Source organism: Lolium perenne, chromosome 4 (genome assembly GCF_019359855.2).
Source record: "Lolium perenne isolate Kyuss_39 chromosome 4, Kyuss_2.0, whole genome shotgun sequence".
NCBI lineage: Eukaryota > Viridiplantae > Streptophyta > Magnoliopsida > Poales > Poaceae > Lolium > Lolium perenne.
In genome coordinates this window covers 63399545-63471633 of record NC_067247.2, presented here as the reverse complement: position 1 = coordinate 63471633, position 72089 = coordinate 63399545, and the positions used below count along the sequence as shown (strand labels likewise).

General features: G+C 42.5%; 2 protein-coding genes and 2 long non-coding RNA genes across 6 annotated transcripts; 2 read left to right on the top strand and 2 right to left on the bottom strand.

Moving 5' to 3' along the window:
- The first annotated feature begins 31387 nt into the window (after window positions 1-31387).
- On the top strand, window positions 31388-40508 carry LOC127292756 (putative AC transposase). The gene is made up of 6 exons (XM_051322215.2): window positions 31388-31483; window positions 32167-32253; window positions 36823-36942; window positions 38281-38575; window positions 38653-38757; window positions 39074-40508. Exons 1-5 carry the CDS (start codon window positions 31418-31420, stop codon window positions 38724-38726), a joined length of 642 nt encoding a protein of 213 aa, XP_051178175.1. The 5' UTR covers window positions 31388-31417; the 3' UTR covers window positions 38727-38757; window positions 39074-40508.
- On the bottom strand, window positions 32910-36401 carry LOC127292757 (uncharacterized). 3 transcript variants are annotated; one of them, XR_011742504.1, is made up of 4 exons: window positions 36273-36401; window positions 35796-35855; window positions 35357-35712; window positions 32910-35274 (listed from the first exon to the last, which is right to left on the bottom strand). It is a non-coding gene; the product is annotated as an uncharacterized lncRNA (long non-coding RNA). The 3 variants fall into 3 exon arrangements; XR_007845373.2 differs by having other exon boundaries at window positions 32910-35470; window positions 35599-35712; XR_011742503.1 differs by having other exon boundaries at window positions 32910-35712.
- A 510-nt stretch (window positions 40509-41018) lies between the features above and the next one.
- LOC127292755 (uncharacterized) lies at window positions 41019-46273 on the bottom strand. The gene is made up of 4 exons (XM_051322207.2): window positions 45785-46273; window positions 44509-44579; window positions 41563-42532; window positions 41019-41476 (listed from the first exon to the last, which is right to left on the bottom strand). Exons 2-4 carry the CDS (start codon window positions 44509-44511, stop codon window positions 41388-41390), a joined length of 1062 nt encoding a protein of 353 aa, XP_051178167.1. The 5' UTR covers window positions 44512-44579; window positions 45785-46273; the 3' UTR covers window positions 41019-41387.
- A 17404-nt stretch (window positions 46274-63677) lies between these two features.
- On the top strand, window positions 63678-65746 carry LOC127292754 (uncharacterized). The gene is made up of 4 exons (XR_007845365.2): window positions 63678-63782; window positions 63848-63979; window positions 64582-64811; window positions 65345-65746. It is a non-coding gene; the product is annotated as an uncharacterized lncRNA (long non-coding RNA).
- Window positions 65747-72089: the final 6343 nt, after the last annotated feature.

Here is a 72089-nt window from a genome sequence, read left to right as displayed (position 1 = left end):
GAGATCGATACCGGGAGAGTTTCCCCTATCAAACAATCAAGATCAAACCCAAATTGCTACGGCGGTGACGGTGTCCAGCGGTGGAGACGGCGGTGATGATGGTGGAGATGATGACGATGGTGATGGAGATGATGTCCAGCTCGATGACGGTGACGATGGCGTCGATTTCCCCCTCCCGGAGGGAATTTCCCCGGCGGATTCCTGCCCGCCAGAGAGCTCTTTTCTCTCTGGTGTTCTCCGCCCCGCAGAGGCGGCTGTAACTCTTCGCAAGGTACCCTCTGTGGCTTAGGTTTTCGGGACGAAGGATTTCGCGAAGAAAAGGAGGCGAAAGAGGCTGTGGGCCCCCACACCACATGGCGGCGCGGCCAGGCCATGGGCCGCGCCGCCCTAGGGTGTGGGCCCACCCTGGGTCCTCCTGGCTCCTCCTTCCGGCTTCCTTCGTCATCTTGAAAAATAGGATTATTGGTATAATTTCCTTCCACAGTTGATCTTCCGAAATATTGCGTTCTGACGGTGCTTTTTCCCGCAGAATCCTGGCTCCGGTGCTTGATCCTCCAATAATGATGAAACATGCAAAATAGATGAAATAACATAAGTATTGTGACCCAATATGAAATATATCAATGAATAACAGCAAATTACGATATAAAATAGTGATGCAAATTGGACGTATCAACTCCCCCCAAGCTTAGACTTCGCTTGTCCCCAAGCGAAACTGAGCTCGATAAACAGGACCACATGTTTATGGAGTGAAAAGTCGATAAATAAAATACGGACAAGAAGCATCATATTCATTCGCACAAGACATTATAGTAAACAACTTCCTCATATAACTCAACTTGAAACAAGTATAAGGTAATCACAAGTAAAAGTGCATAAGAAATCATAATTGGTGATGGCAAACTTCGTTCTTGGTCAGAGAACAATTAACAGATTATATTTATCTCATTGAGTAGCGCTCTCATGTTAAAGTTTATAAGGCACAACTTGCATACTCAATCATAATGGTCTCTTCATGATCATTGATAACTTGCAAAGCTATATTCATTCAGATAAAACTTGTACTAAACAAGGAAGAATAAAAGACATGATGAAGCAAATCACAATATAATGGTTTGATCACAACTACTCAAATGCTTGCTTGAGATGGAGGGAAATAGGTTTACTGACTCAACATAAAGTAAAAGACAGGCCCTTCGCAGAGGGAAGCAGTGATTAAATCATGTGCTAGAGCTTTTTCAGTTTTGAAATCATATAGAGATAATAAAAGTAACATTTTGAGAGGTGTTTGTTGTTGTCAATGACTGGTAGCGGGTACTCTAACCCCCTTGCCAGACAACCTTCAAAGAGCGGCTCCCATATTATTTTCATTTTATGTGGCACTCCTTCCAACCTTTTGATGGCGTGTAACTCACACGTTCGTTGGGAACCCCAAGAGGAAGGTATGATGCGCACAGCAGCAAGTTTTCCCTCAGAAAGAAACCAAGGTTTATCGAACCAGGAGGAGCCAAGAAGCACGTTGAAGGTTGATGGCGGTGGGATGTAGTGCGGCGCAACACCAGGGATTCTGACGCCAACGTGGAACCTGCACAACACAACCAAAGTACTTTGCCCCAACGAAACAGTGAGGTTGTCAATCTCACCGGCTTGCTGTAACAAAGGATTAACCGTATTGTGTGGAAGATGATTGTTTGCAGAAAACAGTAGAACAAGTATTGCAGTAGATTGTATTTCAGTAAAGAGAATTGGACCGGGGTCCACAGTTCACTAGAGGTGTCTCTCCCATAAGACAAACAGCATGTTGGGTGAACAAATTACAGTTGGGCAATTGACAAATAAAGAGGGCATGACCATGCACATACATATCATGATGAGTATAGTGAGATTTAATTGGGCATTACGACAAAGTACATAGACCGCCATCCAACTGCATCTATGCCTAAAAAGTCCACCTTCAGGTTATCATCCGAACCCCTTCCAGTATTAAGTTGCAAAGCAACAGACAATTGCATTAAGTATGGTGCGTAATGTAATCAACAACTACATCCTTAGACATAGCATCAATGTTTTATCCCTAGTGGCAACAGCACAACACAACCTTAGAACTTTCTCACATCGTCCCAGGTGTCAATGCAGGCATGAACCCACTATCGAGCATAAATACTCCCTCTTGGAGTTACAAGCATCTACTTGGCCAGAGCATCTACTAGTAACGGAAAGCATGCAAGATCATAAACAACACATAGATTTAACTTTGATAATCAACATAACAAGTATTCTCTATTCATCGGATCCCAACAAACGCAACATATAGAATTACAGATAGATGATCTTGATCATGTTAGGCAGCTCACAAGATCCGACAATGATAGCACAATGGGGAGAAGACAACCATCTAGCTACTGCTATGGACCCATAGTCCAGGGGTAGACTACTCACACATCACTCCGGAGGCGACCATGGCGGCGTAGAGTCCTCCGGGAGATGATTCCCCTCTCCGGCAGGGTGCCGGAGGCGATCTCCTAGATCCCCCGAGATGGGATCGGTGTTGGCGGCGTCTCTGGAAGGTTTTCCGTATCGTGGCTCTCGGTACTGGGGGTTTCGTCACGGAGGCTTTAAGTAGGCGGAAGGGTAGGTCAAGAGGCGGCGCGAGGGGCCCAGACCATAGGGCCGCGCGGCCAGGGCAGGGGCCGCGCCGCCCTATGCTCTGGCTGCCTCGTGGCCCCTCTTCGTCTCGTCTTCGGACTTCTGGAAGCTTCGTGGCAAAATAGGCCCCTGGGCGTTGATTTCGTCCAATTCCGAGAATATTTCCTTACTAGGATTTCTGAAACCAAAAACAGCAGAAACAAAGAATCGGCACTTCGGCATCTTGTTAATAGGTTAGTTCCAGAAATTGCACGAATATGACATAAAGTGTGCATAAAACATGTAGATAACATCAATAATGTGGCATGGAACATAAGAAATTATCGATACGTCGGAGACGTATCAGCATCCCCAAGCTTAGTTCTGCTCGTCCCGAGCAGGTAAAACGATAACACAGATAATTTCTGGAGTGACATGCCATCATAATCTTGATCATACTATTTGTAAAGCATATGTAGTGAATGCAGCGATCAAAACAATGTATATGACATGAGTAAACAAGTGAATCATAAAGCAAAGACTTTTCATGAATAGCACTTCAAGACAAGCATCAATAAAGTCTTGCATAAGAGTTAACTCATAAAGCAATAATTCAAAGTAAAGGTATTGAAGCAACACAAAAGAAGATTAAGTTTCAGCGGTTGCTTTCAACTTGTAACATGTATATCTCATGGATATTGTCAACATAGAGTAATATAACAAGTGCAATAAGCAAGTATGTAGGAATCAATGCACAGTTCACACAAGTGTTTGCTTCTTGAGGTGGAGAGAAATAGGTGAACTGACTCAACATTGAAAGTAAAAGAATTGTCCTCCATAGAGGAAAAGCATCGATTGCTATATTTGTGCTAGAGCTTTGATTTTGAAAACATGAAACAATTTTGTCAACGGTAGTAATAAAGCATATGCATCATGTAAATTATATCTTATAAGTTGCAAGCCTCATGCATAGTGTACTAATAGTGCCCGCACCTTGTCCTAATTAGCTTGGACTACCGGATCATCACAATGCACATGTTTTGACCAAGTGTCACAAAGGGGTACCTCTATGCCGCCTGTACAAAGGTCTAAGGAGAAAGCTCGCATTGGATTTCACGCTATTGATTATTCTTCAACTTAGACATCCATACCGGGACAACATAGACAACAGATAATGGACTCCTCTTTTATGCATAAGCATGTAACAACAATTAATAATTTTCTCATTTGAGATTGAGGATATATGTCCAAAACTGAAACTTCCACCATGGATCATGGCTTTAGTTAGCGGCCCAATGTTCTTCTCTAACAATATGCATGCTTAACCATAGGGTGGTAGATCGCTCTTACTTCAGACAAGACGAACATGCATAGCAACTCACATGAAATTCAACAATGAATAGTTGATGGCGTCCCAAAGAACATGGTTATCGCACAACAAGCAACTTAATAAGAGATAAAGTGCATAATTACATATTCAATGCCACAATAGTTTTTAAGCTATTTGTCCCATGAGCTATATTGCAAAGGTGAATGATGGAATTTTAAAGGTAGCACTCAAGCAATTTACTTTGGAATGGCGGAAAATACCATGTAGTAGGTAGGTATGGTGGACACAAATGGCATAGTGGTTGGCTCAAGTATTTTGGATGCATGAGAAGTATTCCCTCTCGATACAAGGTTTAGGCTAGCAAGGCTTATTTGAAACAAACACAAGGATAAACCGGTGCAGCAAAACTCACATAAAAGACATATTGAAAACATTATAAGACTCTACACCGTCTTCCTTGTTGTTCAAACTCAATACTAGAAATTATCTAGACCTTAGAGAAACCAAATATGCAAACCAAATTTTAGCATGCTCTATGTATTTCTTCATTAATGGGTGCAAAGCATATGATGCAAGAGCTTAATCATGAGCACAACAATTGCCAAGTATCACATTACCCAAGACATTAATAGCAATTACTACATGTATCATTTTCCAATTTCAACCATATAACAATTTAACGAAGGAGAAACTTCGCCATGAATACTATGAGTAGAAACCAAGGACATACTTGTCCATATGCTACAGCGGAGCGTGTCTCTCTCCCATAAAGTGAATGCTAGGATCCATTTTATTCAAACAAAACAAAAAACAAAAACAAACCGACGCTCCAAGAAAAAGCACATAAGATGTGATGGAATAAAAATATAGTTTCAGGGGAGGAACCTGATAATGTTGTCGATGAAGAAGGGGATGCCTTGGGCATCCCCAAGCTTAGACGCTTGAGTCTTCTTGATATATGCAGGGGTGAACCACCGGGGCATCCCCAAGCTTAGAGCTTTCACTCTCCTTGATCATGTTGCATCATACTCCTCTCTTGATCCTTGAAAACTTCCTCCACACCAAACTCGAAACAACTCATTAGAGGGTTAGTGCACAATAAAAATTAACATATTCAGAGGTGACACAATCATTCTTAACACTTCTGGACATTGCATAATGCTACTGGACATTAGTGGATCAAAGAAATTCATCCAACATAGCAAAAGAGGCAATACGAAATAAAAGGCAGAATCTGTCAAAACAGAACAGTTCGTATTGACGAATTTTAAAATGGCACCAGACTTTCTCAAATGAAAATGCTCAAATTGAATGAAAGTTGCGTACATATCTGAGGATCATGCACGTAAATTGGCTTAATTTTCTGAGCTACCTACAGGGAGGTGGACCCAGATTCGTGACAGCAAAGAAATCTGGAACTGCGCAGTAATCCAAATCTAGTACTTACTTTTCTATCAACGGCTTAACTTGGCACAACAAAACACAAAACTAAGATAAGGAGAGGTTGCTACAGTAGTAAACAACTTCCAAGACACAAAATAAAAACAAAGTACTGTAGGTAAAAACATGGGTTATCTCCCAAGAAGTTCTTTCTTTATAGCCATTAAGATGGGCTCAGCAGTTTTGATGATGCACTCGCAAGAAATAGTATTTGAAGAAAAAGAGAGCTTCAAGAGGCAAATTCAAAACACATTTAAGTCTAACATGCTTCCTATGAAGAGGAATCTTGTAAACAAACAAGTTCAAGAAGCATAATGTAACAAGCATAGAAAGATAAAACAAGTGTAGCTTCAAAAATTTCAGCACATAGAGAGGTGTTTTAGTAACATGAAAATTTCTACAACCATATTTTCCTCTCTCATAATAACTTTCAGTAGCATCATGAGAAAACTCAACAATATAACTATCACATAAAGTATTCTTATTCACATGCATAAAAGTATCATTACTCTCCACATAAGCATAATCAATTTTATTAGTTGTAGTGGGAGCAAATTCAACAAAGTAGCTATCATTATTATTCTCATCATCAAATATAGGAGGCATATTGTAATCATAATCAAATTTATCCTCCATAACAGGTGGTACTAAAAGACCAATATCATTATCATAAATAGGAGGCAAAGTATCATCAAACAAAATTTTCTCCTCAATGCTTGGGGGACTAAAAAGATCATGAAAACCAGCTTCCCCAAGCTTAGAACTTTCTATATTATTATCAACAATGGTGTTCAAAGCATTCATACTAATATTACTACCAGCATGCAAATAAGATTCCATAGGTTTTTTAATTTTCGCATCAAACAATCCATGTTTTAAATCAGGAAATAGAAATAGAAGCTCATTCTTGTCCATTATGCAAACTAGTGTAATAAAAACATGCATGATATTAAGTAAAGTAAAACAAGTAACTAATTTTTTTGTGTTTTTGATATAACAAACAAGATAGCAAATAAAGTAAAACTAGCAACTAAATTTTTTTTGTATTTTGATTTAGTGCAGCAAACAAAGTAGTAAATAAAACTAAGCAAGACAAAAACAAAGTAAAGAGATTGAGAAGTGGAGACTCCCCTTGCAGCGTGTCTTGATCTCCCCGGCAACGGCGCCAGAAAAAGAGCTTGATGGCGTGTAACTCACACGTTCGTTGGTTAGCCCAAGAGGAAGGTATGATGCGCACAGCAGCAAGTTTTCCTCGTAAAGAAACCAAGGTTTATCGAACCAGGAGGAGCCAAGAAGCACGTTGAAGGTTGATGGCGGCGGGATGTAGTGCGGCGCAACACCAGGGATTCCGGCGCCAACGTGGAACCTGCACAACACAACCAAAGTACTTTGCCCCAACGAAACAGTGAGGTTGTCAATCTCACCGGCTTGCTGTAACAAAGGATTAACCGTATTGTGTGGAAGATGACTGTTTGCAGAAAACAATAGAACAAGTATTGCAGTAGATTGTATTTCAGTAAAGAGAATTGGATCGGGGTCCACAGTTCACTAGAGGTGTCTCTCCCATAAGACAAACAGCATGTTGGGTGAACAAATTACAGTTGGGCAATTGACAAATAAAGAGGGCATGACCATGCACATACATATCATGATGAGTATAGTGAGATTTAATTGGGCATTACGACAAAGTACATAGACTGCCATCCAACTGCATCTATGCCTAAAAAGTCCACCTTCAGGTTATCATCCGAACCCCTTCCAGTATTAAGTTGCAAAGCAACAGACAATTGCATTAAGTATGGTGCGTAATTTAATCAACAACTACATCCTTAGACATAGCATCAATGTTTTATCCCTAGTGGCAACAGCACAACACAACCTTAGAACTTTCTCACATCGTCCCTGTGTCAATGCAGGCATGAACCCACTATCGAGCATAAATACTCCCTCTTGGAGTTACAAGCATCTACTTGGCCAGAGCATCTACTAGTAACGGAAAGCATGCAAGATCATAAACAACACATAGATTTAACTTTGATAATCAACATAACAAGTATTCTCTATTCATCGGATCCCAACAAACGCAACATATAGAATTACAGATAGATGATCTTGATCATGTTAGGCAGCTCACAAGATCCGACAATGATAGCACAATGGGAGAAGACAACCATCTAGCTACTGCTATGGACCCATAGTCCAGGGGTAGACTACTCACACATCACTCCGGAGGCGACCATGGCGGCGTAGAGTCCTCCGGGAGATGATTCCCCTCTCCGGCAGGGTGCCGGAGGCGATCTCCTGGATCTCCCGAGATGGGATCGACGTTGGCGGCGTCTCTGGAAGGTTTTCCGTATCGTGGCTCTCGGTACTGGGGGTTTCGTCACGGAGGCTTTAAGTAGGCGGAAGGGTAGGTCAAGAGGCGGCGCGAGGGGCCCAGACCATAGGGCCGCGCGGCCAGAGCAGGGGCCGCGCCGCCCTATGCTCTGGCTGCCTCGTGGCCCCTCTTCGTCTCGTCTTCGGACTTCTGGAAGCTTCGTGGCAAAATAGGCCCCTGGGCGTTGATTTCGTCCAATTCCGAGAATATTTCCTTACTAGGATTTCTGAAACCAAAAACAGCAGAAACAAAGAATCGGCACTTCGGCATCTTGTTAATAGGTTAGTTCCAGAAAATGCACGAATATGACATAAAGTGTGCATAAAACATGTAGATAACATCAATAATGTGGCATGGAACATAAGAAATTATCGATACGTCGGAGATGTATCACCTTTCTTTCACAAACCATGGCTAACCGAATCCTCGGGTGCCTGCCAACAATCTCATACCATGAAGGAGTGCCTTTTTATTTTAGTTTTATTATGATGATGACACTCCCCCCAACCTTTGCTTTCTCAAGCCATGGCTAACCGAATCCTTCGGGTGCCGTCCATCAATCACATACCATGGAGGAGTGTCTATTTAGTTTAATTAATTTGGGACTGGGAATCCCATTGCCAGCTCTTTTTGCAAAATTATTGGATAAGCGGATGAAGCCACTAGTCCATTGGTGGAAGTTGCCCAACAAGATTGAAAGATAAAACACCACATACTTCCTCATGAGCTATGAAACATTGACACAAATAAAAGATACTAAGTTTTGAATTGTTTAAAGGTAGCACATGAAGTATTTACTTAGAATGGCAGAAAATACCATGTAGTAGGTAGGTATGGTGGACACAAATGGCATAGGTTTGGGTTAAGGTTTGGATGCACGAGAAGTATTCCCTCTCAGTACAGGTTTTTGGCTAGCAAGGTTAATTAGCAAGCATAAGATTTGAGGGAAACAAACAAATATACATGTGATAGAAACAATCATGCATCTTCCTTGTAAGCACAAACAATTTTAACTTTAGAATAATAAGCTATGAGCCAACAAGAAAGAAGGACAATGAAACAACTACATGTATTTCTCTTTTCTACTTAAACCTCAAAGTGTTGTTGCTATTGACCAATGCTAAGTTTACCAAAACCAAATAGATTTATTCAATGCTCCCAAAGTGATACCAATACTAACAACAAGGTAAATCATATAGTAGAGATTGCAAACTAAAATAAGATGTGCAATATGTAAATGATAAGACTTCTCATTAATATTCCATAACGATAACTCACACCAAGGGATACATAGATAACCAACTAAAGGAGAGATACTTCCAAACTGCAACCCATCTTATATGATAACTTCCCTACTCATGATATGACACTACTTGACAATAAAAGTAAAAGGTAGTGATAATGTGATACCGCGGCACTCCCCCAAGCTTGGAACAAACCAAGGGGATGCCAATACCGATGATGAATTACTCCTGCGGAGATGGTGGTGATGAACTCCTCCCGCGCTTCTTAATAAACTCCTTCAACTTCAGTTTCTCAGCTTGACAATTCTGCACTAAGATTCGAAGAGATTCATTGTTATCTGAAGTTGGCGATGACGACCTTGTGATGCGAATCGAGTGGTATTCCAGCATTCTTCGGAGACGGCAATTCTCCTCTTGGAGTATCTCCACTTCTCTTCTTAGAGCCCGATATTGATCACAAAACTCATCGGTAGTCCGTAGAACTTCTTCCAACATGGGGAAGGAGTCGAGGCTAAGAGCGGGTGGTAAAGGTCCCTGCAGGTCATGAGAAAAAGAACGTCGAGTGTCAACAGATCCCACCAAGATTTGCTTGCTCCCTCCGGCTTGCTGCTCTTGTCTTGATGGCACCTCCTTCACTTCTTCCTCCGAAAGCCCCTTGCCCTTGTTGTTGGAGGCCATGGTGCTTCTAGACCGAAAACAGATCCTGGCAGAAACAGGTCGAAACAAAACACGTCGAGAACACGATATACGGACCTCCAGGGGTCCGGGGGATTATATAGCAAAAAATTTCTCGACAAAAGGAAAGTACCAGATCGAACTAGAGTCGGAAAGGGGCGACGAGGCGGCCAGACCATAGGTTGGCGCGGGCCCAGGCCAGGCCGCGCCGCCCTATGGTGGCACCCCCTCGTGCATCCTTTCCACTCCGTTTCGAACTCGTAATTTTTCATGTTTCCCAAAAACAGCAAAAATATTGTTCGGAAAGTAAATTGCATACTTTTCATTACCAGTACTGTTACCTATTCAAAGTCGAGTTCTGGCGGACTGTCAATTTGCCCTTTGATGAAAGCCTCCGGTGTTTCCACTTGAATAATATCAACATCGACATTATAGGAATCACCTGAGATATAATGCTTGAGTCTTTGTCCATTCACCACTTGTGTAGCATTGCCTTGGAGAGAGCTAATTTTGATTGCTCCTGAACGATACACCTCCTCGACAACATATGGTCCTTCCCATTTCGAGAGTAATTTCCCTGCAAAAAATCTGAGACGAGACCGATACAATAGGACTTTATCCCCAATATTAAATTCTCTTTTGATAATCCTTCTATCATGCCATTTTTTAACTTTCTCTTTAAAGAGTTTAGTATTTTCATAAGCTTCACTTCTCCATTCATCTAGAGAACTTAATTGCAACAACCTCTTATCACCGGCAAGTTTAGGATCTTTATTTAATTCTCTAACAGCCCAATAAGATTTGTGCTCTAGTTCTAAAGGTAAATGACAAGCTTTCCCATAAACCATTTTATAAGGTGACATTCCCATGGGATTTTTATAAGCAGTTCTATAAGCCCATAATGCATCCTTCAGTTTACTAGCCCAATTCTTTCTGGTTTTATTAACGGTCTTTCCCAAAATAGATTTAATCTCTCTATTTGATAATTCTACTTGACCACTAGTTTGAGGATGATAAGCGGAAGCAATTCTATGATTAATACCATACTTAGCAAGAGTTTTTCTAAAACCTCCATGAATAAAATGAGAACCTCCATCAGTCATAATATATCTAGGCACTCCAAATCTAGGAAAAATAATATCTAAAAGCATTCTTAAAGAGGTCTCACCATCAGCACTTTTTGTAGGTATGGCTTCTACCCATTTAGTAACATAATCAACAGCAACAAGTATATGAGTGTTACCTTCCGAAGACGGAAAAGGTCCCATGAAGTCAAATCCCCAACAATCAAATGGTTCAATAACAAGAGTATAATTCATAGGCATTTCATTACGTCTGGAGATATTACCAACCCTTTGGCATTCATCACAAGATAAAATAAACTTTCTCGCATCCTTGAAGAGAGTTGGCCAATAAAAACCTGATTATAAAACCTTTTGCGCGGTTCTTTCTCCGGCGTGATGTCCTCCATAAGCACTACCATGATATTTACTCAATATTTCTTGTTGTTCATACTCGGGAACACATCTTCGCATAATACCATCCACTCCTTCTTTATATAAGTGTGGGTCATCCCAGAAATAATGCCTCAAGCCATAAAAGAATTTCCTCCTTTGCTGAGATGAAAAGGTTGGAGGCAAGTACTTGGAAACAATAAAGTTAGCATAATCAGCATACCAAGGACTGTCTCGCGAGCTCACCTTTATTGCAGCCAATTGTTCATTTGGAAAACTATCATTAACAGGAACAGGATCATAAGCAATATTTTCCAATCTAGATAAATTATCAGCAACAGGATTATCAGCACCTTTCCTATCTACAATATGTAAATCAAATTCTTGTAAAAGAAGTACCCATCTAATAAGCCTAGGCTTAGCATCTTTCTTTGTCATAAGGTATCTAATTGCAGCATGATCAGTATGAATAGTAACTTTTGAATCAACAATATAAGATCTAAATTTATCGCAAGCAAAGACTACAGCTAATAATTCTTTTTCAGTTGTAGCATAATTTCTTTGAGCAGCATCAAGAGTTTTACTAGCATAATGAATAACATTCAGTTTTTTATCTACTCGCTGTCCAAGAACAGCGCCTACAGCAAAATCACTAGCATCACACATAATTTCAAATGGTAAGTTCCAATCAGGAGGTTCAACTATAGGAGCAGTTGTTAAGGCTTCTTAAGAGTTTCAAAAGCTTCCTTACAATCATCATCAAAAACAAAAGGTACATCTTTTTGAAGAAGATTAGTAAGAGGTTTTGAAATCTTGGAGAAATCTTTAATAAATCTCCTATAAAACCAAAGATGACCAAGAACACTACGAATACCTTTAACATCCCTAGGATAGGGCATCTTCTCAATTGCTTCAACTTTAGCTCTATCAACTTCAATACCTCTCTCAGAAATTTTATGTCCCAATACAATTCCTTCATTAACCATAAAGTGGCATTTCTCCCAATTAAGAACAAGGTTAGTTTCTTCACATCTCTGCAAAACTTTATCAAGGTTTCGCAAGCAACTATCAAAAGAATTCCCATAGACGGAAAAATCATCCATGAATACCTCTACAATACTCTCACCAAAACCATGAAAAATAGCAGACATGCATCTTTGAAAAGTAGCAGGAGCATTACATAAACCAAAAGGCATACGTCTATAAGCATAAGTTCCATAGGGACAAGTAAAAGTGGTTTTCTCTTGATCTTTAGCTTTAACAAAGAATTTGTGAAAACCCAGAATAACCATCAAGAAAACAAAAATGTGTATTTTTAGACAATCTTTCTAGCATTTGATCAATAAATGGTAAAGGGTAATGATCTTTCTTAGTAACTTTATTAACCTTTCGAAAATCAATGCACATTCTATACCCTACAACTACTCTTTGAGGAATGAGCTCATCATTATCATTAGGCACAACAGTCATTCCTCCTTTCTTGGGAACACAATGCACAGGACTAACCCATCTACTATCAGCAATAGGATATATAATACCAGCTTCAAGAAGTCTTAATACCTCATTCCTTACCACTTCCTTCATCTTCGGAATTAGACGACGCTGATGTTCAACAACAGGCTTTGCATCATCTTCCATATTAATAGCATGTTGGCAAATAGAAGGAGAAATCCCTTTCAAATCATCAAGAGTGTAGCCAATAGCGCCTCGGTGCTTCTTCAATATTTCCAATAACCTTTCTTCTTCAATCTCTGAAAGCTTAGAACTAATAATAACAGGATATATTTTCTTATCATCAATATGAGCATATTTAAGATTATCAGGCAAAGGCTTTAAATCAAAAACAGGATCTTCCTTTGGTGGCGGTGTTGTACCCAAATCTTCCACCGGTAAATCATGCTTGAGAATAGGTTGGCGAAGAAAAATTTCCTCAAGCTCATCTCTTTCTTTCCTAAAAACTTCACTCTCGCTATCCTCCAAATGTTGCTGCAAAGGATTATTAGGAACAAGAACAATAGATGCACACTGCTCCATTTTAAAATTATTATTAGGCAAATCAGCTTTATAAGGAGTTTTGGTAAATTTAGAGAAGTTAAACTCATAAGATTCACCAGCAAATTTAGTCAAAATTTTCTCTTTCTTGCAATCTATAATAGCTCCACAAGTATTTAGAAAAGGTCTACCAAAAATAATAGGACAATAATCACTAGCAAAGAACCAAGTACCAAAAAGTCAGCAGGATATTTAATCTTACCACATAGAACTTCCACATCTCGAACAATACCAATTGGAGAAATAGTTTCTCTATTAGCCAGCTGAATAACCACATCAATATCTTCAAGTTCACAAGAATCAATTTTATGCATAATCTCCGTGTAAAGCTCATAAGGAATAGCACTAACGCTTGCACCAATATCACATAATCCATAATAACAATGATCACCAATTCTAACAGATAGCATAGGAACACTAGCTTGTTTGGGTTTATTAGGATGTGAAACAATATTAGAAGCATCTTCACAGAAAATAATATGACCATCCTCCACATTTTCAGTCACAAGATCTTTAACTATTGCAACAGCAGGTTTTTATTTGTTCTTCAGGTTCTACAGGTTTCTTTTCACTTTTATGAACCGCACTATTTATAACAGAGTACTCCTTCATTTTAGCAGGGAAAGGAGTTTTTTCAATATAAGATTCAGGAATAACATGATCAGCGGTTTCAACTACAACGCATTTATTAATAGATGAATCAATTTTATCTTTATACGGTTCATGATACTTATCAAAATTCTTCTTTGGCAATTCATAATGAGAGGCAAAAGCTTTATAAAGATTTACAGCAACTTGAGAATCAAGACCATATGTAGCACTCATATTATGAAATTTATCAGTATCCATAAAAGCTTCAATGCATTTATAATCATAAATTATACCTGATTCTCTATCCTTGTCGTTCTTCCAACCTTCAGTATTTTCTTGGATCCGATCAAGAAGGTCCCTTTTAAACTCTTCTTTGTTGCGTGTAAATGATCCAGAACAAGAAGTATCCAGCAAGGTCTTGTCTTGAAAAGAAAGTCTTGCATAGAAATTATCAATAATAACATTACCAGGAAGCTCATGAATGGGGCATTTGAGCATTAAAGACTTCAATCTCCCCCAAGCTTGGGCAATACTCTCTCCATCATGAGGCCAAAAATTATATATGCGATTCCGATCCTTGTGAATTTCACTTGGAGGATAGAACTTAGAATAAAACCGGGGCACAATATCATTCCATTCAAGAGAATCCCCATTATCCAGTAATTTATACCAATGCGCCGCTTTACCAGACAGCGATAAAGAGAATAGTTTCTTCCTCACTTCATCCATAGCAATACCTGCACACTTGAATAACCCGCATAATTCATGCAAAAACAGTAAATGATCACCAGGATGGACAGTTCCATCCCCTTCATAGCGGTTATCCATAACACGTTCAATAATTTTCATAGGTATTTTATATGGTATTACTTCCTCACCTGGCGCCTCATCCACTACCGTTGCGATAGTAGTAGATTTCCCAAATAAAAATTGAAGAGAAGATCTCTCCATAATGACTTATAGCAAGAAAGAAATAAAATCAGCACAAACAGTAAAGGTTTCCCTTACCAATTCCACTTACCAATAGCGCTTCACTCCCCGGCAACGGCGCCAGAAAATAGTCTTGATGACCCACAAGTATAGGGGGTGTATCGTAGTATCTTCGATAAGTAAGAATGTCGATCCCAACGAGGAGCAGAAGGTGTTGACAAGCGGTTTCGATGAAGGATTCACTGTAAATGCTCACAGACAAGTATTCAGGGGGTTTTGATGTAACAGTTGAATAAAGTACGAGTAAGTAAAGTGCGGGAGTAACAATTGCAGCGAGTGGCCCAATCCTTTTTAGCACAAAGGACAAGCCGGTTTGTTTACTTATAATGACCAAGCGTTCTCGAGGACACACGGGATTTTAGTCTAGTGCTTTCGCTACATACGGCTAAATAATCTTCATTGTTATGATAAGTGTTGTGTGGGTGAACCTATGCTAATGTACCGCCCTTCCTAGGACTAATACATACTTGTGATTATACCCCTTGCAAGCATCCGCAACTACAAGAAAGTAATTAAGAATAAATCTAACCACAGCCTTAAACTCTGAGATCCTGCTATCCCTCCTGCATCGATATACCAACGGGGGTTTAGGTTTCTGTCACTCCGGCAACCCCGCAATTGGCAAACGAGTACAAGATGCATTCCCCTAGGCCCATAAATGGTGAAGTGTCATGTAGTCGACGTTCACATGACACCACTAGAAGAATAACACCACAACTTAAATATCATACCATTGAATATTACTCAACCATAGTTCACTACCAACATTTAGACTTCACCCATGTCCTCAAGAACTAAACGAACTACTCACGAGACATCATATGGAACATGATCAGAGGTGATATGATGATGAATAACAATCTGAACATAAACTTGGTTCAATGGTTTCACTCAATAGCATCAACAACAAGTAGAGATCGATACCGGGAGAGTTTCCCCTATCAAACAATCAAGATCAAAACCAAATTGCTACGGCGGTGACGGTGTCCAGCGGTGGAGACGGCGGTGATGATGGTGGAGATGATGATGATGGTGATGGAGATGATGTCCAGCTCGATGACGGTGACGATGGCGTCGATTTCCCCCTCCCGGAGGGAATTTCCCCGGCGGATTCCTGCCCGCCGGAGAGCTCTTTTCTCTCTGGTGTTCTCCGCCCCGCAGAGGCGGCTGTAACTCTTCGCGAGGTACCCTCTGTGGCTTAGGTTTTCGGGACGAAGGATTTCGCGAAGAAAAGGAGGCGAAAGAGGCTGTGGGCCCCCCACACCACATGGCGGCGCGGCCAGGCCATGGGCCGCGCCGCCCTAGGGTGTGGGCCCACCCTGGGTCCTCCTGGCTCCTCCTTCCGGCTTCCTTCGTCATCTTGAAAAATAGGATTATTGGTATAATTTCCTTCCACAGTTGATCTTCCGAAATATTGCGTTCTGACGGTGCTTTTTCCCGCAGAATCCTGGCTCCGGTGCTTGATCCTCCAATAATGATGAAACATGCAAAATAGATGAAATAACATAAGTATTGTGTCCCAATATGAAATATATCAATGAATAACAGCAAATTATGATATAAAATAGTGATGCAAATTGGACGTATCACGTCGCCGTGTCGCTCGTCCCCATACCCGCATCCGGATACCGCCGTGAGATCATCTAGGAACCACTCTCTTTAGCCACCCTATGGCATATGCCGTGACGATACCACGACAATCGGCGTCGGTAAATTGTGGATCTACGGTATTATCAACATTGGGTGACCCTTGCATTCAGAAACTACCGTATGATCAGTTGCGCATCCACCTCCAATCAGTCATCCTTGTTTGACTATTTCGTAGAATCAGTTTTTTTTATCGGAAGTTTGTTGACTGAACACGAATATTCAACAGCAGCGCGCTCGTCTATGCCTGACTCGTTGGCGCCCGTCGCAGGCCCGAGCCGAGCTCGTCTGTGCCCTAGCTCATCGACGCACGAGCTCGCTGGAGCCTACCCCGCGCCAGCCCAACTTGGAGGAGCTTGCCCCGCGCCCGCCTGTCCGGGTCTGAGCTCGCTGACGGCCGCACTGTGGTGGTAGTGGGCAGAGCATTGCCGTGGAATAAATAGGGAGATAAACAAAGTAAAAAAAATGAAGGAGAGGGGAGCGGACGTGTAGATGTCCTAAAAGATTAAAGAAAACCTCTAAGAATTAGATGCCTAACCTTGGTCGTCCTGAAACGTCACATTTTGTGCCACTTCATCTTTCACAGTCGGACCCATTATCAGGTAATACGGCTAAAATCAACAATCGGTTCATATTGGAACGAATTTGACCTATACCGATTGATTTTTCGATTTCGCCGAATAGTGGTATTGCTATGTCTGAAGATGATCTTCGGTTTCATCCTCCGTCGTCGGAGGAGGAGTATTGCTATGTTTATTCATCGATATCTTAACATTGCGAGTGTCCAAAGCACCACCTAGCCAAAGCCAATCTGCCCATACAAAATCCTCTCCCAAATCTTTTTTCATCTATCCTCACAACCGGAGCCCAAAGCAGCACATGTATCCTCTGCCTCGTACATCTCTCCACCACCGAGACCCCCCTCCACCTCTCCCTGCGACCCTGCCTGGTCTGCATCACACCAGTGTGAAAACGGCAGCAGGATCTCGCTCTCTCCCGTTGTTCTCTCTCCGGAAAAAAATATTCCTCGGGCCTGCGGACGGGAGCGCGATGGCCAACTTGCGCGATCAGAGGCACAGCCGCGCGTGAGGCGAGCAACGACGCGGAAGGGATGGATAGCTCGTGAGAGCATCTCTAGTGGTTCCTCTAAATGAGGTCCTCTATATCTCCATATAGATGACTATCTATAAAAATTCCTTTTTAGATGATCTCAGTTTTTCAGTGGTTCCTCTATATCTAGGACATCTAAATTCTCTCTCATATAGCATAGAAGATTGTCCCGTCCGCGTCGGGGTCCAGCGCCGCCGCCCAGCGCTACCACCGGCCCCGCCCAGTGCCACCGCCCTCCCTCGATTTCGGCCGCCGCCTTCGATTTCGACCGCCGCCCAGCGCCACCACTGGCCCCGCCCAACGCCACCGCCCTTCCTCGATTTCGGCCGCCGCCTTCGATTTCGACCGCCGCCCAGCGCCGCCGCCCAGAGCCCCCGCGACGGCGACGACGACCTTGCGGGAGACGCTCTCGCCTTCTTTGGTCTCCAGATGCGCGCGGGAAGGAAAGCGCGGGGCAGCAATTTGGTTTAGATGGCCGTGGCTTCGTCCTCTATATTTGGAGGATGGAGCGAGGATATGGGAGCTCCTCTAAATTTAGAGGACGGGATAGAGAGACCACTGGGAGCCTTTTTTTGCCTCACGGCCATCTAAATGTCTTTGGATGGCCCTTTAGAGGAACCACTAGGGATGCTCTGAGGGGGATTTTCTTGTCCACGGAGGGAGATCGGCAATGTGCACGCTTTTTTTTTTTCCTTTTCAGTCAACAGAACTGCGAAACGGTACGTTCACTTGGCGGTGGCAATACACGTAATATTAGCTACTGTTTTTTTTTTCGTTCGGCGATAGATGGCTTCCTCTAGCCGGTTTTTTGGCACGCGGTCTCGCTATATGAGTATATCGCACAGGTTTCTTTGCGCGGGATCCCTATATTGCACCGGTTTTGCAGTTTTTTTTTGACGTACAAAGCTTGGACCGGTTGATCTGGGTTTTATTATGTACGGACACCACCAATCCCCGTTTAAAAAAAATTATTGTTTTATATGGCATTTCAATGCAACGTAATATTTAATATTTTCTTTATGTGAAGAATAGAAACAAGAATTATATGTTTAGTATTTAGGTCTTATTAGTATAAGATTTAAAATTAGTCTTTTAAAGTTTAGAGGAAACTTCAAATTATTGTTTCTTTAGCTTTAAAGTATTTATTTTATATTATTATTATTAAGGTAATTTTCTGTTACCCACTTTTATGTATTGGTTGTTATTTAATTAATTACAGTAATTTTTTTAAATGGTAAAATTTCCTAGGAAAAGGAAAGAAAGAAAGACAAATATAGACCAAATGGCCCGGTCCGACCCAGTCGGCCTGGTCGGGCTTGGTCCAAGACCACGACCCGACCCAACCCCTCTCGCTCACCTCTCATCCTCGCACGCACACGACCCCCTCTCTCTCGTGGCCTCCCTGACTCTGCAGCGTTGCCGCTCTCCTCGGCAGCTCCCGGCCAACTCCGGCGCCGGCAAGCCAGGGGTTCCTGCTCGCCTCGACGTGCTCAACAACCTCCCCAGGTTGATTTGATTTTCGTTGTCTCTCGCGGTCGCCCCGACCCCGAAACCCTAGCCTCATTCTGGTCTTGGTCGCCGATGGTTTCCGGCGCCGCCGCACTCTCCTGCGCGGACCTCTCCTCCTCCTCGAGCCCTGCTCGATCTCGATGACCCTCCTACTGTTCGCCGCCCCTGCTCATGGTGTTGGTCAATACTACCACTCTGCACTACCGGCCTTCTCCGTTGCCGGTGTGAGCTCCTGATGTGCCCGGTTGTTGACCTGCTCGACTTACTCCTACTCCTCTACCACACCGTTTACCTCGATCTCGACCACCGGCAGGACGGCAGTAATCTGCACCCCCGGTGTCTCCTGATCTGCTGCTCTTCGGTACTGCTACTATGGTGGTTTTGGTGAGGTATGGTGATGATGCTGCTTGTCGCTGCGATGGCGTTCTAGCGTTGTGGTGGTCGTGGTGGTGATGTCGCTGTTCCCACTGCATCCTAGACCTCAACGCTGGCAGGACGGTGTCGTGGATGCAACCCCGGCGTCAATGCCTCCTAGTACTGCTACTACTGCAATGTGAGTTAAGAGTTAACCCCCTCTCCTCTCTGTCTATGGCCTATATTGATTTGAGCATGTGTTGTAAGCATGTGACAGTATTGCTTAATACTCTAGTGCTGAATGAACTATGTCCTGGTAGTTGATGCAAGTGTTATGGCTTTCTGTGAGGTGTGGTTTGAGCTGACCATGCTCTGATTTAATTGATAATTGCCTTGTGCTATGTGTGGTGCCTCTTTTTGGGTAACTTGCTCCATGTATGACTTGCAGTGTGGTTATACTGATGAAACTAAATCTTTGTAGTTCGTTAACTTGTGAGCTTGTACCTGCTAGTGGCTTTGCTACTGCTAGAGTAATACTTGGTTGGCCTAGTAATTATTCTTGGACCCTATGTAAATCCTGGTGACATGTTAATTAATAGTGGTTGTTTATGGTGATGACTCAATCAAATGCATAAATGGTAATGGACAGATCCTTGCTTAATAAATACAGTGATGCCTCTAATTGGATAATTAGTCATCCAGGCATGTGTGGCTGGTTGTATTTCTTTTACTGATAAAACTGTACATATACTACAACATGCATTATTGATTTGATGTTTGGTTTGGGGTTTCACTATGATATAAATTGATGCCCCATTTAATTCATGGTTGAATTCAAGCAATGAAATAGAAGTACTATTGCTGGATGATTTATTTGTTGGATTTTGGTAAGCTTATGGTGTGCTTATTATGCTCTAATTGATGGGAATGCTTACCGGATCATGTGCATACATGATCTAATCATTGAATTATGTTGATGGCTACAGGAATGCTTTGTCCAATCCTTGAGCAGATCTGTATTGTATGATTAATTTGATAAAAACAAATGCTCTTCTTGCTAGATTCAGATGCTTTACTAGTTGGTTGGCTTGAGAGCTTAAGCTGATGTTCTTATAGCTTAGGTTTAATGTCTTTTCTTCCTTTGCATAAGTTCCCATGTGCTTTCTAGTTATCATATCTATCCTGTGGTGTCTCAGATGAGGGTGCACAGGATACATATGTATGAATAGGATCTGGTGCGGTAGGTGCTTGTGTAAAATGAGAAATAGGCATTGATCATAGCTGTAGGGTTAGATGATGCAATCTGTCCATCCTAAGCTCTTAATGATGCTTGAGTTAACTTGAATGGACAGATCGATGCTGCTTTAGCCGATGATGCAAAGGCTGAGGCTCAATATTGGATAAGAACAGATACTAAGAGATGGCTTTCCCAATCTCGATGATGATGCAGCATAGCACCTCTATGCCTATCTGAGAGAACTAGATCCTTCCAACCCTCCTAGATAAAAATCTAGCTGCAGGGTATTAGGACCTGATGGCTTCATGTTTTCCCCCCTTATTTCACTTCATGTGGTTATGCAAATGCAAGAACATATATTTGTATTTCTGGTGGATTCCTACCTTCTGATCTTGATAGCTTGAGCTTCTTGATTCTGGAGTAAAACCTTTTCCTTGTGCTAGCATGTAGCTCCTGGTGGCTTGATTTGCTTCCTGATGGTTTTGAGTGGCCAACTATGGGTGTTCTTGAGTTCTACCTTTTCTGGATAACTACTGATGTGTGTGTGAGCTGCTTGCCTGTGTGGTGCAAGTTTCCACCAGGTGCATCTCCCCTTGAGGATCAGCTCGACCATCAAAATATCTATATTGTTTATCTTATTCTAACCTTGTCATTTGGCAATCACTTCTCTTTTTGTGTTTTGTTTGTTTTGTAGGTGATCGAGTTGTACAAGAAGATGATGTTGATCTTCTAGATTTAGTTTAGATTTAATTTTCCTTTTCTCATACTTGTAATTGTAATTAAATTATTTCCCTTATTCACTTTGTAAAGACTTTGTATTATTGTGTTAATATTAATAAAGAAATATTTTCCTTAATGTGTAATGTCTTCTTTTGTGAATCACTTGACTTGTTTTATAATTCAACTCCATTTGTAACTTTATTTCTCTTGATGAGAATTGGAAATAATTGAATGATACAGATTGTAATAGGATTTGAATTCCTTATTTATTTTGAATTTCATATTATATTTGAGTAAACCTATAGTAATTTATAAATGGTTAGGAATTCAAATTTCAATCTGGATTCTTATTTGAATTTATGTCTTTAATATTTGAATTGAATTCAAATTATTTCCCTCGAAAACATGATAAATCAATAAAGGTCATGTCAACATTTATCGCACTTGTGTCGATGACATACATCAATTCCATCGACACAAGAGAAACCTCGATCACTTTGTGTTTTAGATGAACGCGCGAAAATTCCCCGGATTTTCTATGCATGAATGCAATGCACACTCTCGTGTTCTCTCTTTTTCTTGCCTCTAATCCTGGGATATTACAGGATATAAGTGTTGGGATCCTATTGGTCGCCTGATGCGGATATCTCGGGATGTCACTCTTGATGAATCCCATCCCTTCTACCCGCGTCCCTCCTCCTCTTCCTTCTTGGTGGATGATATCTCTTTTCTCATGTTCCCTGAGTCACCTCCTCCTGTGCCTCAGGTCCTGCTCCGTCGAGTCTCTCACCACCTTCTACTCCTTCTTCACCCAACAGACCCCCTCTCCTCCCTCACCACCTTCCCCACCCTCCACACCTTCCTCTCCCATGTCACCTTCCTCGCCTACGGTGGTCCCTCCCTACCATTTTCACTACTCCCGTCGTCCACGTAAGGATGATGATGCTCCTCCTGACATGCCTCTACCTATGGTGTGATGCCCTCTTCGTCCGAGCCGCCTCATCATCTTCATGCTCGTCCTCGTCCTCCTCCTGATCGCTATTCTCCCACTCGCTACAGCCTCTCTGTTGTCCTTGAGCCGACCTCTTATCGGGATGATGTTGCTCATCTCGAATGGAAGCTAGCGATGGCTGAGGAGATTGCTGCTCTCGAGCGTACGGACACCTGGGTTGTTTTCACTTCTCCTCTCTCTGTTCGTCCCATCACCTTCAAGTGGGTCTACAAGATCAAGACTCGCTCTGATGGTTCTCTTGAGCGCTACAAGGCTCATCTTGTGGCTCGCGGCTTTCAGCAGGAGCATGGCCGTGACTACGACGAGACCTTTGCTCCAGTGGCTCACATGACCACTATTCGTACTCTTCTTGTTGTTGCTTCTGTTCTTCACTGGTCTGTCTCTTAGCTTGATGTGCAGAATGTTTTCCTTAACGGTGAATTACGTGAGGAGGTATACATGCAGCCACCTCCTGGGTACTCTATTCCCGACGGCACGGTCAGTCATCTCCGGCGCTCTCTCTATGGCCTTAAGCAAGCCCCTCGCACCTGGTTTCAGCGTTTCTCCTCTGTGGTGACCTCTGCTAGTTTCGTCCCTAGCGCACATGATCCTGCGCTCTTTGTCCACACATCTTCTCATGGTCGGACTCTCCTTCTTTATGTCGATGACATGATCATCACATGTGACGACCCTGAGTACATTGCCTTTGTCAAGGCTCGTCTTCGTGATCAGTTTCTCATGACTAATCTTAGTCATCTTCGCTACTTTCTTGGGATTGAGATTTCTTCTACCTCCGATGGCTTCTATATCTCCCAGGAGAAGTATGTTCAGGACCTTCTCACTCATGCCACCCTTGGTGATGAGCGCACTGTCGAGACTCCTATGGAGCTCAATGTTCATCTCCGTGCCACTGATGGTGATCCTCTTCCGGATCCGACTCGCTATCAACACTTGGTTGAAAGCCTTGTCTACCTTGCTGTCACCCGTCCTGACATCTCCTAGTTCATGTCTGCTCCCACCAGTGTCCACTATAGTCATCTCCTTCGTGTCCTCCAGTATCTTCATGGCACTAACTCCCGTCGTCTTTTATTTCCTCGTTCCAGCTCCTTACAGCTCCAGACCTACTAAGATGCTACCTGGGCTAGTGATCCAACGGATCGCAAGTCTCTTTCTGCCTACTGTGTCTTTCTTGGTGGTTCTCTCATTGCTTGGAAGACCAAGAAGCAGGTTGCAGTCTGTCGTTCGAGTGTCGAGGCTGAGTTGCGAGCGATGGTTCTCTTGACAGCAGAGGTGACTTGGTTACGCTGGTTATTGGAGGATTTTGGTGTTTCTGCTGACTCACCGACCCCTCTCTTGTCTGACAGTACTAGTGCCATCATGATTGCGCGTGATCCGGTGAAGCACGAGCTCACCAAACACATTGGCGTTGATGATTTCTTTGTGCGTAATGCTGTGTAGGATCAGGTTATGGCTCTTCAGTATGTGCCCGGACTAGAGCACGGCATGGGTATTTCTCTCCAAACTCCGTGTTATTTGTTCGAGAACTAATGATTTAGAGAATCAACTGATGTTCCATTGATGATTGTTGGGGGTATATATACCCACCGAACAGACGCCAATAAGGCGGTTACAAAGGCACCTCTTGGGTATTACAGTGTTTGGACAAAACTAACTGCCTACTTAGCTTAGGACCTAAGCTGATCTTAATAACTTCCTAGTTAGCTTAGTATCAAAGCTATCCTATTTCTAACACTCCCCCTTGGACAACGCTGTTTCTTGAAAATCTCTTGTATAATCTTCAAAGTCTTCTCGCATAGTCTTGAAAATCGTCTTTATATATGAGGATGTCCTTGTAAAGAATGGTGCTCTTTGTAAATATTCTATCATCTTGAAAGTCATCATCTTTAAAATCTCTCCCCCAAAAACCCTATGGGAAAAATATGAGGAGAGTTGTATTTGATATGTTGTTAAAAACTCCTTTAAACCCTTTGGGAAAAATAAGGAGAAAATAGTACAACATGTAAAGATTGTTGTCTCCATGAGAACTCATATGAGAAAACCTTAGAGAAGGGAAAAATCTCACGAATGAGTTTGGAAAACAATAAATATGCCTTATGTACTTCCTTTAAAAACCCCAGTGGGGAAAATAGGAGGTACATCTTGTGTAAATATTGCAAAGAGTGCAATATGATGTGCCACCGAAAACTCCTTTAAAACCCAATGGGAAAAATATAAGGAGAAAACAATGTGACATATCTTAACACTTGTATCTATATCGTCTCATTAAAAACCTTTTATGAGAAACCATTAGGGAAAACTCATTAAGGGAAAAAGAGTACAATATATATGATCTAATGATCATTACCGTGTTATAATTTGGGAGTTTTACTCCCCCTGAACTTTGCAAATCTATAAGTTGTCTCACACCAATCCATGAACTTAAATTCATGAATATGGGAATCTGTAAAACACTGTGAATAAATTTGTTAGATTTTCACATGATATGTTTGCAAAGTGTTTATCTTCCTAATTCGAAAAATATTAATATAACCCTTATGCATTTGAGCAATACAAGTGGTATTATCTGATAGATAATGGTGGGTGATTCTGTTGAATCTTAACCACATGATCTTGAATATCGTCAATCATTATATGGAGCCATTAGAGTCTATTTTGTATTCTTATTTTAGAAGGTTCTATCATTGAATTCAGTCTATGATATGGCATTTTCGGGATCGGGTAATTTTATAGCCAATGTAGATTACACAATGGTCACATCTTGATATTTCTACGAGAATTAATCAAGATCAGTTGTGTCTTAAATATATCGGAGGATATTACTTACACCAACCTTTGGGTTGGGGTTTGCACTTTAAAGAAGTTGACAACAAAACATTCGCATTCGTGATGTACTTTGTATTGAGATATGGAACAAGAGGTCCAGTATCACTTCATCACTACTACAATGTATGAATGAATTTGTATCTACGTTAGGGATATTGTGACCATATGTATCTTTGATTTTATTTATCCATATTTAATTTCTCCAAAATTTTATGGACATGTAAAGACTGATAGATATGTATTCCGAAGGAATATACTCAAGTTATAAACTTGATTAATACTTGGTTCAATCCAAATCTCCGTCTTGATAAGATTGTAAGGACCTTTCATGTATATTATAGACTTTGATGATAAAAGTATCGATATATACAATGGTCATGTAGAATCCAATTAGGGATTTTGTTTATGACTGCATATAAGCAATCATTATTGTACGAGTAATCCTTTATAAGAAGGAGCTCTTATAGTCAATTGTACCACACAATTTGTGTTTGACTATTTTAAGTCATAGAGTGACTTTTGTATTATTACACATATGTTGCTATTTATTTTGGATTTGGATTTATAAGTCTTAAGGACATTAATATAGATATCCAAATTGAGTGACCCATATGATTATGTAATCACTACATCCATCAACTACATGGATAATTTATTTATAACTGCCAATAATATTAGTATCGAAACGTAATTCCACATATACCAATAGGGTATGTTACATCATATATAATTGATGTCGGGTCTCTGCGTGAACCCTTGCGCTACAAGCCTCACTTTATCACCACCTCATTTTTTTTGTTGTTAACAAAAATTCATTTCTCTTCCAGAGGGAAGGTGCTTATGAGGAATAGGTATTACGATGGTAAATATCTCCCTTGTTGAGTGAGTGCTATTCTTATTCAATTGCATCCTTCTAGTTGAACCAATATATGAGTGCATTAGGCACTCTGCCATGGACTTTGGTTCAGGGCCCTAAAGGTTTTAGCAATTTAAGAATAAATATTTGTCGACAAAATGTAGTCTTTGTTGTATGATTCTGTTGAATCGATAAGATTTGTGGAAATGTGATTAAAATATTTGAACTCCTCATGATTTCCCATAACAATGGAGTCAAGGTGTTTCGATGTCCCAACACTTAAAATTATGTGCACATTTGTGTTGGGTTTGGATGATGAGCATCCACTATGTGTTATTCAACTTGCGGTTGAACTACATTTACTTGTTGAGGATATAATTTCCTCTGTTCCGCGGAAGCATGTGAGAATTTATATCTCATGTGGCCAATTTTCTCCCCCTTTTGCTCTCATTTCGGAGGAAAGTGGTTATATTAGGTACCTTCACTCTTTTGGCACATTGTTGCATGCATAATATGATTTTGTGACATATTTGTCACGAGTAAATGTATGTGGCAGATTTGCAATGTGTTGCAAATTTATGACTGAACTTATCATTCAGATTTTCAAGTACGTGAATATAAGGACTGAAAGTCTATGACATTTATTATTTATTTATCGGCATTCTTTGTGGTACTAATCTCCCCCTAATGCCGAAAAATGTCGTTATTGCAAATGCAATCAGCGTACGGGCTATCAATAACTCCCTTGTTAGGGTCTTAAGGTATTTGACGGATAAACGATTATACCTTAGTTATTTATCACATAGATCCCAAATTGATGTGAGTGCCCATGATGTACGTTGGGGTGGTGATAACGGTATATAACCGTATCATCGCAGATGGGAAATACTTGTTTGATTTCCACGTACTTACTGCAAGGGGAAGCAGTATGATAAGCAGCTGTAGTGATCTAGATTAGATCTACGGCGTGTAATACCACACAAAATATCTCCAACAATATGTTGGTATATCAAAATTTTGTTGCAGTGGTCATTTAATGAGTTTGATTCTTTTGACAAAGAATTTAGTTGCACTAATCTGGGTATGTACTCTTAGGTACTTAGTAAAATCATAAATGCTCATGAAGATGATAATTAAATTGGTCAAACCAATATATTATGATAATTTTCTCTTAATTTGAGAAATTAATTTAGTAGTATCATGGGTTTGTGGAGATTAGAGACCCACATAAGACCATCAACTAGATGTATCTATGAATACCATGAAATACTTATATCACCCAGATAGTTATTGAACAGTCCACAAGTATCTTCTTGAATAAGTTCAAGAAATTTGAGTGGAGTGTGAGAGACATAGAAAAAAAATCTCATGGCACATTAGATGCTCATAAAATCTGATGATTTGAGAATTTTGCAACTTGTAAATTGTGACCAACAAAGCTTCACTAAGTTTTCGCATTATCCCTATAATGGGTAACCAAGGCCATTATGACAAATCTTAAATTCATCAAGATCCGAAAATTTAGTTTGTACGCAACAAAGTTTAGTATGAATTTAGTTCATACCTTGAAATTTCATGTATGAGAAACATGATATTAATGGACAACATACCACATTTAGTAGTATGATTATAGGCTAAATGATATATTGGGATAGTCATGAGACAAAATGAAGTCCCAAAAGTGTATTGGGAATCTTATCCCACAAGAAAAACGATATTGTGAAGGAGTGCATCTCCTAACGGAGTGGACTTATGTTATCTTTCTGATGAAGATTATAAGTACAATCCGAATCCAGGTTATTTTTTGGTGTTTACCAAAGAGATGTTTCAAATTATCCCTTTGCATTCACATTACATAATGAATCTAAAGTATAATTCACCAGATGCTAGGGAATATATGTATGTACAATGATTTATACAACAACATATTTGATAAACTTGATAGTTATATTATCCCTTTTATTGTGTCTACTATGATTTTATTTGTCATTTTACCTCCACTTTACATTGATTTCTCATTGTTCTTTTTGTGATCATCGAGATTCTTAGTATTTTGAGTACTAATATGAATTTCAGGTATTGGTATATCACCCGTAGGGTGTATCACATGAATCTTCATATGAAGATATGATATATTATTATCCTGAAATAAATATGATAATTTATTGTGTTATCATCAAACAAAATGTAAAGTGATTTCGAGGCTTTGAATCACATCTTCATATCGACTGTGTGATCAACAAATATCAACTTGGAGTTGAATATGTAGACACCAGAAAGAAAAAAAACTACAATGTACTAGAAGTACTCAAAAGTGTTTGAGAAACTATTAACATTGTGTTTATACATCATACATCTCCTTGATGGAGATTTACGGAGAAATCGATATTTACTCAATTTCTCTCATCCGATGTGAGTTTAATAAGTTACATTGATGGATATTCTAGCCATGTCATGCATGATATTATCATGCAATTTATTTACCATGATAGTAAATTAAAATTGATGAAAATGCTTCGACGCAATATATTAATGGTCGAGGTGACTCCTTAATGATCATAAGGTAAACATTCAATGTTGAGACATTAAATTATACTTATATTAATGCTTTGGACTTCATCCCCAAAGTGTTGGGAGATGTTAAATTCACCGCCAAACCATAAAATGAAGCATGTAGTGATCATGCCGGAATTTAATTTTACATTGATAGCAAAATTTTCTTTGGTAAACAACAAGTATGCTCTAGAGGAACAATTGAATGTTAAGCTAGTGCTTCCATGCCATATGTGTGTGCTGATCTCAAATAGTAAGTTAACACATTGTAGATTTTCTCCATATTTATGGAGTACGTCTTTCATTAAAATGGTGGATAATAAAATATTAAATTCGAGATAGTCACATATTTTATTGGCAATTGTATCTCATATTTTCTATGAGAATTTCACAAGAAAACTTGATTTAAATTGCAAAATAAAATTGTTGTATCAAATTGCATGTTATATAAAATGCTAGATGCAAATATATACAACATTATATATTTCAGGAATATGTGAAATTTGAGTAAAATATTCTAGCCCAATATGTGGAAGTTTGAGGGCTTGACGTGGTACTTTTACATGATGTAAAATCGTACATAATTATAATTGTTTCATGCAATTTAGCAAGACCATATTATAATTATTTCATGCAATTTAGCAAGACCACATGATCTGTAGTAGTTGTAATGCTAAAGGCTTAAATGTAAACAACAATAAGCAGTTGGTCGAAAACCTCGGTAATGTAAAAATATGCAAAGTCCCATGAATAGGATGACTCGTCTGTAACATGCAAAAGCTAGAGAGCTAATTTGTAAGTATCAGTTTAGCCTACAGTCTGAACCAGAAACTACAGGGACATTTGCATAAATTACTAAATCTGAAGGAGTAAACGAAAACAACCAAGAGATAAGGTTTCCTATCCTTCCTGCGTGGATAGGAATCAATGGATTCGTTCGCTTCTGCCCAACTTTGCTGTGCGATGGCAACCCTGCCAGTCGCTGTGGCCACCGCATAAATTTCTGTTGTGGAGCCGATTGAGGAGAAGGGGTGTGAAGGCCTGAAGGGTGGACTCGTTGCATCGATTTCTGGCGCCGCCTAGAGGACGAGCGCACCGCACGTTGCCAGTGGGCATCGCGGGGCACTGGCCGTGCTGCAGTGCTCTGAAGAACATCGGCCCTACGGGTTGGTGGACGGAGGGCACCGCTGCGTCGCCGGCAGAGGCCGCGGCCGCCGCCGTCGATCGTCGCCTTCGCCGCGCCTGGTTGCCACGCCACCACGAGGAACCGGGCCGAGGGCCACGGCCGTCTCGGGAGGACCAGCGCCGGGGCCAGCGTCGCCTGTGCGCTCGTGTGAGCATGGTCGAGGACCGCTGCCGCGGGCGTGGGACGCCGTGATTGTTCGCGCCGGTACGAGCAGACGAGGGCCAGTGACGAAGACGCCGGCGGAGACGACTAAGCTTCCTCCCTGATATTTCTTCCGTTCCTCTTCTCAATCTCTCATGTTGCTCTCGGTAGAGGCAGTGCTGATAACGTGTTCGAGAACTAATGATTTAGAGAATCAACTGATGTTGCATTGATGATTGTTGGGGGTATATATACCCACCGAACAGACGCTAATAAGGCGGTTACAAAGGCACCTCTTGGGTATTACAGTGTTTGGACAAAACTAACTGCCTACTTAGCTTAGGACCTAAACTGATCTTAATAACTTTCTAGTTAGCTTAGTATCAAAGCTATCCTATTTTTAACATTATTGATCCACCATGAGTTTGAGGGGGGGTTAGTGATGTATAGACTTCTTTACTGTATATTCCCAGTGTATGAGGGGCTTCCCTGCATATTGTAACTCATGTACATGTTGGCCTTTGTCCCCTGGTGAATACTAGTTGCCTATTCACAACAATAGTTAATAGTTAGCAGTTTGACCCAACAAAGAAATCCATTACTCCATTAGTCATGCTTCTTCAGTGGCACATGAAAATTGCAATAGTTCTCTAAACGTAGATGTCTATGAGCTATAACCCATTAACCCATGCAATTTTTTAAAGATACTTAATGGTGTTTGATGAATTATGCTAAGCTTGTTAGGAGTACCCATAAATTAGGCTTGGTTAGTTACTCATATTTATGTGCCCTGATCTGCTTCGATCTTCACACCATTTGTATTGTGTGAGCTAGAGTATTTTGTAATATGTTCACTATTGTTGAGGCGTAGTAAGAAGGATATGTGTCATGTAAAAGTTTGGTCGTGGACTGACCAAATACATTGATGAAAATCTTATGATCGTCAATGGCAGGTGTCAAGGATGGTTGTCAGCACATACCAAGCAGCAAGTGGCGCTGGTGCTGCTGCCATGAAAGAACTCGAACTTCAGACTCGAGAGGTGAGATTTTCTCCCCTAATATGTTGCTCTTCGTGCTGATTCAGTTATGTTACTGACATTGTACACTTCATTTAGGTCTTGGAAGGAAAGGCTCCAACGTGCAACATTTTTAGTCAACAGGTTACAACTCTAATGCCTGTGCACATGCTGATTTGATATATTTTTTTGTTATCACCAGAAATGCTGAATATATGTTTCCTTTTGCAGTATGCTTTCAATATATTTTCACATAATGCACCCATTCTTGAAAATGGCTATAATGAAGAAGAGATGAAAATGGTTAAAGAGACCAGAAAAATCTGGTAAGTGAAAGCCTGATCAATGCCCATAAGTACTTTGCACTACTTGGTCAAACTTTCTCTTAATTTAACTGTTGAGCAAACAGAAATCTGATCCTAACTCTGCTCTATTTCTAGAATAACAAGGATGTAAAAGTAACCGCCATCTGCATATGGGTTCCAACGATGGTGCGCATGCTGAAAGCATAAATCTGCAGTTTGAAAATCCACTTGATGAGGTTAGCACAAGATATAGTTTTGTGTTATGTTACTTATGTATCGGTTCGTATATAGTCTTCTTTTCAGAATTGAATTGTTACAATCATAGACCCCGAGCCGTTGGGTAGAAATATGTTTATTGGCTGGCATTGTTCTGGCTGTCATTGTTTCCAGTAAAGTAGAGTTGTTTACTGTTTCTGGTGACACATGTCTTTTGGCATTGTTGGCTATGCCAGTTAATTTATTCCACATTGCACTATAGAACTTATAGCACTCTGTACTATTTTCCTTTCTTACTCATTGCAACGGATACTACCTGTGTTCCAATGAATAAGGCTTATATTATTTTTGAGAAGTCAAACCATGTAAAGTTTTACCAAGTTTTACAAAAAAATCATTAACATGCAAAATACAAAATCTGAAAAGAAGTCATTAGATACATTGTGAAATATATTTTCATCTGATATCTATAGAATATCATATATTTTTTATAGAGTTTTCAAATGTTTGGTCAAACTTTACTTGGCTTGACTTTTACAAAAAAAAAAGGCCTTCTTCACTGGTACGAAGTGAGTGGCATTTTAAGGTTAGCCGGTTTATATTGCTTCATCTAAAAGGATATTATACATTAGAAGACACCTTATTAGATGATACCTCTATTTACTTGTTCAAATTCTAAAATTGTTTGTATTTGTGTTTGAAGGACACAGCAAGACAAATCTTGAGGGCAGCCCCTGGTGTTACCATTAAAGATGACCGAGCTTCCAATCGCCTCCCTACACCTCTAGAGGTAATTGGACAATTGATTTTCTAAAGATGGACATCTTTTGACTCACCATTTCTTTGTTTATATTCATGCACATTTTTCATCCATAAGATTATTCATTCTTAAAATATGTACACTGGAGCTGCACTGGTCTATTATTTGCTGGAAAAAAAGTAGAGCAGAAATTTTTTATATGTATCCTGATACTCTCCTTTTCAGGTATCAGATAAAGATGAAGTATCACTGGGTAGAATTCGTCAGGACTTGTCACAAGATGATAACAGAGGGTATAATCATGTTTTGTGGTTACCACTAGTGGTTGGGGCGCCCCTTGGGGCGCCTCCTCACGAGAACATATCTAATGCCACCACCCCTTTGCATGCTACCGTGCTACCGTACAAAAAAATGTATTTTATACGTGTCAAAAATTATACGAAAAAATGTGAGTGCTCATGAAGCATGTTCCTACAACATTCCAAAATTTCATATTCGAGAATTTCTCTTTTTTGTTTCTCAGTGTCCATGTCGATTTTGGATATAAAATTTTGGGATGTTGTAGAAACATGCTTCATAAGCACTCACAATTTTTCGTATAATTTTTTGACACGTATAAAATACGTTTTTTTGTACGGTAGCACGGTAGCACCTAAAGGGGTGGTAGCACTAGATATGTTCTCGCCTCCTCACCAGACTTTTGCAGTCCAATTTAGATAAATGCTTAACTTATTGTGCAGTTATTTTTTTTTTTTGAATGAACGTTAACATCAATTAGAGATTGGGGCAGCGAACGTTCAAAGGCAATTTGTTTTCAGACTACGCTGATGAATACTATCAAAGCAATGTTTTGAACCTTTAGCAGAACAATGAACATGTCAGACAGCTCTCTCCTATATAGAAACAACAAAACTTTTCATGAATTTGGATACAAAACTTTGCAAGAAAAAATCAGTACTAATCTCCACTGTAACTGGAAGAGCCATCTTCATTTCTGACGGCAACTTGTAAAACAATTTCATACAGACGCAACCATAAATCCTAAGCAGAGCTTGATACTTGGAGAGCTAGTTCGCATGAAAATATTAGTTAAATAAGGTAACGCTCGTACATGAAAGATACATCGAACATTGAATTATTTCATAAGTAGCAAGGAAATAAAAAAGAAGATAGAATACATGATGAGCATACACAAGGCATATTTGTTCCCAATTCCAAGGTAAATCAACTAAAAATCTAAGAACTAAAATAAAACAACTCCCACATTGTCTTGTGAAGATGGAACCAAGAATGAACTATACGATGCAGTTTACCGAAAATCCATGCATCCTGAAAATCATTTAATGAGTAGAACAAACAGGCTTCTAGCCTAGCAAGCAGGTTGGAAACCCCCAAAAGAGAAGATCCTCTGAACTTAAATTCAGGCTAGCAATAAAGCATTTGCATATCTATCAGAAAACAAAAAAACACAGGCAACACCAGAGATATATTAACTGAAGCTATGAAGGAAATTCAATTTAAGGGTGTGAAACAAACATTTGTCAAGACAAAGGAAACTTACGCAAAACTGGCAATGAACACCGCAACAGATAATAAACAAGATCAGTTCTAGTATGTAAAATGCTTTGATAAATAAAGGAAAGCTATGCCCGAAAAGAACCAGTTCGGATGCCGAAGATCACTAAGCAGTTGTATGCCGACGAGCAAAGAAAAAACTTCTTCTTTCACTATGCTCATGATGCACTGAAACGAAAAAAGGGACTTCAAAGATAGCTAATCTCAATGCTGAAATTTATCGAGGGGGGCATCACAAGGGTAGCAAACACAAAAGTAGTGTTTAGATCCAATTGCTGGTGTGGCAAAAGAAATCTGACCGCTCTAGAAGCAACTAAGCAAAAAAAACATGACCAACTGAGAATGTAAAATCTGACGGTTTCCACTCGGTTGCCCGAAATATTAACTCTGAAGTACGGCAATAAATACTTCGTCACATAACTGTGGCTGAGTGTACTTCCTTGCATAGCTTATGTATGAAATCAGCATGGGCATGTCCAACATCATATGTGGTGCTCCACTACCTTCATATCATCATGAATATACAACTAATACGAAATTGGCTCATCTAGGAATCCGTTACATATATACTTTATTATATTCTTGCACTGTTACCACTTTCTTCAAACAAAGGAGTTTGGTTAAAGTTTCAGGTACAAAATCTGAGAGGGTATTTTACTTCTCGATTATCAAAACGCAATGAAGCAATATGCTGAGCCAAGCATCTATCTGTTTGCTCATCTGCCTTGTCCAACATAAGATAAATCAGGCCATGCCTGCATAATAGAAAATGTGACCGCAATTAGAATACTTACTTATAACTGTTGCCCACTTTACACACATGAAGGCATGCACTTACCTTGACATCAGTATTAGGGAAGGTGGATATTGTCAATCACAGAAAGCCCATTGTAACGTGATTCAAATGGATTTGCACGTGCTAAGACAGATGTTCTAGCATTTAAAGATATACAATTATTCTAGCTCTTTTCAATGGATACAGTCTACTGCTCCATCATCCGTATAATCAGTAAAGATGTTTGAGTAATCATATTATTGGATTCAAATTTGGAGGGGAACAATTCAATGAGATCAGATCTTATGTAGCATGCTTCGAGTATTATCAGACATATTGTCGAACCCATCAACAAAACAAACAACTTTGTCACTCAGAACAAGCGCTCCACTCTCAAGATCCTAATATTTACCATGCTGGTTACAAAAGATGTATGTTACAAGACATTTTACTGTGAAGATGAAGGGAATTACTGTAAACTTACAGTTTCACCAGTTTCAGAATCCTTCACAACATAAGTAGCGAGGCCAACTGAACTGCCTCTTCTGCTTGTGTAAATACCACGAGGATACAGTCTATGCATGTACTGGAGATTAGAGAAGCTGGGATTTACTCATTCCCGGATCACCAACAAGAAAAACGTTGATGTCATCTCTGAAGTTAGCTCTAGAAGGAAGCCTCAAAGCATTGCCACCAAAAATCTATAAGCAGTAAATGATGTTAATCTATTAGCTTATGAGATGATCCTGTGAGGGGAAAGATAAATATATTGCTTGAAAATACCTGGCAAGGCAGGCCCCTCTTAACACCGTCCAATTCCCACATGTTCTTAATCAATAATCTTGCTAATCTATCATAGATATTAGGCAACTTTGAAAGTTCTTTTAACATCTCAATCTGCAATCAGAAGAACAGGGTACTAATAAGATTTCCATAAAGTCCCATCCAAGCGATACAAGGAGATTGAGTCCCAGGAACAAGGGGAGAAGTTAATAAGCAATATGTTATATAATTAGTATGATCACCTTTAATTATTGGCTATACAAAGCGGATGAGGATTGATACTTCAATTCAACAATGAACTGTTTAGTTTCCCATACCGGCGTCATGACTGGTCATATTTATAAGTTCCACTACAGCTGAAATACAGAAACAAAATCTATATGAAATCACGATACATCAAAAACAGGAAAGTATAATTGAAGAGGAATCACACATATACCTCAGATTTTGCTTCTTTGGTGTCTACAAGCAGTATAACATTACCTAGGTGCATGTCACTCTGGTCATTTAATTGTAGGATTAGCACTTGCCACATCAGTAAGTAATACAATGACTTGCTCAGATAAGAACAAAATAGAAGATGCCCATAATTCTGAACAAAATGTAGGATTCATCAAAAAAAATTAGAGAATTCAAGAAGTCCAAACAGGTACTTATGATTTTCGGATAGAATTTTTTCTAGAACAACATGCATACTTTAAGCAGTACAATTACTCGTGTTGTTAATTTAGTTGGATGCAACTACATGACAATACGACATGGCTTGCTGCTCCATGCCCAAGGAGACCCAGATCCCCCATGGTTTGCTGCTCCTCCAAAAGAAGTTGCTTCTTCAGGGGAGAAAGGGTAGAATAGAAAAAGGGAGATAGAGAGATGCAGGGGGAGAGAGAGGAAAGGGGCACGGCCGGCCGGCTACCTGTAGTCGAGCTCACGATGCAAACTTCGTCAAGGACTGGTGCCCATGGCTCGGCCCTGGATGAGGTTGTTTGCGGCAAATCTAGACGGAGGAGATGCTGGGCGACGAGCAACCCCGGCAGGCTTCAATCTAAGCAAGATTACCTCAACGCGGAACTCACCGGCTCCCATGCGGTGCAGCAGCGCGCCGACCGAGTTGGGACCATGGACCACCGATGCGACTAGTAAGCCTGTAGGTGGTCACGGGCCGTCCACGGTGCCGCCAGCCCAGCCCAATTAAAGCCTCTTAACGAACACCCACGGTGAAGAGAAAAAGCTTGGTGGGCTTCCGCTACGCGTTCGCTACCGCCGTTGCGCCGCCTCGATGGATTAGGTCGTCGTCCTGGATACTTCTCCCTGGCTCCGCTTCCTTGGACGGGCGCCGCACCATGGCCGGTGAAAGTCCGCCGCCGCTCCCTCCGATCTCTCCCTCCGCTCAATCAGCAGCCCCTCCCTCCCTCCGCTCCACTTCTCCCACCATGGCCAAGCTCACGCCGTCCCTTCAGCAGCAGATCGGAGAGGAGGTCCCGGCGGCCGGCGATGTTCTTGGGGATCCTCAACTGCAGGTCGGTGGGGAGCCAAAGATTTCCAGCGAAATTCATGGGAAGCTGCCGAAGAAGATCCGCAAGAAGGTATACTCTTCCACCCATCTGTGCTGTAATTTTCTCGTTGGCATGTTTCCATCGACTTTAACGCTGCACGGTTAGATGATCAAACGGATTAGGTCCTAAACTGAATTGATTGGGGATCCTTGGACAAACCATTCTGTAGATATGCTGCATCCCATAATTTTGTAAAATGAGACTTCCTGTTCCAGCTATTCCTGTCGATATCAGCAAATCAATAGACAGGATTGCACTTGGTTCTAATTGTTAGTACTTTGTAGCTGAATTATTTTCTGACTGTTGTGCACTTGGTTCTTCATCGTGTGATGTGAGAATTGAGATAAACCTTGGAGACCTATGCGCATCTACACAGGATTGCACCTGAGCTTTCTATGGCTCATTAGTAACAAATAGAATATGTGAAGTCTCAGCGACGACAGTAACACGCGTCCCTTTATTCTGGATCCTTCCATAAATTTCCCACGCATTGATAGCTTTCCTTATTTCGAAGTTCCGTAGCTGCGAAAAAAGGCTGTGCTAAGACAACTTCAAATTCCTTCCAGGAGATGCCGCCTTTATTTATTTAGTTGCAGTTCTTCCAGCAGATGATCTATCACCTACTGCTACAAATGGTACCCCAGCATCTATGCATGATCCATCACCCACTCCTACAAATGGTACGTTTAAACCTCTACCAATGTTGTCAAATATGATTATCATACAATGAAAATGGCAACATTTGACAATGTCGTACTTGTAGGCTCCAAACGCAGGCCACGCAAGCTTACCTCTAAAATATGGAAGGATGCTGAGCCAATATATGTCGGGGGATTATTAATGCAAGGCCGATGCAAGTATTGCAACAATGTATTTCCAGCTTCAAAGGTATCAGGTACCAGCCAACTTGGTAGACATTTGAAGGTATGTGAGGTGAAAGATTCAATGGATGGTGTGATTAAGCAAATTAAAACTTCCGATGAAATAGACCCTGATTGGAAATTTGATCAAGAAGCTGCCAGAATTGAGCTTGTCAATCTAGTTGTCTTGCATGTGCTCCCGTTTACATTTGTTGAGTATGCTGGTTTTAGGAAGTTTTGTGCATCATTGAATCCATGGTTCAAGTCAGTCAATAGAGTAACTATCCAGAATGATTGCATGGAAGCTTACCGTCAGTTTAGAGATCAATATGAAACTTCCTTCAAAAATTTCAATCATAGAGTATCTCTTACTGGTGATATGTGGACAGCTATGGAAGTATTGTTTACTGAATATACAGCTGAGTTTGAAGAAAATATGGAAATTTTGTCACAAGAAGGAAGTGGTGAGGAGGTTGCTTTGGCTGATACTTCTCTCTCGGATTGGCAGGCGCATATAAAGCTTAAGGTAGCTAGATGCCGCAATGAGCTGCAACAGTACGTTGAAGAAGGGTTTCATCCTTGTACACCAGATTTCAACATCCTTAAGTGGTGGGATGTGAACTCGGAAAGGTATCCAATCCTTGGCAACATGGCTCGTGATGTGCTAGCTGTACCAGCTTCAACGGTTGCCTCAGAATCTGCGTTCAGCGCATGTGGGAGAGTAATTACAGATCACAGAAGTAGCCTAGCACCTGAAACTGTTGAGGCATTGATGTGTTATGGTGATTGGATTAGATCTCGCAGTAAGTACCTTTTTCCAGCATCTACTCTATTTCATACATTTGTATCGTGTGGCCTATTTTGACTTGTATTGCTGCAGAACCTACAAATGCTGGACAGGAAAACCGCTGTGAAGAACAAAGAGTGGTGGATCATCTTGTCTGTGGTACCTGATGTGCCAGATGTTAACTGATATGTACCTGAGGTTGGTACTCTGAAATTATATCTCCTTCATGGCGTTTGTTTTTGACATGCTGTAGCTAGTCTGGTGTGTACTGTAAGAGAACCTAAAAATATACTCTAGATTCTATTGTTTTGAAATACTCTGAATTTCTAGACATTACCTGTAACTTGATTGTATTGTCCAGTCCAAGTATCTTATAGCTTGGTCATGACATCCTGTAACTTGATTGCATAATTTATTGCAGTCCAAGTATCTTATAGCTTGTCCAGTCCAAGTATCTTATGTACTGTAGTTGGAATGGTCAATTCATTGCATAATTTATGATCTGTTTATGCAGGGAGGCGGAGATGCGGGAAGTGAGCGAGAAAACGAATTCTAGGGTTGCCTGGTTCAGCATCTTGTCACTGGGTGTGTGCGTTGTTGACAAAAACAGCTGCATGATATAGATGATCTCAACAGTAAGCAACCGATACTATGTGCAATAGAAGCTTGTTCAGAGATGTGCTACGTAAGTTATATAGCTTGGTCATGACATTACCTGTGTTGTTAAGCCGTTTGTTAGCGGAGTGTGCTAACAAAATTTCTGAATCTGTCGAACTTCACTACTTCTAATTCATCCGGATGTTTAACAGGGCATTGTGAAGCTTACTTCTTTCAGTAAATTTTCCATGACCTGATAATATTGTGTACTCATTTTAAAAGAGATGCTCATGTGTTTGAGAGGCATTCTCCTGTCATTTCTGTTTGTGTTGTTTTGAGATACTCTGAATTTAATGGGACATTTTCCTGTCATTTCCATTTGTATTTCCATTTGTATTGTTTTGAAATACTCTGAATTTCTGGACGCTGCTTATACATGTATAATTTATAGCAAGTACACGTCTGAAGGAATAAAAAGCTAGTGGGTAAAGTCTGAAGGAATAAGCAGCTACAAGCCTCGATCTCTTGATCCCCCCAGCGATCGCTTTTCTTTTTGGAGCGGAATCCACGCCAACGACCAACGGCCCATGCGCTTGGCGGGCTAAAGTGGGCCGACTGGACGCCACTTCCTATTAAAAAAATAAAAGTGCAGCAAGTGGCCTCCCGCTTTGGGCTGGCGGACAGAGGTGGCCAAGAGGTGGTTTCCCACGGACAGGCCCACCTACAGCCTGAGATGCGAGGGAGGGGACGGCGGCGGCAGAGAAGAGACGAAGGGGCGGGAGCGAGAGGGCGCGGGGTGTGGCGGCTAGGGCTTCCGTCGGGGCCGGATGCTATCACACTCCGTGACAATCGACGGTCCAGAGCGAGGCGGAACTCGTTCCCTGATCGAACGGTTCGGAATAGTTCTCAGCTCGCCCAACCAGCGCTCGACATATGGCTCGCCTCATGGCTATCGTGGAGCGCTGTAAGATGGGGCAAAGGGGGTTGCACTCCATTATAATTTTGTTTCTTATGATTGTTTGTACTCAAATGGAACTTTACACTAGAACCTAATTAGCTCCTCAATGGCAGGTTGGAAATATTTGTGTGTGGAGATCAGATACGTAAAGGTGCTGCGCTGAATGCTGTGCAGATTGCTGAAATGCTACTGAAGTGATTTCCATCTGTATTTCGTCTCTTATTGATCATTGCTAGACATTGATGGATTGATGTACTCTGGTTAGTTTGAGCTCAGTTTTGGCCGGTCACCTTTTTGTAATCTATCATCCCAGCTAAAGTACTGTAAGACAGGTTTTTGTTATCTGTTGCACATGTAAGTGCAGTCAGGAGTTAAGAAATGGAGGTTCATCACTTGTTGAAAATTCGACTTAATTTGTGTCTTGTCTCAAATGCCTAGATGTTTCTGTGGACTAACGGCCTAGCGTAACCTGATCCAGAAAGCAAGCGATGTCACGAGGCTGGAAGCATGAGTTGTACCAAAGTCAAATTACAGCAACAAAAATTGTACTGTAATTGAATTGGTTTAGTTGGAGTAATATAAAGTTCACTGGGCCTTCGTTGGTAAGGTGAGAGGTTTTTATTTTGTTCTTATCTTTCTTCTCTACAAAAATAGCTCAGACAAGCAATTCAATGCATGTTGTACTTGTGTCCTGTTTGGTGCATCAGTGGCAAGGCCCTTGGGCAGTTTATCGATCAATACAAGCGTGCATCGACTATGCTGCCATCTCTGTTGAGTTTTTGATCATTCAGATTGAGCAGTAACAGCATTAAGGCATAAAATTTGTGGGACCCTTCTACTGGCATGAGGACGCATACCAAAAGGTAGAGATGCATGAAAGGAATATACTTTGCACAACTAAGGATTTGAAACCAACGGATAATTTTCACGTTAAGATTTTTCATCCAGTACAAGTGGATGTTTTGTTTCCTCCGAAATTCCTACAAAACACCACAGGTGGTGAACAGTTTTCTTATCCCAACATCCCAAAGGGATTCATTCCTATGGAACAGGGAAAATCCTCCGTCCCGAACAGTCCCGAACAGAGACTTATCAATACATGAAAAGTGAGAACAATGAATCTCCACACCATTCAAAACCTGCTCACTTCAGCTATCCAAAAAAGTTGGTTACTACATTATCTACACTTAACTTTCTGGGCAGCAGACTACATCAGCTTCAGATCCAAGAAGGGTGTCAGATTTTGCAATTAATCTTGATCTTCAGACAGCATTTACACAGATTTCTTTCTCTTTTTCCTGTATGAGCTCTCATCATCATAACCATCTAGAGCAGTTTCAATATACGAAGTAGGTGTTGGGCCTGTAAATAAAAAGCATGTGCTCAGTTTGTAGTTATAAACAGCTAGATGCAACAAACAAATGGAATAACTAAATAATAAACATTACCAAGGCAAACTTCCAAATAACCCTCATCGTTAAGAAGCCTGCAGAACTCACACAGGAGCCCAGGCAGAGATTTTGCTATCATGTGGTAGCACTGGACGTCCTCAAAGTTCTTCTTTGCTTCAACGGTAATACCTGCCTCGCGGTCCCTCTTCCTCTTTTTCTTCTCAGCTTTGGACAGCTCTGTTGCCTGTTGGTCGCTCAGATGTTCAACGGAGTTCCGTGTGTACTTCACAACACCTCGGCCAGTGTCAGGGTAATACGTCTTTGGGCCAGCAGTAAATTTTCCACGTATAATTATTGGCCTCTGGTAGTTCAGATGGCGCATGAGGTATTTGTTGATCTTGATTCTCTTCTTCCAATGCTTTTTCCCAACCTTGCAGAATGGTAGCCTGTCTGTGATGTTCTTATAGGCAGAAGGATCCTGTTGTTCAAGGGCGTCATACCTCCTGTAGCATCTCTCTACTAAGCCCATTTTATCTTGCTCATTCATACCAGCGGCGTGAGTATTCACCACTAGGCGATCTTCTTCCTTGAAATTCTTCATAAGCTTGAGAAGATGCCTAAATTCTCTAGGCATTTGCGGCACTCCCCTGAACAGAGACTTTAGCAGCCGGAAGGCAGAACGGAAATCTTTTCTGATCTTTCTCTTATTTGCTTGTTTCAGGGATTTAAGCTTTGATCGAAGAACCCGGAAACTCCCGCAGGGTGTTACAAGAATATCTGATGCTGTAAGTTTACCACAGAAACTCCATCCAGCCAAATGTAGAGATGAGTAGAAGAAAACCAAAGCCCTCAGGGTATGCTGCAGAAACATGGTCTCGACACATAAATTTCCTTTTCCAGGGTTGGCACCGGGTACAGTCACTGTCTTGACCACCTTTCTCCCAAGGACATGCTTATCAAAACTTGTACAGCATTTGGCCCCCCTTTTACTGACAGTGAAATCAACTAAGGAGTCCCTTGGTATAGCCTGAAAAAATAAATGCAAGGTAGTGGGTAACTGATATTGAAATTATGGAAACAGTGTGTAATAACAATAATATTTAAGTAAGATTAGTAACACAATATAGAGGTTTAAAAATCCCACAGGGATTTAGGCGGGATCCCACTTACATCTCTAAAGCTGAAATGAACTGAAGGTGGAATTTAGACAGGGTCCTACTTGCACTGTTCTACAGGCCTAATTATTCAGAAATTCCACTTAGCTTTTTGGTACGGGATTTTTGCAGTTGATTTCATATATCAAAAATTGTCTCCTTTCTAGGAGGGCAGCTGTGCATGCACAGACTGCCGTAGGATGAGGTAATGCAAGATGTGTACTGGACAAACCTAGAAAGTAGGAAGCTAATTGTATTTCACCCATCAGCATTCCGTTTATAGCAAACAGACGTTGGAGGAAGCATGTTGTACTATAGCCGGTTATAATATAGATAAAGTGCATGAAAAGATGGCAATAGATAAAAATGTTTTATCAGGTTGGACTCAAAGGATGCATCTCACACGAATCCAAATCACACAATGACAAGCTAATAGAGGAAAAAATCATCAGATTGACAACCATACATGCAAAAAATGAGGTGCACCACACGTACACTTGGTAAATGATCGCGGAGGATGTATGCATGTTTGGTATATATAAATCACCGTGGAGTGCACCACACGTACGTCAGATTGACAACCATATCGCAGCTATGCAAAAATGGGATGCACCATGCGTAAACTTGGTGAATGATTTCAGAGGAGGCATGCATACTTAGACTATTTAAACAGTTACAGCACACCGGCTCGCAGGCAAATATATTTTTAGTTCGAGAACTGATCGTCAAAGTAGTTGTTTGTAGTCGTACCTTCACTCACATCTTGCAAAGCAAGGGCTTTCATCGAAACACATCAATTTTAGGTCGATGAAGTAATCTCTTCCATCTAACTAACGTGAATAACCATCCAACCAATCAGCCATCTTGTTAACTCTCTCTTTCTTTATATACATCGATGGGACTGCGTTCTGTTTTACTTCCAATGAATACTACGTACATCAAATTTACACAAAACAAAGAGCCAGCTGTTCTGACAAACTGCCATGGCTTTTGCAACTAGATAGCGCGGCCAAAGCGACGAGCCGAATGAAGACAAAAGATTATCTAGTAACTGCATATGCGCTCTCTCCCCCATCCAAATATCTCTCTAGCTAGCTCTATCTTTTGATAAACATGGGGGAATCACGAGCAAGCTTTTGAGATTATTCGGACCAGCTTTTAACGCTATGTACCGGGATTAAAATTGAAAAAGATTGTGACTGACATGATTCCCTGCAGCAACTGACACATATTATTGTATATTTTAATTTAGACAAACTAATATCCTGTAGTCTAAGGAAACAATTAGAATATAAAATTCATGACCGCTAACTCATGTATCATATATGTGCAAACATTGCATAGACACCAAATGTTCAACACTAATTACAATTAGCGAGATTTTGAACCGCATTAGCTATTCTCAAGTTTGACAGGGGAAAATAATTCGGATGGTGCACATAGAATGGTGGAGGGAAGAAATTATCATGATGGTGTACGTCTCGATAACAATGATTGATTAAAGGCATAAAGGAGCCACATGAAAAGTCTATTGGCAATGTCACTAAGCTGGTTGAGAATCACACAATAGGACAAAATCATTGGCATCCGATGCAAATAGACGGCGTCAGTCAGCTTAGAATTATAAGTGAGGTTGTTTGCAACAGATGAGTCTACGCAATGGTAACCGCACCAAGGTGGCCATCATCTCATGCATCCATCCTATGGTGGATGCCTGCATGTGTAGCTACCCCCAATGACAGGAAATCAACTCTCTTTCATATATAGAATATGATACTGATATAGGTTTCAAAAATAAATTTATAATATAATAAAGTTGAACCATAGTACAACATCTTACGATACATACCATCTTTCTATTCCACCTCTACTTTGAATTCTTCGCTTAGAGCAAACGTTTGCCCTTTTATCCAGATAAGCCTGCAAAGAAACAAAGTTTAAACTTGAGAAATCCTTCTTTTACTCTAGAATAAAACTTAATGTCAAAAATGTTGTGAGAATTGTATTTACAGTTTACCATACATTAGTAATTGCAGAATTAATCAATCTTTAATAGAGTGGAAACTACAACAGCTAAGCCACAATTTGATTCAGCCTAAATTACTTTACGATTTCTCCCTTGTAAGCCTCACTGACTTGACATAACAAATCTATTCACGCCTTTAATAGCTGCCAACAGCTAAGCCACGACCACTTAAAATCAATGCAAAATCAGCATGGTGCATTCTTCAATTGATCTACTCAACAGAAACCCTAACCTTCTACATAGAACTAAGCACAAACTCAAATTGTACGCAATAATACAGTTGCACCCCCAACTTTGTTGCCTGGCCCTCTACAAAGCTGAAGGAAGAAAAGAGTTCTCTGCCTCCTACGAACCTTCTCATCCCCTCTGGAGACGGGCGTTCCTAGGGTCAGCGTGATTTCGATCTTGCTTGCACCCAAGTTAATCTACTGAGTCCAAATCTTTCTCCTGCACTCGCAGTTCCCTCAAGTGCTTCCTATCCCTTTCTCTAATCGTAGTTCGGGGTGATCAAGGGGCAAACTATGCTTTGCTGCCCACCCTTGGCTGCAGGTGGTTGATTGAGGTTGGGGGCGTCTGGAGCATGGAGAGCTAGTACTCACGGCTAAATTGCATCGATCGATCAACATCATCGATACTTCGCTGGTACTAGTCCTAGCGGTAGCAGAATGCCATGCTGATGTCCCAGTGACAAAAAATGCAATAGCAGGTAACCTGCACCTAGCCTGCGTCCACCTCGCTCAGTCACTCATTCACGACTGGTTCAATGCGTTGGAGCCACTGGCGCCAGTGGGTTTGTCGGCTTCAGCCACATAACTGCAGCGGGTCCATATAGGCATGTTTTCCCGCGGCATCCGCGGGTTCGGTGGACGCTGCTACCCGTATGTACTGATTACTGAACAACTGATGATACAATGAATGCAGATTACCATTGCCTTAAAATATGAACGAATCTGACCCACAAATAATACGACCCTCCACACACTGAATGATCTACCCAATGACCCAAACACTGCTAACGGCATCTGCATGAAGCTCTCTGCAACACGCAGGAAAAGGGCACGTCGGAAATGCTCGGAGCAATTCAAGTCAAAGGACTTACCACGGGTTACGCGTACCCGGATGGCGAGCTTCAGGGCCGGAGCAGTGGAAGTGGGAGGCGAAGCGGCGGAAGTAAGCGGAGGAGTTGGGCGGCGGAGCGCGGGCGTGAGCGGCAGAGGCGACCGCTCTCCTACTCCAACCCAAACCCTAGGGTCGGCGGATCGCCTGCCCCAGCACCGAACGCGAAGATCTCGGCTCCGAGCTCCAGGGGACGGCGGAGGCGAGCGGCGGAGGGGAGCGCTCTCCTACACCAACCCTAACCCTAGGGTCGGCGGGTCGCCTGCCCCAGCACCGGACGCGAAGATCTCGGCTCCGAGCTCCAGGGGACGGCGGAGGCGGACGGCGGAGGCGGACGGCGGACCAACCCGGCGGAGGCGGAGGCGGACGGCGGACCAACCCTAACCCTAGGGTCGGCGGGTCGCCTGCCCCAGAACCGGACGCGATGATCTCGGCTCGGAGCTCCAGAGGTTTAGATCGACGACGCTTCTTCCAGGCCAAGCCCACGAGGTCATGGGTGAGCAGCGGGGATGCATCACGAGGCCACCATTCGCGTCGATAGCGCCGGGTGGGCCAGCCCAATTCCGAGTGAGCCTGTCGCTCGCGCTCAGTGTCGGTCGGCCGGCTTATGTTCGTTCCACTGTTTCACTAGTATACTTGTTGTGTTCTACAAAAAAAAAAAAAAAAAAAAAACTAGTATACTTGTCAAGTGTGGGACAGCAACTCAAACTAAACAAAAAGTTCAAATCTGAAAAACTTTCAGACACGAAAAGAGTTCATAATCGAAAATTTCTCAGATCTAAAAGATGATTAAAAAATGTTCGAAATTTGAATTTGTTCAAATCTTCAAATTTTAAAAAGCACATATTCAAAAATGTTAATATTTATAAAAGTTCATATTTGAAAAATGTTCAGATTTGTAAAATATATATAAGTTTTAAAAATGTTTATATCTGAAAATGTTCAAAGTTTATAAAATATTCAGATTTAGAAACAAAATGGGAAAAGGAAAAAATTAAAGTAAAGCGAAAACAGGAAGATAAAAAAGAAAATTCAGGAAAAAACAACCGGAAAAGCAGACAGAACCAGAATAACCAGAAAAAATAAACCAAGAAACTCGGCCAAAAAGGTTCTAGAACCTTCCCAAAACCTAAAAATAGTTGTGACCCCGAATGCCTATTGGGCCGGCCCGATGGAGAATCGGTAGCTATACAACCGTCAGCTAGTAACATTCGCACGAAACATCGATTTTCCGTGAGCAGCTGCACTTCCAGTAAGAAAAATATCACTTACGTACATCCATGCGCCATTGCTATGTTTTTTCAGTATCCAGGCCCCACTTCAACCTTACCAGTGGTGCACCGTACCCACTGCTATTTGAGTTAGTGAGTTAGCAGTGGCGCACCTTTGCATCCATGAGCCATTGCTATGTTTTTTAAGGATCCAAACCCCACCCCGAGCTTACCAGTGGCGCACCGTACTGTGGTGCGGCCACTTGGAGCACCTAATTGTGGTGCGCCACTAGCATCTCTAAAAGTTGTGCTTATATACGTGAGGCGCAGACATGCACATGCCTCTTCCTATCGTCCCATGCCCGACCCCACCACGCACATGCGCCATGCCATCGTCACATGCATGGCCCTGTCGGTGTTACAGAACCCAGGGTATCATGTACACCTGATGTTGGGCCCTCGCGGCGGCCCACTAACAGAACACAAGGAGCACCTCTCCAAGAGAAAGGAGGTCTCCACGAGGCGCAGGACACCTCGCCAAGGGTTACCTCGCAAAGCATCTAGGACTTAGCCGTTTCAAGGCTACCATAAGGCCTCACGGAGCTTCCCTCCGTGGGAGGTATCTCAATAGATGACATCCAGATGCCATCACAAGCCAGTGGCGTAGGAGCAACGCTACCTGAGGATGATGCCAGCCATGACGCACATAGAAGAGGAGTGAAGGTCCAAGTTTGCCTGCATAAAGTGAGATTGTTGTTGCCCCCTTTCCTAAAGGTGCGGGGTGGACGGTGCAAGTACAACAGGGGTGTCGACATCGACCACCCACTATGAGTTAGGCTGGTTAGTGTAACCATGGACCAAGTCCATGGTTAGGTTAGGGACAACTGTCCTCTTCCTTGGGTCATTCTGTAGTTACCCCTCAACCAAACTTTCTTGCGGAGGAGGGCCAAGTCCTATATAAAAGGAAGGGCAGGTGCCTAGTAGTGTAGACCGATCTTTTGCTCTCCCTTCAGATCCCTAGTAGATGCTCTTTAGATTCCATCGTCTTCTACCTAGAGCAGATCCCATCTAGATCTGGGGGAAGGGAAGCTCCACCACCTTGTACACTGTACTCCTCTCGAAGCAAGATCAATACCACTCCAAGGCAGGATGTAGGGGTTTTACCTCACCACGAGGGCCCTGGACCTGAGTACATGTTGTGTCTCTCTCTGTCGTGTCATCTTCGCGCTACTCCTGCTTCCCCGTGTTGACGTTGAGCTTGGAGCGTTGCTTCTGTCCCCTGTGGACTGGTATGATAACCTCAAGGGTCTTGACGAGGTACCAATGTCCCATCGGATACCAAAACCATCGACAGCTTGCGCACCAGGTAGGGGGCTAAAGCGTGTTTTCGAGTTCCTCGTCGGCATGTGGATAGTACGGAGTTGGCGTGGAAACTCCGGCAACGCCCCATGGCATCGTGACATTGTCTTTGGACCCTCACCTACAGGGCTCGGGGGCTCGGGGCTGCCGCGACGGTGTCATCACCCCTCCAGGGCCAGGGGCTCATCCTCACGCCCTCGCACCACCACGCGAAGTGGCCACGCCGGGAGCCAGACAGCTCGCAAGGATATTTCTCAGGGGGTACCGCACTGTCGGGGGGATGACCCCCGGTAGGTCAAGACTATGGAAAAGATGCCATGATAAGATGATTATAAACCGGATTAAAGGATAATCCGGATTATGAAAGCTTGGTTTAATAGTGTTGGATGATACAATCCGGTATACCAGGAGGGGTATGCCGGAGTGAGGGCAACCGGTGATATCTAAGCCGGAGGAACGCCCAAGTGAGCTAAAGTCTGAGGATGAAAAGACAAGAGTCCGTTTTATACCTGTAATGTTAACTCAGATCCGGCATAGCCCCAACGGTAGCATGTCGGCATCCTAGTCAAAGATTCCCTCTGGGACCGAAGGACATGAAGGAGCTAAGCAGTTTAGCTTTAAACAAAGCCCTGAAGCCAAAGTATAAGGATGACGAAAAAGGTACCGGAGCCGACCAAGTGAGGTCACCAGACCATTGATGCAGAAGGAAGCGTCACCCCTGGAGCCAAAGAAGCTTTATAAAGTAGATTAGATAAGCAAAGATACCCCTAGGGTTCCTTCCCTTCTAAGCCTCCCGAAAGAGCAAGGTCTATACCTCGTGTTTTGTGTGTTTGATAACAACACTTGAATGAATTTAACCGAGTGCATAGATTTTCTTTGATAGATTTGCAGGTGCACGGTGCCCTCGCTGAACACATCAAGATCGGAAGACTGAAGAGTAGCTTATAGGTTTTCTGGTTTTGTGTTGTGTGTGTCGTGAGGTGACGTGGTTGGAGAGGAAAAGAGGAGATGCAGAATCTGCCTAACCGGTACTACCAGTACTAGTAGCGGTTGTACCGCTACCCTACTGGTACCGGCCCAAAGTACCGCTCTGGGAATTGCACGCAGAAAAGCCCACAAAGTGAAGTGTGGTACCTCGACGTTACCTCGACCAGAAGTACCGCTCCCAAGCAGTAGTTCTGGCATGGTACCGCTTTGGTACTGTAATTCAAGTTACGGCACTACCGCTCTGGTACCGCCAAGGTACCGGGTGGAGTCCGGGGCTCGCAGAGGCCATGCCGGTACCTCAGCGATACCAGCAGCGGTACTACCGCTTCGAGCCCACGTGGCGAATCTGTGGGCTGATTCGAAACCCAGAGCGGTAAGCGGTAGTACCGGTTGTGCGGGATCTGCAGATAACGGTTGGATTTGGGGGAGCCTATAAAAGGGCCCCTTCTTCTCCAGCTCGATTTCATCTCTTCTCCTCTCTCTCTCTCTCATCCATTGTTGCTGAGCTCAAACCTTGAGGATCTCCTCACCTACCCAACCAATCTTGCCCACACTTTGAGGAGTGGTGGAGGAGGCCCCAATCTATAGTTCTACCAAGAGAGATTTCACCAATACCAGCTAGTCCTTAGTGGATCTTGGATTTAGGGTTCCTATAGTGGGATCTTGGAGGAAGTGCTCATATGGAGGCTAGCTTGGATTTGTGCTAGCCCCATAGGGTGTTGGGAGCCTCCTTGTGTTTGTGGAGCTCGCCCCAACCTTGTGAAGGAACCACCACCGCGATCGGCTACTTAGTGGAGAAGGGGAAGCTCCTTCGTGGGGATTTCTCGAGGAACAAGGTGAGGTCTTCCTTCGTGGTGTGGCCATCTAGCCTTCGTGGCTAGCACCTCCTCAACCCAGACGTACTCCCTTTTGTGGGAGGAACTGCGGGAAACAAACCTCTTCGTGTCCCCGGTTGTCCCACTCCCTCACTTTACTATCTTGTTCGGTTCCTTTGCTGGTTGCACTAGCCTAGGATCATACTAGGAACACCCTTATCACCAAAGTTATCACCTTTACTTCCGCATTACATTAAAATTGAAAAATACATAAAAATTGCCTAGCGACCATTCACCCCCGCTCTTGTTCGCTATGATCCGTTCAATTGGTATCAAAGCCAGGTTTTCTTGCTCGGGCTTTACCGCCTAAGAAATGGCTGAACAAGAGGTGGTCTTGAATGGGTCCCTTCCCGGTGAGCAACCACCTCCACCATCAAACGCCGATAGCACAACGGCTACTTTGGATGACCTCAAGAAATTGGAGGCATCCATTGTAAGCCAAATAAAGGCTATGATGATGGAGTTGATTGCTCCAAAACCAACCCTCACCATAGATCCTAAGGCAAGTGCCAAGGTTTCCCCACCACAAGTTAGTTCCATTCCTATTGTTGATTTTGTCGCGCAATCGACAAAACCTCCTCAAGAGGGGGGACTTGGGGATGTCGGCACTTCATCAAAAGGGAAGGAGGAGACACCGGTTACGGAACATTTAAAGGTTTATCATACGGTGCCACTACCAAGTGATTACACCATAAATGTTCCAATTCCTATGCCACACATCTTGTCTCATGGTTCACCATCGCTAATCCAATATCTTTGAAAATTGGCAGTTCTTAATGCGTTCTCATGCGCGCAGCGCCTCCACCGAGATTTGGTGGATCATCGAGGAAGGTTACTCACCACGAGATCCAAGAAACTTAACAAGGAGAGAAGTGGTGGATGACCAACTCAACGCCACCACCATCAACATGATCCACATGGCCGTCACACCCAAGGACCGCGCTCACATTCTCTCGCTTAAGACCACCAAGGAAGCATGGGATAAACTCGACAAGTTCTTCCTCAGAAATGAGAGCATTCAAAACTCTCGCTTAGATGAAGTGAACAACATGGCCAACAATTTCGTCATGATAGAAGGAGAATCTCCCAAAGAGATGTACCGGAGCCTCATCACTCTTGTCGTACAAATGCAAGATCTTCGAGCAACTTTTGTGGATGACCATTGGATCAAGAGAAAGTTCTACAACGCTCTCCCCCCTTATGAGGAAGTAAAGTTGACGGCCATCCGCCAAAATGCCCCCTTCCGTGCTATGACATCCGATGAAGTCCTTATTGAAGTCATCGCTTTGGACATCTCCAAGAAAAATGCGGAGGATCTTGTTGCACGTGCTCACAACACCCGCAAGCCCAACCTCACTTTGAAGATGAAGGAGCATGAAGCAAGTGAAAGTGATGAGGATCTCATTGAGTGGGGTCCGGATAATCTCAAGACCAATTATCATGAACACATGGCTCTCGCCGCTCACTCTGGGCGTTCGGGAAATCCCGAAATTTCGGGACGGGAAATTCGGGAAAAGAATATTTCGGGATCTGAGAAATGACACCCGAAAATGCATCATAATATTTGCTACCCGATAATTCGGGTACCTGACTATTCGGGTTCGGGAAATTCCTGAATAGCCCGAAATGCAGACTGGACCAGAATAATAACAGCAAGAAGGAGCATTTCAGCACTATTTTAACAGCACCAGGAGAAATAACATAACAAGTTAATAATAGAGTGAACTCAACGTCAAACAAGAAGTAGGCATGTAGATTAGCACACTAGCACGGTAGCAGTTCACAATCACGAATTCACCCATACGGAGATGATTTAAACAACAAACAGTGAGCAGCATCGAGCAGTGCATCACGACAATCAATCGTTGGCTCGCTGATGAGTTGTCTCGTTGCCATCCTTCAATCAACGCGGTGCCATCGAGCATCGAGGAGAGAACTTGCGGCGGTAGGCTGCAGTGGCGAGCGGCGGCGAGTCGATCTGCCGCTACGCAGCATCCCTTGTGGTGGCTGAGAAGGGGGACGGGACACACGAGTGAGCGGGGAGTTGGGAGATTGGAGGCTGCGCTCGTCTAGGGTTATCTCCACCTTGCCCCACTTGGGCAGTTGGGCTGGGAAATTGGGCTTTCTTGATGGGTTGGACTCTATTTTTCAGGATACTCGGGATATTCGGGAGCTGAGATTATAGGCCCGAATTTCCTGAAATAAATTCGGGTATTTGAAACACCTTCCCGAATGTGTGCTCGGGATTTTCAGATTCGGGATATACGGGTTCGGGATCGGGAAATTCGGGTTCGGGATTCGGGTATCGGGTTTTATGCCCGGAGTGACTCGCCGCCAAGAGTTTTTTGGATGGAAACAAAACTATAAGCTCAAGACCAAGAAGATACTCACCTCGTGACTCTCCAAGAAATTTCTCCAAGAGCCCAAGGGAGGGGAAAATGGGGAGAACATGCTACAATTGCGGCGACAAAAGTCATTTTGTTGTGGATTGTGTCTATGAGAGAAGGGAAGACAATGGTGGAAGGCTCGTCCGCAAGGACAGGTTCAAATCCTTCTCCAAAGATTCTCCAAGTTCTCCTCCAAGCCCGGTGATGTAGGGATTCGTTGCATAGAAAACAAAAAATTTCCTACCGCGAACACGCAATCCAAGCCAAGATGCAATCTAGAAGACGGTAGCAACGAGGGGATTATCGAGTCTCACCCTTGAAGAGATTCCAAAGCCTACAAGATGAGGCTCTTGTTGCTGCGGTAGACGTTCACTTGCCGCTTGCAAAAGCGCGTAGAAGATCTTGATCACGGCGCCACGAACGGGCAGCACCTCCGTACTCGGTCACACGTTCGGTTGTTGATGAAGACGACGTCTGATGGCGTGTAACTCACACGTTCGTTGGGAACCCCAAGAGGAAGGTATGATGCGCACAGCAACAAGTTTTCCCTCAGAAAGAAACCAAGGTTTATCGAACCAGGAGGAGCCAAGAAGCACGTTGAAGGTTGATGGCGGCGGGATGTAGTGCGGCGCAACACCAGGGATTCCGGCGCCAACGTGGAACCTGCACAACACAACCAAAGTACTTTGCCCCAACGAAACAGTGAGGTTGTCAATCTCACCGGCTTGCTGTAACAAAGGATTAACCGTATTGTGTGGAAGATGATTGTTTGCGTAAAACAAGAGAACAAGTATTGCAAAGATTGTATTTCAGTAAAGAGAATTGGACCGGGGTCCACAGTTCACTAGAGGTGTCTCTCCCATAAGACAAACAGCATGTTGGGTGAACAAATTACAGTTGGGCAATTGACAAATAAAGAGGGCATGACCATGCACATACATATCATGATGAGTATAGTGAGATTTAATTGGGCATTACGACAAAGTACATAGACCGCCATCCAACTGCATCTATGCCTAAAAAGTCCACCTTCAGGTTATCATCCGAACCCCTTCGAGTATTAAGTTGCAAAGCAACAGACAATTGCATTAAGTATGGTGCGTAATGTAATCAACAACTACATCCTTAGACATAGCATCAATGTTTTATCCCTAGTGGCAACAGCACAACACAACCTTAGAACTTTCTCATCTGTCCATGTGTCAATGCAGGCATGAACCCACTATCGAGCATAAATACTCCCTCTTGGAGTTACAAGCATCTACTTGGCCAGAGCATCTACTAGTAACGGAAAGCATGCAAGATCATAAACAACACATAGATTTAACTTTGATAATCAACATAACAAGTATTCTCTATTCATCGGATCCCAACAAACGCAACATATAGAATTACAGATAGATGATCTTGATCATGTTAAGCAGCTCACAAGATTCGACAATGATAGCTAGCACAATGGGGAGAAGACAACCATCTAGCTACTGCTATGGACCCATAGTCCAGGGGTAGACTACTCACACATCACACCGGAGGCGACCATGGCGGCGTAGAGTCCTCCGGGAGATGATTCCCCTCTCCGGCAGGGTGCCGGAGGCGATCTCCTGGATCCCCCAAGATGGGATCGGCGGCGGCGGCGTCTCTGGAAGGTTTTCCGTATCGTGGCTCTCGGTACTGGGGGTTTCGTCACGGAGGCTTTAAGTAGGCGGAAGGGCAAGTCAGGAGGGGGCACAGGGGCCCCACACCATAGGCCGGCGCGGCCCGGGGGGGGCCGCGCCGCCCTAGGGTTTGGGCACCTGTGGCCCCACTTTGTTTCGTCTTCGGACTTCCGGAAGCTTCGTGGAAAAATAGGCCCGGGCGTTGATTTCGTCCAATTCCGAGAATATTTCCTTACTAGGATTTCTGAAACCAAAAACAGCAGAAAAAGAATCGGCACTTCGGCATCTTGTTAATAGGTTAGTTCCAGAAAATGCACGAATATGACATAAAGTGTGCATAAAACATGTAGATAACATCAATAATGTGGCATGGAACATAAGAAATTATCGATACGTCGGAGACGTATCAGCATCCCCAAGCTTAGTTCTGCTCGTCCCGAGCAGGTAAAACGATAACACAGATAATTTCTGGAGTGACATGCCATCATAATCTTGATCATACTATTTGTAAAGCATATGTAGTGAATGCAGCGATCAAAACAATGTATATGACATGAGTAAACAAGTGAATCATAAAGCAAAGACTTTTCATGAATAGCACTTCAAGACAAGCATCAATAAGTCTTGCATAAAAGTTAACTCATAAAGCAATAATTCAAAGTAAAGGCATTGAAGCAACACAAAAGAAGATTAAGTTTCAGCGGTTGCTTTCAACTTGTAACATGTATATCTCATGGATATTGTCAACATAGAGTAATATAATAAGTGCAATAAGCAAGTATGTAGGAATCAATGCACAGTTCACACAAGTGTTTGCTTCTTGAGGTGGAGAGAAATAGGTGAACTGACTCAACATTGAAAGTAAAAGAATGGTCCTCCATAGAGGAAAAGCATCGATTGCTATATTTGTGCTAGAGCTTTGATTTTTAAAACATGAAACAATTTTGTCAACGGTAGTAATAAAGCATATGCATCATGTAAATTATATCTTATAAGTTGCAAGCCTCATGCATAGTGTACTAATAGTGCCCGCACCTTGTCCTAATTAGCTCGGACTACCTGGATTATCACCGCAATACATATGCTTTAACCAAGTATCACAAAGGGGTACCTCTATGCCGCCTGTACAAAGGTCTAAGGAGAAAGCTCGCATTTGGATTTCTCGCTTTTGATTATTCTCAACTTAGACATCCATACCGGGACAACATAGACAACAGATAATGGACTCCTCTTTTAATGCTTAAGCATTCAACAACAATTAATTTTCTCATTAGAGATTTGAGGATGTTTGTCCAAAACTGAAACTTCCACCATGAATCATGGCTTTAGTTAGCGGCCCAATGTTCTTCTCTAACAATATGCATGCTCAAACCATTCAACTCAGTGTAGATCGCCCTTACTTCAGACAAGACGAACATGCATAGCAACTCACATGAAATTCAACAATGAATAGTTGATGGCGTCCCCAGTGAACATGGTTATCGCACAACAAGCAACTTAATAAGAGATAAAGTGCATAATTACATATTCAATGCCACAATAGTTTTTAAGCTATTTGTCCCATGAGCTATATATTGCAAAGGTGAATGATGGAATTTTAAAGGTAGCACTCAAGCAATTTACTTTGGAATGGCGGAAAATACCATGTAGTAGGTAGGTATGGTGGACACAAATGGCATTGTGGTTGGCTCAAGTATTTTGGATGCATGAGAAGTATTCCCTCTCGATACAAGGTTTAGGCTAGCAAGGCTTATTTGAAACAAACACAAGGATGAACGGTGCAGCAAAACTCACATAAAATACACATTGTAAACATTATAAGACTCTACACCGTCTTCTTTGTTGTTCAAACTCAATACTAGAAATTATCTAGACCTTAGAGAGACCAAATATGCAAACCAAATTTTAGCATGCTCTATGTATTTATTCATTAATGGGTGCAAAGCATATGATGCAAGAGCTTAATCATGAGCACAACAATTGCCAAGTATCACATTACCCAAGACATTAATAGCAATTACTACATGTATCATTTTCCAATTCCAACCATATAACAATTTAACGAAGGAGAAACTTCGCCATGAATACTATGAGTAGAAACCAAGGACATACTTGTCCATATGCTACAGCGGAGCGTGTCTCTCTCCCATAAAGTGAATGCTAGGATCCATTTTATTCAAACAAAACGAAAAACAAAAACAAACCGACGCTCCAAGAAAAAGCACATAAGATGTGATGGAATAAAAATATAGTTTCAGGGGAGGAATCTGATAATGTTGTCGATGAAGAAGGGGATGCCTTGGGCATCCCCAAGCTTAGACGCTTGAGTCTTCTTGATATATGCAGGGGTGAACCACCGGGGCATCCCCAAGCTTAGAGCTTTCACTCTCCTTGATCATGTTGCATCATACTCCTCTCTTGATCCTTGAAAACTTCCTCCACACCAAACTGGAAACAACTCATTAGAGGGTTAGTGCACAATAAAAATTAACATATTCAGAGGTGACACAATCATTCTTAACACTTCTGGACATTGCATAATGCTACTGGACATTAGTGGATCAAAGAAATTCATCCAACATAGCAAAAGAGGCAATGCGAAATAAAAGGCAGAATCTGTCAAAACAGAACCGTTCGTATTGACGAATTTTAAAATGGCACCAGACTTGCTCAAATGAAAATGCTCAAATTGAATGAAAGTTGCGCACATATCTGAGGATCATGCACGTAAATTGGCTTAATTTTCTGAGCTACCTACAGGGAGGTGGACCCAGATTCGTGACAGCAAAGAAATCTGGAACTGTGCAGTAATCCAAATCTAGTACTTACTTATCTATCAACGGCTTAACTTGGCACAACAAAACACAAAACTAAGATAAGGAGAGGTTGCTACAGTAGTAAACAACTTCCAAGACACAAAATAAAAACAAAGTACTGTAGGTAAAAACATGGGTTGTCTCCCATAAGCGCTTTTCTTTAACGCCTTTCAGCTAGGCGCAGAAAGTGTGTATCAAGTATTATCAAGAGACGAAGTGTCAACATCATAATTTGTTCTCATAATATAATCAAAAGGTACCTTCATTCTCTTTCTAGGGAAGTGTTCCATACCTTTCTTGAGAGGAAATTGATATTTTATATTACCTTCCTTCATATCAATAATAGCACCAACGAGTTCAAGAAAAGGTCTTCCCAATATAATGGGACAAGATGCATTGCATTCAATATCCAAGACAACAAAATCAACGGGAACAAGATTATTGTTAACGGTAATGCGAACATTATCAACTTTACCCAAAGGTTTCTTTGTAGAATGATCAGCAAGATTAACATCCAAATAACAATTTTTCAGCGGTGGCAAGTCAAGCATATTATAAATTTTCTTAGGCATAACAGAAATACTTGCACCAAGATCACATAAAGCATTACAATCAAAATCTTTAACCTTCATCTTAATGATGGGCTCCCAACCATCCTCTAGCTTTTTAGGAATAGAGGCTTCGCGCTCTAGTTTCTCTTCTCTAGCTTTTATGAGAGCATTTGTAATATGATGTGTAAAAGCCAAATTTATAGCACTAGCATTAGGACTTTTAGCAAGTTTTTGCAAGAACTTTATAACTTCAGAGATGTGGCAATCATCAAAATTCAAACCATTATAATCTAAAGCAATGGGATCATCATCCCCAATGTTGGAAAAAATTTCAGCAGCTTTATCACTGCAGTTTAGCAGTTTTAGCAGTTTCAGGCAGTTTCTCGCGCTTTGCATTAGAAGTGGAAACATTGCTAACACCATTTCTTTTATTATTATTAGTAGGAGGTGCAGCAACATGTGTAGCATTAGCATTACAAGTGGTGGTAATAGTCCAAACTTTAGCTACATTCTTTTCTTTAGCTAGTTTTTCATTTTCTTCTCTATCCCACCTAGCACGCAGTTCAGCCATTAATCTTATATTCTCATTAATTCTAACTTGAATGGCATTTGCTGTAGTAATAATTTTATTATGATGATTTTCATTAGGCAAAACTTTCGATTTCAAAAGATCAACATCAAGAAGAAGACTATCGACTTTAGAAGCAAGTATATCAATTTTCCCAAGCTTTTCTTCAACAGATTTGTTAAAAGCAGTTTGTGTACTAATAAATTCTTTAAGCATGGCTTCAAGTCCAGGGGGTGAACTCCTATTATTGTTGTAAGAATTCCCATAAGAACTACCATAGCCGTTGCCATTATTATAAGGATATGGCCTATAGTTGTTACTAGAATTGTTCCGGTAAGCATTGTTGTTGAAATTATTGTTTTTAATGAAGTTTACATCAACATGTTCTTCTTGTGCAACCAATGAAGCTAATGGAACATTATTAGGATCAATATTAGTCCTATCATTCACAAGCATAGACATAATAGCATCAATCTTATCACTCAAGGAAGAGGTTTCTTCGACAATTTACCTTCTTACCTTGTGGAGCTCTTTCCGTGTGCCATTCAGAGTAGTTGATCATCATATTATCAAGAAGCTTTGTTGCTTCACCAAGAGTGATGGACATAAAGGTACCTCCAGCAGCTGAATCCAATAAATTCCGTGAAGAAAAATTTAGTCCTGCATAGAAGGTTTGGATGATCATCCAAGTAGTCACCCATGGGTTGGGCAATTTTTAACCAGAGATTTCATTCTTTCCCAAGCTTGAGCAACATGTTCAGTATCTAATTGTTTAAAATTCATTATGCTACTCCTCAAAGATATAATTTTAGCAGGGGGATAATATCTACCAATAAAAGCATCCTTGCATTTAGTCCATGAATCAATACTATTCTTAGGCAGAGATAGCAACCAATCTTTAGCTCTTCCTCTTAATGAGAAAGGGAACAATTTTAGTTTAATAATATCACCATCTACATCTTTATATTTTTGCATTTCACATAGTTCAACAAAATTATTAAGATGGGCAGTAGCATCATCAGAACTAACACCAGAAAATTGCTCTCGCATAACAAGATTCAGTAAAGCAGGTTTAATTTCAAAGAATTCTGCTGTAGTAGCAGGTGGAGCAATAGGTGTGCATAAGAAATCATTATTATTTGTGGTTGTGAAGTCACACAACTTAGTATTTTCAGCGTTGGCCATTTTAGCAACAGTAAATACAAACTAGATAAAGTAAATGCAAGTAAACTAATTTTTTTGTGTTTTTGATATAGCAAACAAGATAGCAAGTAAAGTAAAACTAGCAACTAATTTTTTTGTATTTTGATTTAATGCAGCAAACAAAGTAGTAAATAAAACTAAGCAAGACAAAAACAAAGTAAAGAGATTGAGAAGTGGAGACTCCCTTGCAGCGTGTCTTGATCTCCCCGGCAACGGCGCCAGAAAAAGAGCTTGATGGCGTGTAACTCACACGTTCGTTCGGAACCCCAAGAGGAAGGTATGATGCGCACAGCAGCAAGTTTTTCCTCAGAAAGAAACCAAGGTTTATCGAACCAGGAGGAGCCAAGAAGCACGTTGAAGGTTGATGGCGGCGGGATGTAGTGCGGCGCAACACCAGGGATTCCGCGCCAACGTGGAACCCGCACAACACAACCAAAGTACTTTGCCCCAACAAAACGGTGAGGTTGTCAATCTCACCGGCTTGCTGTAACAAAGGATTAACCGTATTGTGTGGAAGATGATTGTTTGCAGAAAACAGTAGAACAAGTATTGCAAGAGATTGTATTTCAAGAAAGAGAATTGGACCGGGGTCCACAGTTCACTAGAGGTGTCTCTCCCATAAGACAAACGGCATGTTGGGTGAACAAATTACGCTTGGGCAATTGACAAATAAAGAGGGCATGACCATGCACATACATATCATGATGAGTATAGTGAGATTTAATTGGGCATTACGACAAAGTACATAGACCGCCATCCAATTGCATCTATGCCTAAAAAGTCCACCTTCAGGTTATCATCCGAACCCCTTCCAGTATTAAGTTGCAAAGCAACAGACAATTGCATTAAGTATGGTGCGTAATGTAATCAACAACTACATCCTTAGACATAGCATCAATGTTTTATCCCTAGTGGCAACAAGCACAACACAACCTTAGAACTTTCTCACATCGTCCCGGTGTCAATGCAGCATGAACCCACTATCGAGCATAAATACTCCTCTTGGAGTTACAAGCATCTACTTGGCCAGAGCATCTACTAGTAACGGAAAGCATGCAAGATCATAAACAACACATAGATTTAACTTTGATAATCAACATAACAAGTATTCTCTATTCATCAGATCCCAACAAACGCAACATATAGAATTACAGATAGATGATCTTGATCATGTTAGGCAGCTCACAAGATCCGACAATGATAGCACAATGGGGAGAAGACAACCATCTAGCTACTGCTATGGACCCATAGTCCAGGGGTAGACTACTCACACATCACACCGGAGGCGACCATGGCGGCGTAGAGTCCTCCGGGAGATGATTCCCCTCTCCGGCAGGGTGCCGGAGGCGATCTCCTGGATCCCCCAAGATGGGATCGGCGGCGGCGGCGTCTCTGGAAGGTTTTCCGTATCGTGGCTCTCGATGCGGGGGTTTCGTCACGGAGGCTTTAAGTAGGCGGAAGGGCAAGTCGGAGGGGGCACGGGGCCCCACACCATAGGCCGGCGTGGCCGTGGGGGCCGCGCCGCCCTAGGGTTTGGGCACCCCGTGGCCCCACTTCGTTCGTCTTCGGACTTCGGAAGCTTCGTGGAAAAATAGGCCCCGGGCGTTGATTTCGTCCAATTCCGAGAATATTTCCTTACAAGGATTTCTGAAACCAAAAACAGCAGAAAACAAAGAATGGCACTTCGGCATCTTGTTAATAGGTTAGTTCCAGAAAATGCACGAATATGACATAAAGTGTGCATAAAACATGTAGATAACATCAATAATGTGGCATGGAACATAAGAAATTATCGATACGTCAGAGACGTATCAACGTCCACCTCCCCGTTCCAGCGGGCAGCGGAAGTAGTAGCTCCTCTTGAATCCGGCAGCACGACGGCGTGGTGGCGGTGGTGGTGGAGAACTCCGGCGGAGCTTCGCTAAGCGTGCGGGAGAGAAGGAGGAGCGGGGCGGCTAGGGTTTGGGGAGAGGGGGGCGCCGGCCACTCTAGGGGTGCGGCCACCTTTTGTTGTTGGGGTGGCCGGCCCCCTCCCCTTGGCCCTCATTATATAGGTGGAACACCCAAGAGTTGGTCTACAAGTCTTCGAATAAGACCCCAAACCAAAACCTTCCATATCACATGAAACCTACCCAAGCTAGGACTCCCACTAGAGGTGGGATTCCCACCCTTCCTTGGGAGGGGGTGGCCGGCCCCCTTAGGGGAGTCCACTTGGGACTCCTCCCCCTTAGGGTTGGCCGGCCATGGTGGTGGAGTCCCTTTGGGACTCCGCCTTCCAAAGTGGATTTCTTCCGGAATATTCTAGACCCTTCTAGAACCTTCCATAAATGCACCGGATCATTTTCAAACTCATAAAATGACTTCCTATATATGAATCTTATTCTCCGGACCATTCCAGAACTCCTCGTGATGTCCGGGATCTCATCCGGGACTCCGAACAAATATTCGAACTCCATTCCATATTCAAGTTCTACCATTTCAACATCCAACCTTAAGTGTGTCACCCTACGGTTCGCGAACTATGCGGACATGGTTGAGTACTCACTCCGACCAATAACCAATAGCGGGATCTGGAGATCCATAATGGCTCCCACATATTCAACGATGACTTTAGTGATCGAATGAACCATTCACATATAATACCAATTCCCTTTGTCACACGATATTTTACTTGTCCGAGGTTTTGATCATCGGTATCACTCTATACCTTGTTCAACCTCGTCTCCTGACAAGTACTCTTTACTCGTATCGTGGTATGTGGTCTCTTATGAACTTATTCATATGCTTGCAAGACATTAGACGACATTCCACCGAGAGGGCCCAGAGTATATCTATCCGTCATCGGGATGGACAAATCCCACTGTTGATCCATATGCCTCAACTCATACTTTCCGGATACTTAATCCCACCTTTATAACCACCCATTTACGCAGTGGCGTTTGATGTAATCAAAGTACCTTTTCGGTATAAGTGATTTACATGATCTCATGGTCATAAGGGCTAGGTAACTATGTATCGAAAGCTTATAGCAAATAACTTAATGACGTGATCTTATGCTACGCTTAATTGGGTGTGTCCATTACATCATTCATACAATGATATAACCTTGTTATTAATAACATCCAATGTTCATGACTATGAAACTAATCATCCATTAATCAGCAAGCTAGTTAAGAGGCATACTAGGGACTCTTTGTTGTTTACATATCACACATGTATCAATGTTTCGGTTAATACAATTATAGCATGGTATATAAACATTCATCATAAACATAAAGATATATAATAACCACTTTTATTATTGCCTCTTGGGCATATCTCCAACAGTCTTTGATGCGTGCAGTTGACACGTCCGTTGGGAACCCCAAGAGGAAGGTGTGATGCGCACAGCGGCAAGTTTCCCTCAGTAAGAAACCAAGGTTTAATCGAACCAGTAGGAGTCAAGAAGCACGTTGAAGGTTGATGGCGGCGGGATGTAGTGCGGCGGCCATCAAGCCAGGGCTTGCTATTTAGGCCATCTTGTTGGTATTTGAAATTTTCGTCATAATCTGCTATCCATCTTATTTATGATTCTGACTATATTTTTATTGAGCTGTAAAAGTTTGCTGAAGTTTTCTGGTATGTATATAGTAGTGTCTTGACAATGGCAGAAAGTTTTGGTACATTGGGTCTATATATTTCCTTTCATACGAATTTCCATCAAGCTATGTCCATATCTGGTTTGTTCTTGGAGTGCATATAGTGAAGTTGGACATGTGGTCGATTCTTTGTCCAAGTCTCTGGTATCTTGTGACCTAATTCTAGTTGTACCTTTTGTGATACTATAGCTGCTGGTTTGTGATTTATTGGGTGTTGACACTACTTGCTGTCACTTCGTTGATTTCTCTTATTTACTGGGTGTTGGCGGTTTGGCACTATCAGGGCTGGTTGTCATACTCTCTTTGATATGCTGGATGTCTTAAGTCGTTGAGAACGCTGCACCAGTAGTGCTAACAACATTTTTTCTTTGCCCAAATGGCTGGTTGCACTTGTTGGTTCCTGTCGAGACTTAATTGAATGTTTAAAGTTGGGGTTGCTCTTTTGTCTAAATTGAAGTACTCCGTATATTTTTGATGTGCATATATGCTTAAATGTCCAAGAAAGGGGCAAGGTCAATGCCGAAATTTCTAGTACTTTTTAGTTGTTTTGTTCTTTAGGTAGTATTTTCCATAGCTGGTATCATCCTCGTTTGGTATTCTGTCCTAGAGGTTGTGATTCAGAAACTGAAGAAATTTTGTTGATCTAGTGACGTGCATGGAGGTGATCAAGCTCGGCTTTCGAGTTGGAGACCAGCTGGGGCGATGGGGTCACGCCGCTGGCCTGGGGCGATGTAAGTGATATTTTCTCAGTGGTGTGGTAGTTGAGCTAATATTAACTTTATGCCACTTTCCCTAGAAATTGCAGATTTCGCACCATTCATCCGGTAAGCTTGCGGTCGACAGAGAGACACAGGAGGAGTTCGTCGGCTCTGTTGCGCGAGGAAAAGAAGGTGCCAACCAGGAACGTTGCTGTTCATGTGATGCAAAAGTAAGATGATTACATCTTTTAGGCAATTTTTTTTTTTGAACAAGTAGAGCCCCGAAGGCCCTGGAAGCTTATGTTAAATCCAAACAGTGGAGGTGTACATTATTACAGAGGACCCCATAAGAAATATAAAATAAAACATGAGTCCCCGATATATATGGAGGAGTCCTCGCTGAAAGATGTAAAAAGCTAACTAGTATAGTATGGCAGTCTAATATTGTGTAGCGAGTAGATCCATGTAAGTGTTGGGCGCAGGCTCACTGGATGGTTTTACCTATCTAGTTGTAGCTATGCATCATGGTAAGAAGAGAGTGGTACTACACTTGATCCTTGTCTATGATGTTAGCATGCTTGTTGCCCCCACTGAATATGTTTGTAATTGCTCCTGCTGAAGTGTCTAGTGGCATATCATCTTCAGGCTAAGGCCGTCGGAGTACCCATTTGATGGTGCATATGTAGAAAAGGCTCTAATGTATTTGGAAAGTTTAGTTCTCGGCATTATTAGACTGGTATAAGTTGGCTGCTTATGTGATGTTTACATCAGCAGAATTTCTTCGTGTTAAGCTATAAAAAAATTGATGAAGTTTTATGGTGTGTATGTGCAGGGATGGGAGGTTGTTTCAAGATCTATGTCCCTCGCTGGCTGCGGCTGCTCGTCCTGGGCTCTGGTGGCGGCGATGGTACGCCTAAGTTGCTACCAGGTTCGACCTAGATCCGCACCTCTGTCATGCTGCTGGTCAGCACTCCAGGGGCGTCTGCAAGGCCGGGTGAGGGGAGCTTCAGCCAGGGTGCGGCAAGGTCTGCCTCGTCCGCACCAGACTAAGGCAACTTGCAGGTACGACACAACGTCCCCAAGATTTCCTTTGCATAGTACTATAGTTCTGAGCTAGAATTGGTTTTGTGATCCCTATACTTGCTGGGTTTTGGTGATACATGTACTTGAGTTTTTATTTAATTTGTTGATTGGTGGACTTGATAAATGTAAAGGTTAAATCTGGAGCTTTTTGGAGCTGATCTGGACTAGTTGTTTAACAAAGTAGTTAATTTTTTTTGTGAGACAATGCAGCCACCTTAAAAGGTGGATTAAATCTGGTGTTGCCTCTTGGAAATGTTGTGTTGCTACTTATTATCTCGAAATGTTGTCATCTGCACCGAAGTTGTTTGTTTGTGGCATGGAATCGTTGCTAGCTTTAGTCAAATCTCTTGTTATAAATAATAAAGAAATTTATAGCTAGACCATGAGTAGGGCTTTCAAATAAGCTTAACAAACAAATAACTTAGGTGCAGATGACTGAGGCGATGCAAACATTCTTGTAACCTTGTAACAAAAGTTGCCGTCGTTTCCTTTGTGTCTTTGCATGTGAGCAGGTAAAGAAGGAAGAAAGTCGAAGACTGAGAAAGAAGGGTCAGCCAGATTGTTTACTTTTTCTTACTTTGCATTTGTATGTATATACACCGCCCTTCTGTTGCAAGGGAGGGAGTGCCGACATGCGCGTGCCCGGCTCTGGCGGCGGCTCGCCGTCCATGGCCTGTGTGTTATATTGGTTTTTTGATTCTTGGGGATTGGTGTTGGGTGGTAGTCATAGAGATAGATGTGACATTTTTTTTTTGTAATGTATGGTCCAGACTTACCTGGGGAATTGTAATAGGTAGCATGGTCTTTGTTGACCATCTGTTTTGGGTGTTTGGCTAGACATTCTGGCCTCAGCTGGATCGTGTACCTGGATATGTGATTTGAGATGTTGTGATATATGCACTTGTATTGTTGAATGTTTGATCTGTGATCTAAATATATGAGGAAGGCAATAGGTCATGCAAAAAGTTGGATTTTAATTTATTAACTAGCTGGACTGTGTTTTTGTATTTTTTAAAGAAAACACTTCCTTTCATTTCGTGTTTTGGGTTTCTTAAAAAGTAAGAAAAAAAACTAGGAAGAAATCGTTGTGATATGCTGGCTAGCAAAGCTAGTTCGCCATGTGCACTGGAATTGGAGTGTGCTAGGAACGTGAAGTAAAACATCCATGTGGCGATCTATTTAGTTTGGATCAGCAAGATAGGTATAAGGAAAAAAAAACAAAGGAACATAAAATAAAGATGACCTACACTCTGTCCATTTGGGCAGATAAGTAGGGGCAGATATCGATCCAGCTTGACTCGACTCAACTCGTAAATACTCATTCAACTTGACTCTCGTTAGTTAACGAGCTTGCTCAACTAGACCAATTAACATAACGAGGTTAAAACCTCAGCTTGGCTCGACTCAGTAAATACACGAGTTGGCTCGATAAGCTCATTAAGAAACTGAACAATCATGATGCATTCATCGATAAGACTAGTCACAATGGGGAGTATCATATAGTAGTATCATGCATATGATACTAGTGCGTGATACTATCTTCACAATGCATAGTATCATGTAGTAGTATCATAGGTTAATTATATTTAGTGATTTGTAGAATCTCAATGCAAAAGTGTGTACAAGATTGGTTTGACATTAATTTTTCTAGTTGTACGTGCTATGATACAGTATCTATCTATGATACTACTATCATCTCTTTCTTCATTTATTGTTGTGACACGTCAGCTTTTTGCATGCATGTGATGCATGATACTAGCTATGATACTCCCATTGTGGGTAGTCTAAGTAAGAGTACAAAAAGGATGGTTCATCATCAATACATATTTATGAAATTTTTGGCAAATTTAACCTTACTGATCATTATCTGGGGGATACTAGTATAGGTTTTCCTTCGATGTTGACTAATCTATGAGCTATTATATCAGCGTAAGGATATTAACGAGCTAACCGATTACCTGCAACTCAACTCGTTAACTCATTTTCTTAACAAGGCAAAAATGTCAACTCAGCTTGACTCATTAGTGTCTGAGTTCGAGCTGAGTCGAGCCAGGTTTTTGAGTACTCATTAAGCTCATGAGATTAGAGTTTTATTTCCACCTCTACAGATAAGAGAAAACGTAGTAGCTAGCTTGCGAACATTTTGCTACAAAAGTCATCTACTGGTATCCAACTTGTGCGTATGCTTACAACTTAACTAGACCAAAGTTGCCCAAGACGAAGCAACAATATGACTGGAAGCGGAGATAGATTGTAAGTAACCATGCTGCTGCTGCTAGTTCTAGCTGCACTTGTCACCCCTGAGCTCGCCGGCTCGCTCTTGCCTCCATCTCGGCCATGGAGCTGCGGCTGGCCAATGTGCAGGAGGAGCGCTGCCTGGGGCGGCCGGCACACATAGTTCTCATAAAAAAGCATAGATACAGTAATCCATGTTGGGCGGCACTCGGGTCGGTTTATAATTCCCCCGCAAGTGAAAACGATACTCATTCACACGTAAGATCAAGCTCGCATGGCATAGGTATCGTCAAGTAATGGAAATAGCTGATTCGTCATAACTCATAACTACCGGCATAGAATTAGTGGGGAGCCCACAATTAATGGGATACAGTAGAGTAGTATAGTGCAACACGGCCTACAAATCAGCGATATGGTGAGTGTCAGCCGTTCCCACAATTACTGGGATACAGCACATGACGTGATGTAACATTCCATGTATGTGGGCATCCATTTTGTATAGCACTGGTATCGCCAAGGAAGAGAAAACGTTGCCTTTGTTCCTTACGTCATAACTTTCATCACGAAATTAGTGGGGACGCCGACAGTTATGGACATTGAAACCTGCAGCGATCCGCTGCAACATGGTCAGCCTCAGCCGCCTTTAGATTAGAAAAAACTGGCAAAAAATTAGCGGCAATCTTGTGGAGACGAAAAACTGGCGCCAAGTTTTGAGATTTGAACGAAAACCACTAATCTCAATAGGATGTCTATAAATAAGTTTCTAACGCGTGCGTCGCGTGTGACTTAGACTTTGACTCTTGCTCGGTGAGGAGAGGAGAGAGGTCACTCTGTCGCTTTTTTTGAGGGGAGTGGAGAGAGGTCACTCTATCGTTGAGAGGAGAGGAGAGAGGTAACTCTCTCGTCGTTCAGTCATATACTTGATCTCTCTGGGCTTCATCGATCGTCGTTTGGATCGTGGCAGCCTGGTAAAGATATATTCTTCTGCTTTGTTGAGTTGATTTCTCGTCCGGCTGGCTTCATCCTCCCTCTGTTTCTAACGCGGGCCGGTCGGTGTCATTGTTTTCTAGATTTGTTTCTTCGGTGGATGGATGAAGCAAGTACCGTATTTGGATGGATGGGGGCCGGAAAGCCGCGGTGAGTCGTTTCCGCTTTTCTTCTTTGTGGAACTCCATAGCTCGTTATAGTAGATCTCGATCGAAATGTCACGTACTGTTTTGAGATCCAATCCAACAGACTTAGTGCACTGATATCTAGCCAGTTAATTACGGAGAATAAAACTTCAGAGCTGCGTTTTCCCGACGATCAACGTTTGGCACTAGTACCATATGGGGCAATTCAAGTATCATTGTTTTCCATCTCTTTATTTCTAATAAGTACATCGACATCCAATACATCTTATGAATTTTTTTATGTAGGAATCGTTTTACTTTAGTGCTAGCAACGAAAAGTTTATATCTGCCTTGCCCTTGCTTCTCGGTCGACAGCAAGGTCTGGCACTTGTTGGTGACTCCCCTTGTGTGTGAGTGTGCTGTTGTGCATGCACACTCATGGCTTGCTGTTGCACATCAGCACATGCACTCAAGCTGTGTGAGCAGCTTGTGTGTGTGTGTGTGTGGCTTGTGCAGCTGGATGGATCAGCTCGGCTGGTTCTTGGTTATATCCTCTAACATTTCATTCTTTTGCTAACCTGCCAAGTGGCAATACCACTTGGCATAATCAATTTGCTTGATTTTGTGTGTGTGATTGCAGGGACAATGTGATGCTCCAAATGAAGATCAAGATCATCTTGAGCAAGATCTCCATGATGATCATCTGATGTAGTTTAGGATAGATCATTCAATTGTAATTTTCTTTCTTTTTCTTTTTCTATTTATTCAATTCTTGTAATGTGTTGTAATATTTCTTAATTCATTTCTGAATATTGTAAATGACAATGTATCTTGTGTGATTATCAATAAAGCTCCAATTTTCCTTAATGAGCTTTGTATAATAGTTGTACTATTTATATTCTTGATTATTTATAATTTGTTTAATGAATTTCCTTAATTTTGAATTATGAGATATTCATATGATGTTTAAATTTGAAATTCAAACACAAGTTTGTTTGAATTCAATCATGCAACTTAAGTTGTAATGCACTAACTCTCCTCTCTTCTCAAAACCCTAAATTAAGCTAAGTGAGATGCAAGTTTGTCGCACTCTCGAAACCCTAACCCTGTAAGGTGTTGAGAGAGAAACTTGTTCCCCTTCGATGCAGTTTTCTTTTTAAAGCGCAAAATTTCCCCAGAATTTACGATGCAATGCACATCCCTTTCTAAAATCTACCCCTCGATCGTCTCTAAACCTGGGACATTACAGCCTCCTCCTCGGCGAGCTGGTTGGCGGCGACCTCCTTCTTCGACGTCTACCTCTTCCGCCCGCGCGATGGAGAGGAGGGCTGGTAGCGGATGACGAGGGCGCCGCTCCTGCGCCCTCTGGTCGGCGGCGGAGACGCCGACTCCTTCTTGACGAAGACCGGTGTCGAAGGAGACGCCGACTCCTTCTTGATGAAGACCGGGGGCGCCGATCTGCCGGACCTGGACGCGGACCTCGACCCAGACGAGGAGGAGGACGCCGTCATCCTCCTCGGCGTCCAGGAACTGCCGTGTCGGCGCGACACGGTAGCCTCCATCGGCGGCGACATCCCCAGAGGGGGGGAGTTCCCACCCTCGATGTGCGCGGGCACATTCGCGAGGGTGCGGTTAGGCGCGCTCCACCACCGGCGGCGGCCGGCGGCGTTGCTCCTAGCGGGAGGGGGAGGAGGCCCGTCGTAAGCGGCGAGTTCACGCTCGTACCTGCGCTGGAAGAAGGCGGTCCACGCCTCGTAGTTGTCGGGGAAGAAGCGCGGCTCCACGCGCTACTCGTCACTCAGAGTGACGAGCACCGCGTTGATCTCCGCCTCCAGGGCGGCGCGACCCATCGGCAGCGGCGGGATCTGGACGCCGCCCGCGCTGAGTCGACATCCTCCCGGCGCGCGGAAGTCCGGTGGCCGCGGGTAGCCCGCCATGTGGAGAAGCCGACCCTCCCATTGGTGGAGAGAGCGACGGCCGAAGCCAGTGTTGGCCGCGTCGTCGTTCGCCATTGTTTGATCGCCGCTAGCTCGCTCGAGATTGGAGAAGGTTGGGGAAGATTGAGCACAGTGAGCGTGGTGAATGCGACCAGACGCGGTAGTTTGGCGATAAATAGAGGTCGACGCGCGTGAAACCGAGGCGACGGCATTAACACGCCGCGTGGAAACGACGTGTCCAACGAAGACTAACCGGCGGCAGGCTTTTTCAGCGCGCGGAAGACGATGCGATGAGGACGACGATCGGTCTCTCGCCGACAAGTTGGGGCCACCAGCCGCGCGGGGAACTTTCTCGGTGTTTCCCACGCTTTTGTTTCGTCCGGAGTCCCCGAGCGCTCCCCGCGGGACCGAGGATGGCCTGAGCTCCCCGAATGGATGAAAGACCTAATCCGAACGAAATCGAGAACCCCGGGTGCAACTAAACCGTTTTCGTCCATACAAATAAAAAAAACACGTTCTGGGGCTGGGGTGCTCTTAGATCTGCCGGTCAAGATGCCCTTGCATCTAGTGCCCGCTTTCCGCAAGCGGGCGTTGTTCTCCGGTGGCAGGGCACAAATACTTGGAGCACCCCTGGCCCTGCATCAGACGCTCGACACGACAGTGAGCTCAGCTGGGTCCACGTGGGACTACTCCGCACCCAACTCCCAACATCTGCATCTCTGAAATTCGAAACATTTGGTGTAGCTTTAGGTACCTTCGACACCTTGCGTCGTGTCGGTTGATCTGGCAGACGCGATCTCCTTGTTGCCTTCCTAGTTCTTACATGTGCAGCGCCTCACTTGAGATTCTTCCTTGGAGTCTCCATCTTGGTCTTGCGAGCGCGACCATGTGTTGATGTGCCAGACACCACTTCAGCTTCACAAGAGTTAACTGAATCCTGCTACTGAAAAGAGAAGAAACTAGCAGTAGAGGACTGAGATGGCACCACGCAATAAAGCCCAACTCAGCAACTCCTGCCCGACGTCACAAAGTTCAGCAGCTCCCTCAGAAGGCCCATTCACAAACTGCAATGCACCACTCGCAGTGCGCTCAAAATACATCTGCAGCTGTCCAGGTAAGTCTACCCAACATATTCAGAGAGATACCATTCAGAGCTTCAGCCCATGAACGTTTGCTAGGCTGCAACAGCTTTAGCACTGCGAACTCTGCCGCCAGGTCCAGAATTGACACACCATAGAAGGACCGACGCAACACTGGTGCAAAAACCAACTTTCTGAACTGAAAGCCAAGTCAGAGCTGCCTTTCTTCACTGATATATTCTGAACTGTTAACTTCTAGTGCACTATGCAGAGAGTCCAAGCTAAATAGCAGATCACCCGACACATCAAGAAAGTTCCCAAAGGTAGCCGAAAGACAAGAAGGTTGTTGATAAATGTTCTCTCTGCAGAAAAGGATCAGAGCCCTAAAGTTGCTTGCAGATAATTGAAGGTATTTTCTGTCTTGCTAAGTTTGGTAATTCTTTTTTCTTATCAGAAGATTCGTTGTGCAAATAAATGATATCATAAATGCAGGGCCGGCTCTATAATTTGAAGGACCCTAGGGCGAACTCTATAAATGGGCCCAATTTAGGCTGCGTGCATGCTAGATGGGCCTAATTTTTTTTCTTCTACCTCTTACTATATGCACTGTGCCAGAAATAATGGCCCCCCGTTTTGGTTGGGCCCCGGGCCGTCGCACTTCTTGCCCTGGGCCAGAGCCGGTCCTGCATAAATGGGATGATAACTGCTTCAATTTGGTCGCTGTTCTTGGGGGAAAGTAGGATTTTTTCTGCCCGAATTCTAATTATTGCTGGGGCACTGTGTTGTGTTACACGGTGCTCCAAGCTGGCGTTCGTCGGATCTTCATCTAACTGTGTATATGAAGCGGTGGCTTATGTCTTATTACTTGAAGAATTTCTTATCAGAAGATTGGTT

Bases quoted from the DNA above. Each gene is read 5' to 3' on its own strand.
- LOC127292755 (XM_051322207.2), bottom strand. The intron at 41,477-41,562 runs GTAATGTTTATT...TTTTATTTACAG, and splicing joins TTATTTGGAAGTTTGCCTTG to GCCCAACACCTACTTCGTAT.
- LOC127292756 (XM_051322215.2), top strand. From the start codon at position 31,418: ATGGGTTCCAACGATGGTGCGCATGCTGAAAGCATAAATCTGCAGTTT. The intron at 31,484-32,166 runs GTTAGCACAAGA...TTGTGTTTGAAG, and splicing joins TTGAAAATCCACTTGATGAG to GACACAGCAAGACAAATCTT. The intron at 36,943-38,280 runs GTATACTCTTCC...TCGGATTGGCAG, and splicing joins CGAAGAAGATCCGCAAGAAG to GCGCATATAAAGCTTAAGGT.